This window comes from Mytilus galloprovincialis, chromosome 13 (assembly GCF_965363235.1).
Source record: "Mytilus galloprovincialis chromosome 13, xbMytGall1.hap1.1, whole genome shotgun sequence".
NCBI lineage: Eukaryota > Metazoa > Mollusca > Bivalvia > Mytilida > Mytilidae > Mytilus > Mytilus galloprovincialis.
In genome coordinates, this window is record NC_134850.1 from 68,847,693 (window position 1) to 68,919,781 (window position 72,089).

The window sequence follows — 72,089 nt, forward strand, 5'->3', positions numbered from 1 at the left end:
TTAGATGGATTTTCTAATACTTCAGGGACATCTCCCTGTTGGAGCTGAATCTCTTCGTGTTGTTCCTCATGACTGGGATCCATGTTGACTCAACGTTGTTAGGTTGCTGTCGAGTACACACAAGATCTGTAGTCCACTGTCAGTGTAAAGGTATGTACGTTGCTACGTTGTCGTTCCTTGTCTGGATATGTTAAGACAGGTTGTCGTCAATTTACTATGCTGAGCCTGACTCAGCTAGTATAACCATTGGACTGTATCGCAATCTCGGCAAATTATAAAGAATAACAACTTGTGTTTGAAGATTGTAGATTATAATTCCACCAGAAATGACACAGGAGTTTTTACAGAGCGTGTAATGTTTGGTAAACTGAAAGAAATAAAGATACAATAATTACAATATGTACGAAAGAAATATATGAATGTTCAATGCAATAATAATATCAAGTCAAAAACGAAAGTAGAATTCGCAGGTCAATTCATAGAAATAAACAATTACAGTTCGTATTTGTTGAATAAACGTGGAATTCAAGTTAACGGAATTAACATTATATATTTAACAGTTTATAATCGATTTGAAACGTACTTGACGGTGATTTGTCACAATATCCACAGGAGCAGATTTGTCGTGGCATCCATTTGCAATAGACAGGTGAGGAAGAGAAAGTAAACGGTAGTGAAAATACGGATAAGTCCAGATTATTTCCGGAAAATAAGAATGTCTGAAAATTCAATCCAATAGACTTTATAGTAAATTTACTTGCGTATGTGATCCAGAATAGTTATTTTAACACACTATTAAGTGGATGTTTAAAATATTTACAATGCGATAAAAATAAATGCAATATTTCGCTAGACAAACTTGCTTCATCAATCGTGCATATATCCAGGTGAAATCGGATGAAGATGATAAAAACTTTTGCAGCTCAATGTACATGTTGTACATAAATGCAGTTACGTTGTAAAGAATATAAAATTGGGATGTTCTTCAAGATTATTTACAAAATTGGTTATTGAAGTTTGCAACGTCCATTGGCAAATATTACCGGATAAAAAGACGAATCATTGTAATTTAAACCAGATTGTTTAACATTATGCCAAGCTCCAAATCGCACCGGGTCTAAGCTAGATGTGAATAAATTTAATGGGAAATTGAACATGCTGAAACAAAAATATTGTGTTCTTACACATAAATATTGGTCCCTTACTTAAAGTGGACAACATTTAATATAGCAACTTCATAAATAATTTAACACAGTGATGACTTCTGTGCCCATATTTTGACTATTTTATTTATGATGTCAGTTTTATCAGGCGTCGTTATAAATATATTGGAATTTGATGAGACTGTTGTAAAAGTCAGAGGTTTAACGCTATAAAACCAGGTTCAATTTACCATTTTCTACATTTGAAAATGCCTGTACCAAGTCAGAAATATGACAGTTGTCCATTCGTTTGATGTGTTTTATCATTTGATTTTGCCATGTGATTAGGGACTTTCCGATTGAATTTTCCAGTTCAGTATTTTTGTGAGTTTACTTTTTAGAATACGTGATCATGTGCAATGCTAGAAATTTAGTTTGTGCACATAATTCCAATAGTACATAATATAAAATAAAAGAACTTTTTCAGTCAAGTTTCGAACTATGAATAATTGAATCGATAATAATCCCCTAATTACAATTTTTTTTCTTAAATTAATCCAATTAAACTGAATGTGATTTAAGAAGCATTAAACGACTACATTTGAAAAAATAATAATAATACTTTATTCCAAAAGCAAGTACAGCTTATAGGATATACATTCATTTTTTGACAAATTAGTTATATATGCACCATATTAAATAAACAGATATATAATAATAAAATGTTAACTACATTGAGATACATTAAATTACTTAGATATAGGAAGATGTGGTGTGAGTGCCAATGAGACAATTCTCCATACAAATAACAATTTAAAAAGTAAACCATTATAGGTTAAAGTACGGCCTTCAACACGGAGCCTTGGCTCACACCGAACAACAAGCTATAAAGGGCCCCAAAATTACTAGTGTAAAACCATTCAAACGGGAAAACCAACGGTCTAATCTATATAAACAAAACGAGAAACGAGAAACACGTATATATTACATAAACAAACGACAACTACTGTACATCAGATTCCTGACTTAGGACAGGTGCAAACATTTGCAGCGGGATTAAACGTTTTAATGGATTCAAACCTTCTCCCTTTTTCTGAAACAATAGCATAACATCACAACAAAGAAAAACATACGATAAAATATCAATTGGCAGACTTAACTCAATCAAAAAACGTATGATTAAACAATGAACGAATAAATTTGATCTGCGATACTTGTATACAATACAATTTCAAGTTTTGATCATTTGTTTCTAACATACGTTTGCAAAGTTTCTGCGTGTGTAACATTTTTACATTGTTTTTCCGTTGTGTCGTTTGTTTTCTCCTATATTTGAGTGTGAATTCACATTACTATAAGACGTGTCACGGTACTTTTCTATCCCAAATTCATGTATGTTATATTTGTTATTCTCATCGGATTTTGTCTAATGCTTAGTCCATTGCTGTGTGTGTTACATTTTAATGTTGTGTCGTTGTTCTCCTCTTATATTTAATGCGTTTCCCTCAGTTTTAGTTTGTTTCCCCGATTTTTTTTGTCCATAGATTTACGAGGTTTGAACAGCGGTATACTACTGTTGCCTTTATTTATACTACTGTTGCCTTTATTTACATAAACTTTGAGCAACTATGCACTCGGTAAAATGTGTCTACAGTTTGTCGTTCATCGTTTGTTGGTACAAACGCTACATTTGTTTCTAAATTCAACAATTTTCTAAGTTTGTAAAACGTCTGTTTACCTGCAACATGTGCATGCATTATTGAAAGTTCAAACAGGAACAGTAAACACTGATTTAACTATGTATTTGTTTCTACTTTTGTAATCTGAAAGAAATGTACCCTATATAGAATATAACATGGCAAAATCCGTATCGCATGCCGTATCACCACGAGATACCAATATCAGTCCCGAGGGCTGATAATGGTCGAGTGATGATACAGCATGCGATACGGATTTTGCCATTTAATATTCTGTTTTTTCTTTATTTAAATAGAATCAGATTAATGGGATCCGGGAATTCTATTTTCGAATTTCGGGATGTCGGGATTTAAATTTCTTTAAATTCGGGACCTCGGGATTTCGTGCTTTTTAAGCCTAGGATTTAGTGATCACGATCCCTCCTAAACTAACGATACTGTCCTATTATTTCAACTTAAATGATATTCAATATATAATTACTAGATGGAACTCTTGTACACTTCAACAAGTGTCTTCCCTTCATCTAAACACACATTCTAGTACTAGAAAGGTACATGTATTGTCATGGAAAAGAAGAAATTATATAAACTCAATGGGTGGGATTCTTAACGCCTTTCGATACATTAAACAATTAATGATATAAGGGATGGTGCATAACACCCAAGTGACAAAATCTATGACGCATTAGAAATATCTTGTTATGGCATTCGGGATGTATATTGTTAAAGGATTGACATATTTACTATCAGGACAAAGACCAAGGTCTTATATGGTCATGGTGTAAAGAATGACTGATTCTGCACACATAAGAAGCATTAAGGTCCTTTTGGTAGTGATTAAAGTTTCGCAAAATAGATTCATTTACCTGCAAAACACGTGTGAACAGTCTACACTGCATCTCGTACACTGGCACATTTGGTCCAAGCGCGTGTGTGCATCCGATTATACCCAAAGTTGACTTCTCCAGTTTTGGTGGGAAAATGAACTTGTACAATGCATCTACATGGTTTTCTTTGACGTTAGTTGCAGATTTGTCCAAGAAAGGAAATTTAAATGCATATCCTGTTGCCAAGACAACAACATCGAGGTTTTCTTCCACTGTGTTATCGTCAAAAATGACCCCATTTTCAGTAAACGTTCTGACATCCGGTTTTACCTGTAATGTCCCCGATGCCAATCGTTTTGGTATTTCATCATTTATAATTGGAGTATGAGTAAAGACACCGTGCTTTGGTTGAAGACAATAATTTGTATGATCAAACCTCGCATTTGCTTTTTTCACTACCAAGTATTCAATTAGCTGTGGTAATATTTGTTTCAGTTTTATCATAATCCTTTTGAAAGATGTCATATCGATAGGCATACCATAGTCGGTTATCCTGGGAAATACCCAACTTCCACGACTGGTACTTATAAATACCTTCAAAACAAAAATTGTTTGGATTTCGAATGACTATAAATTTTCACTTCAATAAGCCAAAGCCAAGGAAATGCAATATATGATAGGCTCACGTATACTTTGATTTTATTTGTATTCAGTAATAAAAGTCTGATAAATATTGCTTAGAAACTGCTATGAATTGCCAATTAAAATCTATTAATAGATATAGTAATCATTTTATAATTTGTGGTAATTTGAATTACTTGCAACTGACATGAATATCAAATAATTTTTTTGGAATTTTGTATCCTCAATGCTCTTCAACTTTTTACTTGTTTGGCTTTATAAATGTTTTGATATGAGCGTCACTGAGGAGTCTTATGTAGACGAAACGCGCGTCTGAATTACTAAATTATAATCCTTGTACCTTTTATAACTGTTTGCCATCGTTGTAATTCACCTTAAATGATTGAAAATGAACAAAAATTCCATTCTCAATTTTATAAAGTACCTGTGAAGCAACTTCGCTAAGTTCTACAGCTATTTCCGATCCTGAATTTCCTATTCCAATGACAAGAACTCGTTTGCCTTCATATCCAGTTGGCATTCTGTAGTCATGGCTATGAACAACTTCTCCTTTGAAGTTTGGTAAACCTTGGAAATTTGGTACATACTTTTCACTGTTACGACCAGTGCAAACAAGAACAGCATCAAAGATGTTTTCCTTCACTTTACCAGTTTTCTTGTCTTTCAGTTTGATAACCCATCGACCAGTCAGTTTAAAATCGTCGTTTTTCATAACACTCAATAACTAAACAAAAATATTTAAAAGTTTTAAATATTTTTTTCTAGGAAATCTTAAGATTCTGCATAAAAAGTAAACAGAATAAATGGCTAGTAATTTTCTTGGATAAAATCGAGGAAACCAACGGGGTTCGAGTTAAAACCCTAAGGAGTAAGGAGAGAAACACAATGCTATTACCAAATAAAAATGAAAAATGGCAACCATGGAATACATTACCAGGAATATATCATCAATCAGTACATTTCTTATCCATATCATTTCAGTATATATTATTATATGCATGTTTTCAGCAATGTCGAGAGCAAGATGTTTTTAAAACCGGAAAATTTAATCATTTTTCTCTAGATAGATAAAAGTCTAAGGTACGAAGGAGGTAACTCCGAGGAAAATTTAACCGGAATGTACCTAATCACATGGCAAAATCAAATGACAAAACACGTCTAACGTATGGACAACAACTGTCATATTCTTGACTTGGTTTTGTACAGGCATTTTCAAATTTAAAAAATCATGGATTAAACCTGGTTTTATAGCGCTAAACCTCTTAGTTTTACAACGGTGTCATCAAATTCTGTTATAGTTACAACGATGTGTGAACAAAACAGACATACTAGCAGTCATCACTGTGTTACAACCATAAAACAAACAATTTTACAAAAAAACACACAGGCATCATTCAAATTAAAAACACATTCATTGCTTCGCGTGTCTGACGTTGGAAAATTTATACGTCACATAGGAAGAAATTTTGTTGTGCAATCTTTACACAAAACAATTCAAAACTTCACATGGTAAATGTTGGCATACAGGGTTAAAACACCAAAAGTATGTTAGAATTGATTTCAGAAATAGACCGAGATTTAAAAATTGTCCAGAAGTTCTGTAGATTTTCTCAGAATCCAAAAAATGGGTAATACCACTACTCGATTAAAACAATTTTGTCGTTTGTCGTTCAACGTATTGATTTTCGGGAGTGGGATGGGGCTCTGGCCCTGATTTTTGCCTTAAAACATTCTGGTCGTACCTGGATTGAAAACAATAATCCTCCCCACTTTTTGCTGCTATAATAGTTATCAAAGGTACCAGGATTATAATTTAGTACGCCAGACGCGCGTTTCGTCTACATAAGACTCACCAGTGACGCTCTTATCAAAATATTTATAAAGCCAAACATGTACAAAGTTGAAGAGCATTGAGGATCCAAAATTCCAAAAAGTTATGCCAAATACGGCTAAGGTAATCTATGCCTGGGATAAGAAAATCCTTAGTTTTTTGAAAAATTCAAAATTTTTTAAACAGGAAATTTATAAAAATGACCACATTATTGATATTCATGTCATCACCGAAGTGTTGACTACTGGGCTGGTGATACCCTCGGGGAAGTTTTAAGCAATAATCATACATAATTTTTAAGATACGGTGCGACATGTGAAAAAAAACCTCCCTGTATCACAATGCTAATGTTGTTTTATCACACACAAACAACCTGATTGTTCAAGTATGTCATTATAATCCTTGTAATCCCTTCATACAAACATAATTTTAGATTGGTGAATTTATTGTAAACTGTAACTGTTTAAATATTGAGTTCCAATGAGACAACTCTCCATCCAAGTCATAATTTATAAAAGAAAACAATTATAGGTCTGCGACACGGAGTCTTGGGTCACACCAAACACCAAGCTATAAAGGCCCCCCAAAAAATACCAATGTAAAACCATTGAAACGGGAAAACAACGGTTTAGTATATCTAAGAAACGAGAAACATTTATGAACCATATAAAAGTGAACCATTATAGATCAAAGTACATACATATCAAAGTAAATGCAAAACAAGGAAATAAAAGAAATTTTACAAAATATAACAATTTCTGCATGCTTGATGTTATTGATATTGTAACTCGACAAAAGTGAACGAACTTTTATCCAAAACACCAGTCTTTTTTTATATTGGATAAAAAATCACTAGGTCACTTTTGAATGATGTTACAAAACAAATACACCACGCCTTACTTATTCGAATTCGTCATTTTAATATGTTCACTCAAGAATTGAATGCTTCTTTTTGTAAAAGCGTTGACCGAAGTACATTTCTAAAAATGTGCGCACGGTCAACGCTTTTTCAATCCTATGAAGTTATAAAAAGAAGCATTCAATACTTCCTATAATTACATTTTTTGCTATGATCATGAAAACACGAATTTTATAATTTTTTTATTTAATTAAATTTTATTTAATTCACATGTGCACTTTATTGTGGGACCACGTGTTATCATGAATGATAAGTTTTATTGAGTAATGCAATTCCTAAAGGAATAACACGTGATGTGCAGTTAGCCAATCAAAATAAAGTATTATAATGAATCTAATGTAATTATTCGTAAATAGCGTGGTATATATAATACATGTACATGTATGTAAGTTATACTGTTAGGTCAAATATTCACCTTATTAGGGACCAAATTTCCACCGTAGTGACGCAACCCAACCCCTATGTCATACAAGAAGGTATTACATTTATAAAAATCCATTTAAAAGACATTTTTGTCATATTATTTAAGACCACCTGGCCCAAAGGGATAAAAAAGATAGACATTCTCATAAGTTTTTATCTGTTATCATTGTCCGTTTATAACTTATCATAAATTGTAAAACTTTTCTCGTCTCATCCTAATGGGCCAAATTAGTTTTACCAAACTTGGCATTAATAAATCATCATTGGAATATATCGATTGAAAAAATTTAAGGGGATCGCAGAACACTGCAATTGCTACTGTTAGTGCAAAAGTGTAATGTTGACTTTAAAAAAATGAGTATATTTATCAGTAAAATATAGAATTCACAAAAATAAATATGTAATAGATACAATACAATGGTAACAAAGAAACAGACCGGTAACAAGCGTTGCCGGATAGTTTTTCTGCACGAGTAGTCAGGTCAAGGTCCAAGGCGAAAGCCGAGGACCTTGATCTGACTACAATTGCAGAAAAATTATACGGCAACGCTTGTTACCGGCTTGTTTTTTTTTTTTGTTTTGTTTTGTATCTGACTTGTACGACGTTTCAAGAAAGTAGTTGGACATTTCCCAAGACTGAACAAACAATTAATATGACAAAACCAACTGTCTAATTAATTTCAAAACAATTTACAAACAAAACATATGACCGAATTGAACCAACCACAAACACTAGACTACAGGCTCCTGACTTGATTCGCCCAAGGGTGACTGGGGAATAGAAATGTGGTCACTTGGTCCTCTCCCGATCGGCAATAAAACGCTTACCGAAGTGGTGCGTTCGTTTGACTGTGCGGGATGTATCAGGTTCGCAGTCACGTCCGGTCAGAATGAGGACGTTAAACCCGATGCCTCGTGTAAAGAGAGTTTCATGCTCTTTGCATGTTAAAAACCCTTGCAACAACTCTATGAGGGGTCCGTAGATGGTCTGTTGCAATGCAAAAATTCTGTCCCTATCCAATGTTCCTTTATTTTCCAGTGGCAGCCCAAATTTCTCCGACCATTATACGAAATGGCCTCTATTATGACAAGACATACCTATTTTTTTTATTGTGAACTTGTTCTCGTCCTGAATATTCATGAAATATTTGCCACTGGAATTTTCAGTAGAGTAATATGAGGGACATTTTCAGTACTGAAAATTGACTGAAATTTTACAGTACTGAAAAATGACCAAATTTTTCGACTTAAAAAATTACTGAAATTTTCAGTACTGAAAACAGCTTTTCCTCAACATTACTGAAAACATACATGAATACCTGAGTAAGAAACGTACTGATTGATGACTTTTTTTTATACCAGTACTGTATTTGTAGTGGCATTTAAATTATAAACATGTAAACGCTATATAAATTACTAGCAGTGATAAACTAACCATCTATAATACTAAAATTACGAGGTCCAATTTGTCAGCCGTCATCACGTAAAAACGACGAATCAAAGAATTCAACTTTATATACAACTAATATAGTACAAAGGTGTAGATTAAAAATTACACCACTCCAGGTACTTTTGTTTTCCACGTAATTAATAATGCCAATAATTAGGAAGTTCCGGGTCGTCCGATACCGATACCAATAGTATAATCACCTGTTACCTATTACCTTATCTGTACGTTCCGCATCTGACAGGCGCACCACCAAACGGCGTATTCTGGATTAATATGCTATATACACGGGTCATAATCACAGGGTTGACACTACTAAATTGTCAAATTGTTACCTATTGTAGTATTTTAATCCGTAAGACTTTCTAAGATAACAATACGAATATCTGGACTAAAAATAAGTTTCAATTTGTTAGCGGGCATGACGTAAAACAGCGAATCAAAGAATTCAATTTTATTTATAACTAATATAGGACAATGCTGTTGATTAAAAAATACTCCATTCCAGGACCTTTTGTTTTCCAAATAATCAATATTACCAATAATTGATAAGTTCCAGTTCGACGGGTTCAAACAGAAAGATTTGAAAGCAGAGAGAATTGTGTATCTTATAATCGGCATGACCGGCTTTATCAGATGACAGTACTAATACTAAGATAAGGCTTGCGCATAATTATATACTTTAATTCAGTCATGGACCCTCGATATCACGGGTGTGTTCCAGTTATACTAAAAATTAAAAACAAATTTTCAGAGAACAATTGAAGGTCTTTCAACCAAAAACAATGTATTTTAATATGAAGTTTAAAATGTTATTCCATCGTCAAATGATAGCTTATTTTACACTGATTCCAAAAATATGTTGTTTCTTAACAATATTTTTAAGTAAGGGAGATAAGTTGTTACTTCCAGTTTGAAAATTTTTACTTCCGATAACATTTGAATATTTACTTGACACTAATTCCAAAAATATCTGGTTCTATAAACTTTTATATTAATAAAGTACAAAAAATAGCTACTTCCGGTTTACACAAGGTTACTTCCGGTTGTTTTTTCAAAGTTAAATGGTTTGATACCTATTGCTAAAAGTCTCATGGCTTTATCATGTATACATATGAAATAAAAGTAAAGGTCAAAATCTAGAACGTCAAACTCAGCTATATCCTGAGATCAATTTCAAGGTCATTAGCCAAGGACCTCAAACCAATAGACCATAGGTCTTAATTATATTTGGTTACCCTTATGAAATTTAAAATGTTGCTGCAGCATTGCCGCAGCGTTGCGGCTTTAAAGCTGCAACCTAATCAGGTTGCCAGAGGATTGTTGCCGGAGTAGTAACGGATGATGCTGCTAGCGGCATTGTTCTGGCATCATTGCGACACTAATTCCTTTCAAAATTAATGAGCACCACAATATAGCTAGAAAATTTGATGATGTCATTTCCTGCGTTTTTAGCTATTCCCTGTACTAGTGTGTTAGAAATCCACCATGTTGCTTGTGATTATAATTGTATTGAAGAATTTGGTGTTCTAGCTGTTTTTTTTGGAAGATTTGAAGACTTGAAAGTAAACTCATATCAAGTAATTGCATGTATAGAAAAGATCAATCTTGCATTGTGTATTTCAATAACATGGCCTCATTTGAGTTCACTATACATGCATGTATCGGTGAAGTTTGTGTTGTTGTTTTTTTTCTGCAGCAGTTTAATTGCATACTTGTAGTTTGGTAAATAACAAAATATTATTTGCTAAACTTAGGGCACATTAAAATTTCATTTTTTTTATGCAGATACATTTATTTCATGTGCCTGTGCATACAAATTTATAATGCATCAATGCATGTCATATATATGCATTGACAACTTGTTTTTGCCGGCACAATACATTTTATACAAAACACGGCCTATTCGAATGTTTTGTCTCTAAAATGATGCAAAAATAGCCGTATTAGCGCCGCAACAGCGCCACAATCACAATGCCAGAAAACTACTTTGCATACGAATTACGCTATAGCCGCATCAGTGCCGCAACATGATGCCAGAATATTGCCGCAACGGTGCCAGAATATAGCAGCAATTATGGTGCCAGAAAACTAATTTGCATACGAAATATGCTATCGCTGCATCGAAGCCGCAACAGTTTGCAGCAACAAAGCCGCAGCATAGCCATACTGCTGCCGCAACTGCCAGAGGGCTTATATTTCCATATTATCACCATACGCGTATTTTTGAATGTTTAAATACAAGAGAAGAGAACACTCCCTTTTGCGTTCAACATACCCTTGCAATCGAAATTTACGTGTTATGTAACATGTTGCAAATAACAATTAAGTACAAACAATTTGACGAAATCTTATACAGTTTTTGGATATAAGTAAAATTAAGCCAAAATCAAAATTAAGAATATGACCTTGATCTTTGACTTTGACCTAATTTTCATTTTTTGGGACCAAGTACCACAAATCCAGAGATCCTAGGTCTCTATAACTTATGGTTTACAAGATAGAAATGCATATCACTTAATATATCAAATGCATACGGGAAAATAACTCCCATATGGAGTGTTCATATCGCTTCAGTCAAAATAGGACAAATCATGTGAAAGATATAACGAGCAATTTTATAAATAAATTTGTCGTAATCTTTTACGGTCACGAAGAAGTAGTGGACACAAGGAAAACAGTGTTTGGGGAGATAACTCCTATAAATAAAAGTATTCAGTTACGCAGGGTAAATTTCAAAGGCGCATAAACTGTTTGATGTCATATACCGAGTATTTAAGCGACATATTGCGAAACAAATACTTATCGCGATCGTAAGAACAAAATTAGGCGGAAGAAAAAAAAATAATCCAAAGAAATACAATAGCTTTTTCCACAGAAAAGTGGAAATACCTAATTAAAGAATAAATAAAAACTCCAGTATATCGACGAGGCTGTAGAACGGCACTATACTGAGGCCCCTCATGGGGGGGGGGGGGGGGGTCCTAGTAATCACATAATCACCATTTTTTTGCCAATATAATCACATAATCATTAAATATTTGCTTATCTTTAGTAATCAAATAATCATAAACTAAAAATACAGTCCTAGGTAATCAAATAATCATGAAATGTTTGGCTTAATAATCAAATAATCATTAAAAAAACGGCCAAGTAATCACATAATCAAAAACCCCATGAGGGCCCTCTATACTATACCATATAACCAGTAACCAGTACCAATTTGATTGAAATAAAGACCGTATTTCCACACTTCGTACTTCTGTATCTACAACTAATTGGGTATCATTTGTTACAGGATATAGATAACGATTAAATGTATTCTATGAACTTCAAGATATAAGCCACGAATCGTGCTAATAAACATAGTACATAAAAAAATCACTAGAAACACTTTAGTGAAATCCAAATGTTCATCTTTTTAAAATGTATACGAGTCTTACCTCCGTTTCAAATTGTATGTATTTCCGAAGACTGAATTTTTCAGCATACAAATTTAAATACTTTTGTACATAAGTATTATGCAAAAACATTGGATATTCTGCAGGCATTGGGAAATCACTATAGCACATCATTTCTTTACTGATGTTAGTGATGGTTGACTTCATAACGCATGTCTGCCCTTCTGTGACCTTATCTGAATATCTCCATAGCCCACCTGTTATGGGTAAAAAAGGCAAGTTATTAGAATAAAATCAGTATAGTAATATGTAAACAAACGTTGTAGTCACACACATAATCTATACTATTAAACGAGAAGACCTCATTTTGGGTGTCGCTTCTCCTCCTTCCACAATAAATTAATCATCATGCCTCTGTGTCCTATAGGTAACATGTATAGTCGCATTTGTCATCCATTCTTATGATCATTCAGTTGGGGTTATTTTGGGATAAAAACGAAAAAGAATGCGTCCGGATATTTTCCCGTCATTGGACAAAACTTTAAGTCAGATTAGACTTCCGGTTTGTGTTTTTCTGTACTCTGAACATACAAAGACTATGAATAAAGTATATAAATTTGCTTTCTGCTGTCATTTTGAGTTCTAGCATGTATCATCCTTGCTTAACGTGTTTCAGTTTGGGTTAATTTGGGAGGAAAACGAAAATGAATAATATTTGCTATTTACTATCAATTAGTTTACAGTGGATCCAGAACTTTTCATAAGGGAGGGGGCACTGACTGACCTAAAAAGGGGGAGGGGGGCGTTCCTCTCATGCTTCAGTGACTCCCCATATATATAATCAACAATTTTTTTCAACGCCCCCCCCCACCCCCCCCCACCCCTGGGATCCGCCTATGGTTTACTATCAACGGCGGTCACTGCGGATAAATTTCTGTATAAATACATTTACTATGAATAACTGTATTTGTTATAATTTACTATAAATTCCAATGGTTATCTTGGGGGGGGGGCTCTTTACTATTCATGGCGTTCACTGATGTATATATATATATACAAGTACACACCCGTGATATCGCGGGTCCGTGACTGAATTAAAGTATATAACTATGCCTAAGCCTTATTTTAGTAATTGGTATTGTCATCTGATAAAGTCATGTCGATTATAAGATACACAGTTTTCTCTGCTTTCAAATCTTTCTGTTTGAACCCGTCGACCTGGAACTTATCAATTATTGGAAATATTAATTATTTGGAAAACAAAAGGTCCAGGCTATCCAGGAATGGGGTATTTTTTAATCAACAGCATTGTCCTATATTAGTTATCTTAGAAAGTCTTGCTGATTGCTGAATAAAGCTACAATAGGGAACAATTTGACAATGATTGAATTTAGTAGTGTCAGCCCTTTGATTATGACCCGTGTATATAGCAAAATCCTACATACACCGTTTGGTGGTGCGCCTGTCAAATGCGGAACGTACAGATAAGGTAATAGCTAACAGGTGAATATACTATTGGTATCGGTATCGGATTAGACCCGGAACTTGTTAATTATTGGCAATATTAATTATGTGGAAAACAAAAGGGTCTGGAGTGGTGTAATTTTTAATCTACACCATTGTCCTATATTAGTTATATATAGAGTTGGATTCTTTGATTTGTCGTTTTTACCCGATGACGGCTGACAAATTGGACCTAGTAATTTTAGTATTATAGATATGTAAGTACCTTTGACTTTTGATACCTCTCCTGAAATTCTCTGTATAGTAATTTAATTAAAGTATATATGCATGTTCATAGAGTACAGAAAAACAGAAGGTATAAAAATCGGTATTTGGAAAATAGGGGGAGGGCAAAAAAATGGGCCCAGTCCCTAAGTACCTTTGACTTTTGACACCTCTCCTGAAATTCTCTGTATAGTAATTAAAGTATATATGCATGTTCATAGAGTACAGAAAAACAGAAGGTATAAAAATCGGTATTTGGAAAATAGGGGAGGGCAAAAAAAAGTGCCCAGTCCCTAAGTACCTTTGACTTTTGATATCTCTCCTGAAATTCTCCAGTCCGTATAATTTTTTTTAAAGTTTACATACGCTCTATTTCCCCGCGATTTTGCGGGTGTGTTCTAGTTATGTATAAAAAAACACATTATAAAGCCTTCATTTAAAAGTTTGTTGTCTTTCATTATCTATACTATTAAACCAGACGACCTCATTTTGTGTGTCCCTTCTCTTCCTTCCACGATTAATTAATCACCATGCCTCTGTGTTCTATAGGTAACATGCATAGTCGCATTTGTCATCCATTCTTATGATTATATAGATTGAGTTATTTTTGGAGAAAAACGACATAAAAAGGTGTCATACCACCAATTAAAAGTCCCTATCTGTTCAACCAAATTTTACAGTTTTCACAGCTTTCTAAATATTTTACCTTAAGTTTAACTTCATAGAAACTAGGTATATCCTGAATTGTACAGGTGTCACCTTTCTACATGCCAATTTTCAACATGCATTCAAAATCATATAAGAAAGAAGAGAGCTCCCGAAAGGAGGTACCACCAAAAATAACCCCTGGTTTTCTGGAAATTTTAAATTAGTATACCATGGAGCGCATTAATCCTCAATTTTAAATGCAAACTCCTAGACAGGTAAAATTTGGCTTAAAATGGTCTTAATATATTTCTCTTTCAACAAAAGTTTCATTTCTGCAAATTTGTTGGTTAGTTTAAGTAAACAATGACATCAAATGCACTATTTTTTGTCCGAGTAGGCCTACTCTAAATTTGAGGGAGTAATTGGTGGAATGACACCTAAAAAGGAGTCCGGATAATGATTCCGTCATCAGACTGACTTTTAGTCATAGATAAGACTTCCGGTTTAAAATAACCAATCGTATGATAGATAACAAAAATCGAAAAATAAATAAGCCAATCAGAGCGTTCTCCATACCATGGTGTTTAGATCGCAAGAATCACAACTATTATACCTCCTTAGGACAATTATTTTACGCGTTTGATCTACATGTAAACAACGATTATGCTACTTTAATATATAGATCCTCTCTGTATTTTGTCTACTGTTTTCTTTGAAATGTTTACTATTTAAGGGGTTATACCAGTTGCATATATATTAAAATAGGCAAAACATGTGGAAACAAGAATGTGTTCATAGTACACAAATGCCACCTCGGCACTATACTACTAAGTTTCGAGTTGATTGGACTTCAACTTCATCAAAAACTACCTCGACCAAAAATTTTAACCTGAAGCGGGATAGGCGGACGGACGTCACGAACGAACGAACGAACGAACGGATGTACAGACTAGAAAACATAGTGCACATAAATGGGGCATACAAATGTATTGTTGAAAGTGAAAGTAGTGATTTGGCAAAAATGAAAGTAGGGTAGAGCTAGACGGAGGCAGGACCTTTTTCGGGACTTCGGGATCGGGTGTTTTTGAGCTCGGGATCTGGGGATTGGTCAATACGGGATCAGGGCATATTCGATTTCGGTATCTCGGGATATGAATTTCTTTAAATTCTGCATCTCGGGATTTCATGCTTTTTAAGACCGAGATTTCGAGATCAGGAACCCTCCGACCACCCCTTAAATAAGCCTTAGTAGGTCTTCTATACTATTAAACGAGAAGACCTCATTTTGTGTGTCGCTTCTCTTCTTTCCACAATAAATTAATCAACACGCCTCTGTGTCCTATAGGTACAGTGCATAGTCGCATTTGTCATCCATTCATATAATTATTCAGATTGAGTTATTTTGGGAGAAAAACGAGAAAAAAGGCATCCGGATATTGTCCCGTCATTGGACGAAATTTCAAGTCAAATTAGACTTCCGGTTACCGTTTTACACATCCACTACGAATAAAGTGTATTTTCAGAATTTTACCTGCTATCATTTTCAAGTTTACTATCCACGGCGGTCACATAGTTTATTAAATAGAGAGGGTCTGTATACTATATCAATGACCACCATTGATCGATTAGTAAACTTAGAATTGAAAGTACGAATAAGTCCTGCCTCCCTCTTATCTCTACCCTACTTTCATTTCGGCCAAATCACTACTTTCACTTTCAACAATAAATTTTTATTTCCCATTTATGGGAATTATGTTTTCTAGTCTGTTCGTCCGTTTGTTCGTTTGACTGTCCGTATTCCTGTCCGGCTTCAGGTTAAAGTTTTTTACTTACAACAATACATTTTTATGCCCCATTTATGGGAATTATGTTTTCTAGTCTGTTTATCCGTAAAGTTTTTGTCCAGGTAGTTTTTTTTTATGAATTTGAAGTCCAACCAACTCGAAACTTAGTAAATAAGTTGCCTATGATATGATCTTTCTAATTTTAATGCCAAATTGGAGATTTTACCCCATTTCACGGTCCACTAAACATAGAAAATGATAGTGCCGATGAGGCATCCGTATACTATGGACACATTCTTGTTTCCATATGTTTTACTTACTTCAAGATATATGCAAATGGTATGACAACTTAGACAGTAAATATTTCAGAAAAAAAGTAGACAGAATACAGAGAGTCTCTGTATATTATAGGAATATAATCGTAGTTTACATGTGAATAAACGCGAAAAATAATTGTCTCCAAGGAGGTATAATAGTTGTGGTTCTTGCGATCTAAAAACCATGATTTGGAGAACGCTACTGATTGGCTTATTTATTTTTCATTTTTGTAATCTATCATACGATTGGTTGTTCTTGTGCATGTTTAAAATCGGAAGTCTTATCTATGACTAAAAGTCAGTCTGATAACGGAAACAATATCCGGACACCTATTTTGTCGTTTTTCTCCCAAAATAACTCAATCTGAATAATCATAAGAATGGATGACAAATGCGACTATGCATGTTACCTAAAGAACACAAAGGCATGATGATTAATTTATTGTGGAAGGAAGAGAAGCGACACACAAAATGAGGTCTTCTCGTTTAATAGTATAGAAGATACCATAACACTTTACATTTGAAAAAAAAATCCGAAATTATCTAAAGTACAATTTAAATCCACATTCGAAGAAAACAATCAACCCCATGGCCTAAAGAAACCAGAGGCTCAAAAGAGACTATGTCGCTCACCTGTATCTTCACCGATGTCTTTTTAAAAATATATTAGGCTAAAACGCAAAAATTGGTAAAATTTGTCATCAAAGAGCAATACTTTAACTTCAATTTGGAGTCGTCTGATCATTTCAGCCATGTTAACTTGTTTGTAGATCTTGTCTTGCTGCTAATTTTTCTAATTAAAGTTCAAAACACAAAAACTCAACTTTAACCACTGAACCATGAAAATGAGGCCAAGGTCAGATCACACCTGTCAGTTGGACATGTACACTCTGGGAACAGTATGGTATCTAATATATATGTTCCTGTTACACCTCACAATCATTCCATACACCAAATATAGTAGACCTATTGCTTATAGAATCTTAGATATAGGCTTGACCACTAAAACTTGACCTTGTTCACTGATCCATGAAAGGAGATAAAGGTCAGATGAAAACTGTCTGACAAGGCACAAGGATCATGGAAGGTAAGCACATACTTAATATAGTTATCCTATTACTCATAATAAGAGAGAAGTTAACATTACAAACAAAACTTAACTTTTTTTCAGGTAGTCAATGAACCATGAAAATAAGGTCAAGGAGCCCGGTACAATGGACATATGACAGACAGGAACTTAATAGCATAAGGCATCTATATAAAAAGTATGAAGCATCCAGGTCTCACACCTTCTAAAATATAAAGTTTTTAAGTAGTTAGTTAATGCCGCCGTCGCCGGATCACTATCCGTATGTCGTGATTTTTGCGACAGAAGTCGCAGGCTAGACAAAAATGGTAAAATTTTACAATTAAGGACTCTAACTCATAGAAGATGTCGTTTGACAGTTTTGACGTAAGTGGACAGCAGGAATATCTTAACGATATGAACAGTTCTGCCTCTCTAAGATTCTCCCTATTCATAGCGGTTTTCAAAAACAATAGACAAAACTTGCATTTTACCCTGATGTTCTGTTTTTAGCCACGTCGGACATGTTGGTTGACAAGCAGGGTCCTCGGGACAGATATTAAAACTAGATAATCCAATACAAAATTTAATCAAGTTCGGTAACATTTGGATCAGTAGTTTTAGAGGAGAAGATTTTGTAAAATTTAACGACAACGACCGACGGACACCAAGTGATGATAAAAGCTACTTGCATTGGCCCTTTGTGACATGTAAACTAGAAAATCGAAAAAACTAGCATATAGTAAGTAATATATATAAGTTAAAAACTTAAGCTACAACAAAAACCTATAAAAACAAACAATAGCACGAAATTTCACTCAATGTTGTATGATTTCAAGTACATGTATGACTGGCTTATCAATTTTTATCTAGGTTGGGCATTACGCTTTTCGGCCTGTGCGTCTGTTCGTCCGTCCGCCTGTCCCGCTTCAGATTAAAGTTTTTGGTCAAGGTAGTTTTAAGTGAATTTGAAGTCCAATCAACTTGAAGCTTAGTACACATGTGTCCTATGATATGAATCTTCTGAATTTTATGTCAAATTACAGTTTTTACCCTAATTTCACAGTTCATTGAACATAGACAATGACAGTGCGAGTGTTAAGAAGTTATCAGAACAAATAACTTTATGTATGTATAATCATAATATTAATTACCTATATCATCTGTTCTTTCAAAGCATACAGAGTCTAGTCCCTCATCGATACAACACTTTATAGCAGCTAATCCACTGACTCCTGCTCCAATCACTGCAACTTTCATGACTATTTACTACAATGAAAACACCATTTGTCTACTAAAGCAGGCAATTAAAGTCGACAATAACCATAAATAGTTTGGCAATTATCATAATATTGGGTACAAACCTTTGTTTTTTACTACTTTTTGATAAATGAAATAGATTAGATGTCTTTAATAACCATACTTCCGGTAAAATCTAACATGGCGGACACTGTATTAAAATAAGCTTATTTCTAATGGAGGGTGATAAATGTTTAACGAATTGCTACTATCACTTCATTGTGCAGGAAAATTTCTTAGGTGTTTCTCACATTGATACAATGTACAAGACATATGTCTTTAAACCCTTACTTCCGCTAATATACAAAATGGCGAACATAGAATAATCAATTTCTTATTGTAATATTCCACTTTTTTTCAAAATGTAAAGAAAATGTTGTTTGTTCAATTTTTGGCTTTAAGTTATTCTCAAAACCACTAATTCTATTCTGTTGTAAATGTTTAAATATATATTTAGTTGACACTTCCGGTAAAAAAACCCCAATATTTCAAAGATGAGTCCTCAATCCATATCTTCGATGTAGAGTTTTGGATAGATTGATGAAAACAAAATAAACCCCTAAAACATCCGCTTTTGATGTTGTTGGGCATGCCTCTCTGCTTAAAAGTATATTTTAAAAGTGGAATTTCTGGACAAAGTTGGCAAATCTTAAATGACTGGTACACGAATATGAGCTCTGCAGTTTGATGGGAAGGCAAGTTATCTACTTCGTTAGGTGAACTCCAAGGCGTCCGTCAAGGCATCGTATGGTCTCCCTCTGTCTACAAACTCTTCGTTAATCCGCTTATAAAAAAGTTAGAAAGTGACAGTTTGGGTTTTAAGATCGGAAATGTGTTTGTGGGTACTCCAATGTGTGCAGATGATCTGCTACTTATCTCTTCAAAACCTGATGAACTCCAGACTATGATTAGCTATACTGCCCATTTTGCAGAGACAGAAGAATATAATATAAATAAGGAAAACACTAAAGTTATGATATGGAACTCATCTTTAAATTACAACCTTTGGAATCAAATGGAAAAGTTCCACATTGGCTCAGAAGTATTAGAAACTAGACAATTATAAACATATAGGAATTGATAGAGACTCTCGTGAAGTAGAGACAATAAGAACAATAATATTATTGGAAATCGTCTAAAAACTGCAAGACAAACATCGTACGCACTTATTGGCTCAGGACTGCATGGTTTAAATGGACTTAACCCAGAGGTGTCATGTAAACTGTGGTCAATGTATGTGGTTCCACGTTTGCTATTTGGACTTGAAATTGTAAATCTTAGTGCTAAAGATATTTCCCGCTTAGATATCTTTTGTAATAACTTTCTGAAACAAATTAAAAATTTACCCACTAGAGCCTCCAACGCTGGCGCTTATCTACTTTTAGGTCAATTACCTATAATTTCACTTCTACATAAAAAGATTCTGATAACGTTTGGTACCATAGCTAAAAGTGACTCTGTCGAAAATGATCTTGCTAAACGTCAACTGTCTACAAAAGGAAAAAACTCAAAAAACTGGTTTATTAGGGCTGACAAGATTTTGAAACAATATAACTTACCGTGTGCCTCAGAGGTTTTACTTAAACCAGAGACAAAATACAAGTGGAAAATGAAAGTAAAAAAGTGTAAAAAAAAAAAATTCCCATGGGAATATTCGAAGTTCCCATAGGAAAAGTAAATACTTTTTCCCATGGGAATTTGACTTTATAGTTCCCATGGGAACATTAGTAGATAGTTTCTTCCCATGGGAAGTTCTAAATTTCCAAAGGGAACAAATTTTTCTTCCCATGGGAACACCTTTTTCACTTGGGAACATTTATTCTTCCCATGGGAACTAAAATTATTCCCATGGGAACATGATTTTTCCCCATGATTTGTAAAAGAGCTATGAAATATCGCAATGGACTGACAGTTACTAGACAGTAACCATGACTGTTGATAAATAAAATGCAATTTCAAAAAAATTAAAAGTATTTCTGAAATACTTGTTCACTCAAAAGTCTTTTATTATCGTTGAATGATTGATGGAAATTCTACCGTCCAGTGGCTGTTTTTACAATTGAATCTCGCCTTTGCTTTTGGTCAATAGCATCGTGCATTTCATGTAATACTGTTCGCTTAGCTGTCAAGTATCAGGGCCACGCTTTTGTATTTCTGAATTTAATTTAAGAATGAAAATTATAAATCTGTTTAATCTATATACATGGGCAATCACGAATCGTGTTTAAGATTGTTTTCTAATTATAATCCTATTACTTCATGTGGTAGTGTGGATTTTTATCATATTAATCATGTTAATCATTTATATATTTTATTATGTTTTATAGGTTAGTCCGAGACACCATTAATTATATTCTTTCATTTGCAGAGTAGTTTACTTAGTTTACCTTTATTGCCTATAGATTGCCTGTTGATTATTCATTGATCATAACTGTTTACCTTGTAGCATTTACCTATTATTGATTTTACTTTCAGTTACCTGTTACCTGTTACCTTCTGTAAATCCCTCCTCTATCAGGAGAACATGGAGTTCATCCAGTAAAATTTTGTTATTAAGGTCTTTCCTTTTTCAAAAGGGAAAGACCTTACGGTATTTCTTCTGTTTATTATTATTATTATTATTATTATTATTATTATTATTATTATTATTATTATTATTATTATTATTATTATTATTATTCTTTTCCCGCCAAACTTTGACAAAATCCGCGTTAACCGTAAGACGTGTCGCTTTCATGTTCACACTTTGTATCGGTGTCATGAATACCTATCCGGAACTCACCCTGTGAGTCGAAATATTTTGTCGGTTCGGAGTAGTCCCTCCGAAACCCAAAAACCTTGTTATCGTTCCAACACCGTAACCGTAATAGGTAGAAATAAAACGAAGGGTGAAATTTGTTCAGGACCAGACCTTGGTATAGACAACTGTATAAAGCTTTGCGATAGGGATGTCTCTAATACTTGTTAAGGCAGAGCATACGACAAGAAAATGTTCTAAATTTTAAGCTCCTTCCTCACACAGCGGACAAATTGAAGTTTTTTTTACCATTCGAAAATTTTGAACGGTGGTACTGTAGAATATATGTATCCAAAAGCATTTTGATCTTATAACAGGCTTTACGTATACACATTTGTTCTGAACCGTTATAACAATTAAGATCAGTCAAACCTAAATTCAACAACAAGGAGTGTCATTCACCGGGTTTATTTTCTTTCAGCGGTTTTTATCTTTTTATTTTATTTAATGAATAATAGTAAAATTTACCGTCAATGTACGTGTTTGACTTCCTGAATAACACTTGGAAATAATTTTGAACAACGAATTTGTCACAATTTCCATTTTGACGTCTGCCAAACTTAATTTTGTTTTGCAATATGCATGAGATACTTGTCACAGAACGTTGAAAAAAACAGTAACTATCCACCAATCCATCTGCAACTGCGATACCTCTGTTTTGTCACATGCTTGGTACTATTCTTTGAACAAATTTCGTGCTGTACGCCGATTTTGTCCGACATCTTAATAGTTCTTGTCAAGTAAAACCATCCTTGAACAGATTTAAATGTTAAACTAAATCCTATACAATCAATTTGGTGTATTAGTTCTTTGAAACACAATTTTGTTTAATTGAGCGTTTACGTCTGGTAGTGATTTCGGTTTCAGCGGTTTTTATCTTTTTATTTTATTTAATGAATAATAGTAAAATTTACTGTCAATGTACATGTTTGACTTCCTGAATAACACTTGGAAATAATTTTGAACAACGAATTTGTCACAATTTCCATTTTGACGTCTGCCAAACTTAATTTTGTTTTGCAATATGCATGAGATACTTGTCACAGAACGTTGAAAAAAACAGTAACTATCCACCAATCCATCTGCAACTGCGATACCTCTGTTTTGTCACATGCTTGGTACTATTCTTTGAACAAATTTCGTGCTGTACGCCGATTTTGTCCTACATCTTAATAGTTCTTGTCAAGTAAAACCATCCTTGAACAGATTTAAATGTTAAACTAAATCCTATACAATCAATTTGGTGTATTAGTTCTTTGAAACACAATTTTGTTTATTTGAGCGTTTACGTCTGGTAGTGATTTCGGTTTGTATAAACATATAACAAACGTCTATAATAGTGTATTAAGTTATTGTTTCATTTTTCAGGTTTACTAGTGGTGACATCAAATAAAATGTTTTGCAGGTTGTACTTAGCCATAAGAAATTTAAATATTATATTAATACGTAAACTGAAGTATCTAGAATTTAAATGATTTATGTAAAAACTATAATGAATACGGAGCGGGGGTATTGCAAGAAGTCATCCAGACTAGCCGAATGATAAATCCTAGCTTCTGTACTTGATCCAAAATTAAGATTGTCAGATAGAAAAAAAACCAACACGTTTTGTTAAGGGCTGCAGTTGAAATAAAAGAAGCATTTGCTATCAATTCATGCAAATTAGTCAGATGTGTATCCCTGAGCGTATAATGCACAAAGAAAGGGTTGTTAAGTACCTTTTTTTTTTAACTTAGAAGGTAGCATGGTTACCATACGCCTTTCTGTTACAGATGCGATGACGCACTTCAGTATTGTTACGGTTTCGGTTGTTAGTTAGGTTAATTTGAAATCTCTAGCATAGTTTATTTCTTTGGCAATCATATCTGACAAAATTTGTAAATCTTGAATATTCTGTAATAACTTTATGAAGCTTGATCGAGACGTAGATTCATGCACTCAGATACCGATCATTGTTATCTTTTCCTCATTTACACAAATGAATGTCAGGGATTCAGAATATAGCAGTTATACATATATTCTCAGTTTATATTTAGTTTGAAGCATTATCGAACTAATGGACTTTCATCTTTAAAATTTACTTTGCATTACAGCTAATTTCCTACTGCATGTAGAGCAAGACTTTGTTTTGCTTGCTTGCTTGCTTGCTTTGTTTGTATATTGTACAATTATATTGGGATAACGTCCAATTCAATTTAAATATAATATATACAGGTTCAACTATGTCTATATATATTGTTTGAGCATGTTGAGGATGTCAAAAGCTTGAATTAACATTTTTACAAGCAAAACAAGCAGAGCATCTAAAGTTTTACTCTACGAGCATTAGGGAATTAGTTGTAAATATCTAAATGAGGCTACATAGGAATAACTTGTGTTGTATTCATGTATGTGTAATTAAAAAAAGAAACCAACAGCCATTTTTGACGAAGACGAAATTAATGATGGGATTTTAACGTCCAGTGACAAACATTATAATGCATGTCAAATTGTGAATTAGTATTTATTTTTTTTGGAATATCCATTATTATTGACAAGTAGTACAAACTTACATTTTTTTCAAAATTTTTCTGATGGAAAATATCTTTATAAATTGTTAATTCCTCAAATCTTTGGTTGGAATTATAATTTATTGCACTAGAAATGTATTTCATAAACAACTAGTGGTAAAATTGACTACACGTATGAGTAATAATCATATATAGTATATCAATGTACACATGATGTATATTACAACAAATATTTTTAAATATAGTTCCAAATTACCGTCCGCACGCACACTACTCAGCAGGCGGTGCGTAAACCTGAATTACGTGTAATTAATTTGAGTTTTTTTTTTAGCCCGACATGAAATCGCTTGAATACCTGCAGTATCACCTCACATGCAGTACCTCTGGCAATAATTTCTTTAGCCATGATGATGGTCAAGTTAAGAAATTAAATAAAAGGCGTTATATAAATAAAGATTTTATAAATGTATATACATGTAAGTCCAAGATAAAAAAAAAGTTATGAACAAATTAGAATATTGTAAATAATTTTACACAGAACATCGCTAGTTAATCATAGTTTCTAACTATATATGAGACAATCCATAAAATAAATTGCTCCGAATTAATTCCCCTTTATTTACCTGAAAACTTGAAATTAAATATGCATTATAAAGAAATAAACTTGATCGTATAACCTTGAGTTTACTACATGGAATTATGGAATATGCATGCGTATATGGCATTCGTTAGGCTACATATTTTGAAATAGGCCGGAAATTGCTAGTAGATAGAAGAAAGTCAAGAAAGCTCATTGTGGTATATTCTTTACATAAAGAGACTGCCCTTGATTATCTCTGCGTCTTAATGCTCCCAAATTATGATTTACAAATTAGTAAAAACTATGTAGTACCTGAGACTGTTATTGTAGTCTCAAGTAGTACCCCGTGACATGATAGACTAAATATAACCAAAACACCCTTTTTCCCGTCTACTTCTATTGAATGGGATTTTAAACCCCGACATATGGAAATATAAAAACAGTCAACCTTCTTTTTTAGTTGTGGTGTTAGAAAACTTAATATCATTCATGGTTCGGAACTATGTGAAGCTCTTTAAATGCAGATATGTGTTGATATTAAACTAAATCCCGCGTGCAGCTGTAGCCATGCTCTTGAGGATTGTCTAAATTGAGCCCGGACAGCTATCGACCCGTGTGTTTACTATCTAGTATATTAAAGCTTTTTGAAAAGATAGTACTTATCCGTCTACAAACATTTGTCGTATTACCAGAGACGTTTCCTAATCCTCTCCAACATGGATTTCAAAAAGGTCTTGGTTGTCTGACTGCGTCCTTTTGTCTCCTTGAAACAATTTACCATAACATAGAACAAAATAGCAAAGTTTTTGTAGCGTTTTTAGACAGTAGAAAGGCCTTTGATGCAGTATGGCAGTATGGCGCAAAGCACTTATGTTTAAATTATTCAATTTGGGTGTCAAAGGGAAAGCATGGTCCCTGATTAATGATATGTATAGTAAAACACAAAGTTCAGTTGTTGTAAATAAATGTAAATCAAATAGCTTTGTAGTCAAACAAGGAGGGGTATTGTCTGGTTTTTTATACTTAGTGTTTATTAATGAACTAATTAATGAATTAGAAAGATGTAATAGAGTCACTGGTGTTAATAGTATAAAATGTTGCGCACCATCATTTGCTGACGATATTACATGTATTCCTACAACACCACAGCGTTTACAACACATGCTGGATATATGTACAAACTATTCAAATAAATGGAGGTTTCAGTTCAACGGAAAGAAATCATGTGTTATTCAATTTTCAAAATCCTCTATAAAAACAGACTATGACTGGAAAATTACCAAAGAATCTGTACCTGCTGAAGACAGTCATATTCATCTAGGCATTGAACTAAACGGAAAATTAAACGCACTTGCACGAACGACAAAAGCTTGTAGGAAGGGTAGAAACACTTATTTTGCAATTGCCAACTTCAGAGGTGATAATACGAATCCTTTAGTTCTCGTCAAACTGTACAAGTCAGTAGTAATTCCTACTTTTTTTTATATGGCTGTGAAGTTTGGTGTGACCTGAAGAACCAAGATATCAAATTACTGAATAGACTTCAGCATTTTGTTGTAAAACACGTACAAAAGTTTAAGACGTCAACAAGATCAGATATGTGTGAAAGCATGGTTGGACTACGTAATATAACCTGTGACATTGAAAAACGTAAACTATATTTCTTTGGAAAACTTTGTAAAACGAAAAACTCTTGTCTTGCAAAACAAATCTTTCTACAAAGACTTTTTTCGTGCCTGTTAGATGGACGAAACCATATTGGATTTATTCCGGACATATTAAACATTCTATGTAAATACAATCTATATGAATTGCTTATAACCTATATTAGTGATGGCAACTTTCCTGATAAGCTGCAATGGAAACGTATTGTTGTAAATGCAGTTGAATCAAAACATGATAATGACTGGCTGATTCGCATTAATTCGGACAATGACTTTAATAGGTTCAAATATATTCATAAATCCGTATCTGCAGCTCATGTGTGGAAATTCCCCTCGAACAGCTCTGAAATTCGCACTGCATTGTTTATCGGAAAACTTATATCTACCGCTCCAAACCATGTTTTCAAATTTTGTGAAATTTGCGACCGTCCGTTCACTGACGTTTTCGTGCATGCATGCTTTGGCTGTACGTGTACATCAAATATACACAGCACTTGGATGGACTTAATCATAGAAAACTTTTGTCTCGACCTCTATGTTGAACTAAGTGAGTGTGATGATGAATCTTTATATACAATCTGTCTAGGAAAAAACCCTTCAACTATGCTCAGTGATTCCGACTTAGAGTCATTCAAGCGACTTTGCTACATCCATGTTACAAAATCTGCATCCGAATACAATCGTCAATTGAGCAATATAGTATAATGCTAGCCCATGTAATATCGGCAGCACGCGATATACATTCTTTTGCTTTTGAACTGATCATTTTCATTTATATGTAAATATTGCGTATTGCTCACAACTTTATTATTTATATGTTCTGTATTAATGTTTTAATGTATTGTTCATGATTATATAATTCATGTAATCTCTGTAAAGAGGAAATAAAGATATGAATGAATGAATGAATGAATACCAATTGAGCTTATATTGGCTGTTCACGATGACCTTTATAAAGTTTAGCAAAGTAAAGCAATTTTTGAATCTGTGCAATCTCATATCATAATTACACCTGTACAAATTCAGATCTTCGCATACAATTAAAATCCTGAATTCCTACTTTTCACGCCAGTTCATATTACAAAAATATCATACTGCATTTTCGTTTTTGTTTATAGTTTGTATTACATGTATTACTATTTTGTTAAGCATTATTATCTTAAGTATTTTGTGTTCAATCATATGCTACTTTTGAAAATAAAATGTGTTAAAAAAAACAAAACAAAAACGAAGATAAGTCTCAGAAAAAAAAACCTGAAAGTAACAAACTTGTACATTTGGTACATGCTCATGTACAAAATCTATATGTCACAGAAATCACTAATCGATGTCAATGATATGTTTTTACTTAAAACAATACACGTGTCACACTCTATTGATCGTCATCTGTGTGTAATCGATCGAAATTCATGTTCATTCAACAAGAACCCGTTAATTACACACGTGTATACAGATTGTAAATAAATATATTATCTCAGCAAAAAAATGCATGTTATCATGGTTAAAGTGTTTTTGTTTTATGAGTCTTGTATTTCGTAAAAAATAGATTTATGGTATTTCTAAGCACCGGAAAAAAATTGTTGAACATTTATTATCTAATTTCCAATAAGTTCAATATAGATAGAAAAAAAAAAAGGAATATTTTGTATTCACAACACACACGCACAATTTATTTAAAAACTTACTTGCCATTGCTTCATATTTAACTGGATAATCAGAGTTTTTATGGAAGTTGCATGTTGAGAGACTTTAGATATTAAGCCATATTGACATTTTATAGAAAATCTGAATACTGCAATACTTTCACATAAATCCTGCATTTTCAACATTTTTTTAAGAAATAAACAATCCATACTTAAAATATCTGTTTCAATGAGAAGAAAAATTGTTCCCATAAGTAGACAAATTTTACCATGGGAAGAAAAACTGTTCCCAAGGGAAGAAAACAATTTCCCATGGGAAGAACAAGTGTTCCCATGGGAAGATAAATTGCTCACATCGGAAAAGTTAAATTCCCATGGGAACTCTCAGTATTCTTCTTTTCCCATGGGAACTATGAAGTTCCGATGGGAAGTTTAAAATTCCCATGGGAAAAGTACTTTTTCCGATGGGAACTTTAGCTTTTCCCATGGGAACTTCGAATATTCCCATGGGAATTTTCATATTTCCCATTGGAAATGTACTTTTAATCAGCTGTGGTGACAACAGTGACAACGGTGACATGATGGGATATATGGTGAAATTCAGATTTGCCAATTCTGGAATGGCAAATTTGTCCCGCACAGTGTACCAATTAAGCATTTGCAGGTGCAATACTGATATCGGTAACAGGATAGACCAAATGGTAACAGGATAGATTTTTATATAGTGATATTATTAGTTACATAGTGTGCTAGTGACCTAATACGGTAGATATGGGGTCAGTAAATTCCATATGGGGTGAGAGCGAAGCCCCATATATACCGTATTAGGTCACTAGCACTCTATATAACGAACTTATCTTACCGACTATCTTAATGTGTGAAATTTAGACCTATCAAAATGTTAGCATTAAGAAACTACTTCCATTGATCCTACAAAAACAGATACCAACAATAACAACTTGTGAGGGTTAAATGTGTTATATGAATTTATTTCAATCTTAATCATCAATTTCTTCTTTTTTCTCAGTACCGTTTCATTTAGAAAGGGACGTAACACCACTACTAACCGTGTATGAAATAAGCCCCCGCCTCCCTACTACCTTATATGAAATATAAAGGGACGTAACTCCACTACTAACCGTGTATGAGATAAGCCCCGCCTCCCTACTAACCTAATAACAAATATACACGGTCTCCACGAGGGCGCTTTTAACCAATCACATTCCTAGAAATGTATAGGAGGTAAGATAAATCATAAACTTACGTTCCTGTTACCAATGAAATAAAGAGAAAAGTAAACTAACCTATGAGGAATTTACTTGATGTTGGGTTTATTTGAAAGGGTGAAAAAATGCCGAACAATATAAATTGCTATCTTAGACTTGCATTACTGGTGGTAATTTTTAACCTTTGAAAATTAATTTTTAGCGGCATTTTTCAGTACCGCCTGGAAAATTGGCAAATAATCTATTATTCTACAGAATGAATATATATATAGAAGACTATTCTCTTGAAAACCATCTAATTGGCTACGTAAAACAAGCTTAACATTTTATCTAAACCTTTTCTAAATAATAATTTTAGAACTTAAAAATGAAATTTATTTCTACGGGTTTTTTTTACAATATTTATAGTTTGAATGTTGAACAGGGGTCTAGGGATATGCCATTTTGGTTATTTTGAACCATTCAGGAATCAATATCTTATTAATCCCTCTAAAAATAGTATGTTTCTTTGCTTAAAAATGATAAATCTAATTCAATGTACTGACTGCACAAAAAATTACTTGTTAAGATCAAACACATTTTTTGATGGAAAGTGGCTGGGACAAGAATTCACGTTTTTATTGAAAAACGCTCAATGGGATATATAACTGTGTGATACTAATATACGCAGCTTTGTCCTTAGACGAACACGGGAAACAATATATATTTGACATTCATGCTTACAAACTAACAGTTCGAAAAAGACATGCTGGCTATCATTGACGCCGTATCCTTTCTCCGAGCCGCTGCACATGGCGGAGAAAAAGGTAGCGATACTTAAATCCTCCTAAAACGTTTGTATACCTATGCCTAACCGGCCTGTTGAACTGAGATACACCCACTCGATGTTAATTTTGTAAGACTGAAAATAATGTTTAAATCCTATTGAAACATTCTGCATAAGAAGGTTATGCATTTTTCGTCAAATAGAACAATCAGCGATGTGAAATTTTTTTAAACATTTTCTCCGGCGAAAATATCTAATATTTAAGTTAAAGGTCTTAAGTTAAAGATCCTACCTTGCTCTGGGTTTTCACTAAAATAACAATCTGATTAAAATATAGATCTCTGATTTCGTTATACCACGTTATACTACATATGAAATCCAACAACCACCCGTTTCAAGTTTGACTTGTGACGAATTTCAAACGTGACTTTTTAAACCAATCAGAATTCCCATTAAAAAATCACGGCATTGCATTTGATACATAAATTAAAATATGGCTCATTTGATATGTCCTGAGAATATCAAAAGATAAATAATCGCGGGTAAATCACAACAGTTTGCCACTTGCTCTAGAAACAAGGTCGATTGGTAAGCATTTTGTGAACATTGTCATCGAATTAACATTACAAAATAACATTCAATTGAGATATAAAAAAGAAGATGTGGTATGATTGACAACTATCCACAACAGACCAAAATGACACAAACATTAACAACTATAGGTCACCGCACGGCCTTCAACAAAGCCCATACCGCATAGTCAGCTATAAATAGCCCCGATAAGACAATGTAAAACAATTCAAACGAGAAAACTAACGGCCTTATTTATGCAAAAAAAAAAAAAAAAAAAAATGAACGAAAAACAAATATGTAACACATAAACAAACGACAACCACTGAATTACAGGCTCCTGACTTGGAACAGGCACATACATAAATAATGTGGCGGGGTTAAACATGGGATAAGTGGGTAGCTTAAACAGGAATGAATAATTTAAATTTGTTCCTTGTAATCACCAGTTTTGATATGTACGACCATGTACGTAAAATTTTTGATTTTTTTTCCAAAGTTAGTCTTGAAAATGGCACAGTCAACGCCTGTTAAACTAAAAGTATACAGTTTTGTGTATGTGAACTATGTGGCTTTTCTTTTGGTCAAACAATAGTTGAGCCTAATTGCTTTAAAATCGTAAACAAAAAGTATACTCAAAAACTGAAATTGACAGATAACAAACAGGCAATGTGGTAAAAGTGTTGCCAGACTTTATTCCGTCGTCCTCTTCATAAAATTGAATTTGCCTCAAATGTAAATCGAAAAGGGTATAAAACTTGAAGAAGAATTACTACAGAAGAAGAAGTTATTTTAAACTTCATATTTTTTTTAACTACATTTGACAACTTAGTATACTACATAGAAGACGTGATTTATCATTTAAACGTCAGAATGTCTTGAAAACATAAATTAATATACTATCACCACGGAGGACTACAGTTACGAAAAGAATGTTGCGTTCACCAGTTATTTCCGTTGAAAACAACAACAAATCCAACTTTCATCATTAAGAACCATACGGTTGATACAACTGAAAATTTGTAACGAATTAGAAAAGCAACCAATTCTAAAATTGTATCTCAAATAGCAGCCAGAAAAAACAAACCACCTGAAATTATGCCAAAACTCAAAACAAACGGAGGTACTTTCACAACAAGAAACCCAAGAGATTAGTGCAATTCACCAAAAGAAGGATTCAATTAAACAGATAAATATTTGACTGGAGAAATTGAGGTGCATTATTTCTTACATTGTTTGTTACAAACTTGAGACCTATTGGTGACCTTCTGCTGTTGTCTGTTCAATGTTCGGGCTGTTGTCTCTTTGACACATTCTCCATTTCCATTCTTAATTTTATTTAAGTTTACACATGCATGCATGGTTTTTCATAATCATAACGTATAAAAATAGAGTTGCAATCAATCCATTACTCCTGAGTAAAATTCCTCTCTTACTTAATTTCCTAAACATTGGTAAACAGAATGATTTACTGGTAATTAAAAAAATAATTTTGTGGGGTTTTATTTTTGTTGTTTTCCTCTCTAAATGTTTGTTAATTAACCTCTAGTTAGTTGAATTCAGTATTATAGCTTTCATATGTTCTGTCGCTGTCATGAAAAACTATGTAGATATATTGACAAAGTAAATATGTTACTTGATGGTGTGATTGAGATAGTGTCTGTTTGTCTCAAAAGTAAAACGGATTGCACCGAAATAAAGACACAGTATCAGAATAAAATATCATTAGGTTTGGGCTTCCTTAATTTAAGTAAATTGACAATGATGGTATATATTCAATAATCCAATGAAAGTTTCATTGTGTTAGTATTGAATTGTAAAAACATTATCAAATGGTAATGCTTTATGTAAATCATTTGTATTCTTAACCTTCTGATTTCACGAAAAAGGTACGAAAGATACCAGAGGGACTCATAAATCGAAAATAAACTAACAACGCCATGGCTAAAAACGAAAAAAAAAAAACAGACAAGCAATAGTACACATGACACAACATAGAAAACTAAAAATAAGTAACACTAACCCCGCCAAAATTTACGAAGGAGTGATTCCAACTTCACCATTTGAGATGGTAAGATAATAGCAAACAATGTCATAAATCTTTTGAAACTGTATTTGCAAGATGGAAAATCTACTTAGTAGGTAATGAAAAATTCTAAAATAAATTCCATTCTGTTACCATCTATTATACTAGAATTGCACAATGTTCTCTGCTGTTATCATTAGTAAAAAAAAACCTGTCTTTTTATTCAATATACTATTCATTATGTTGAGAGCTTTCATAAAAGTTATTTTTTATTGGAAGAAATATAAAAAAGAGTGTTTAAATGGTAAAAGTTGGTGCATTATATACTCTAGTTAATACTCAAACTTAAAATTTTCAAAAAAGATAGTTGAGTAAAAAAATAATGCTGGTGAAAGACGGAACATGGAAATTAGACTTTTTTCAGATATTGTGTCATATATGTTTATTTATTGAGAAACTACCCCTTTACATCGGGGGCAAACACCAACACTACAGGGTATTGGTGTTTGCGGCATACAAACTATAAATACAATAATGAGACAATATCTGAAAAAGTATAATTTTTATTTTCCATCTTTCACCAGCATTTTTTTTATTCAGGCATTTATTTGGAAAATTTTAAGTTTCGGTATTAACTAGAGTATATAATGTACCAACTGCAGGCAATTAAAACTCTTTCTACCATTTCTTCTACTTTCTTTCTACTATTTCTGTCTACTTGCCGACTTGTTTCTTTATTATCATGAGGCTGACTTCATGCAGGAACTTCTTAGGAAGAAAGATAAGAAGTTAGCAATATCCTTTAACTCTACTTTCCGCTATATAGATGATGTTCTTTCACTAAATAACTCAAAATTTAATAACTATGTGGAACGTATCTATCCCATCGAACTAGAGATAAAGGATACTACAGATACAGTTAAGTCGGCCTCATATCTTGACTTATATCTAGAAATTGACAATGAGGGTCGGTTGAAAACAAAACTTCACGACAAAGGAGATGATTTCAGCTTTCCAATTGTGAACTTTCCATTTCTAAGTAGCAACATTTCAGCAGCACATGCATACGGGGTATATATGTCCCAATTGATACGATATTCCCGTGCTTGCATTTCCTATTATGATTTTCTTGATAGAGGGTTGTTGCTCACAAGGAAGCTATTAAACCAAGAGTTCCAAATGGTGAAGTTGAAATCATCCCTTCGTAAATTTTACGGACGCCATCCCGAGTTGGTTGACCGTTATGGAATAAACGTTTCACAAATGATATCGGATATGTTCCTTACGTCGTAACTACAATACCCTTCCCTTTCATGAATGTGACCTACCGAATTAGACTAATTACCGGATTTGTTACTACATAAGCAACACGACGGGTACCATATGTGGAGCAGGATCTGCTTACCCTTCCGGAGCACATGGGATCACCCCTAGTTTTTGGTGGAGTTCGTGTTGTTTATTCTTTAGTTTTCTATGTTGTGTAATGTGTACTATTGTTTGTCTTTTTCATTTTTAGCCATGGCGTTGTCAGTTTGTTTTAAATTTATGAGTTTGACTGTTCCTTTGGTATCTTTCGTCCCTCTTTTCTTATAAAATATTATAATCTAAATGGTCATCCCCCAAAAAAAATCCAGTTGTCCGGTTTTTTGAAAACTGAATCATTCTAAGAATATCTAAATTAAATAAACAGGCTTCCGATTTTCACAAATATTATAGTTTTTCCACCAGGATGACTCCACATGTATAGGCCATTGGCAGCCAGTTTGAGAAATCTGAACTCCCCAAAGATCAGAATTTAGAGAAGAATAATTTTGTTGTTCTCTCCTGTTACAGCCCTTTTGTATAACCTTCTGAGAATGTTTTGTTGTCAGCACTGTAACAGTGTATGTGTTTTTATAGTATTTATTAAATTGACATGTAGATGGAAGTAAATTTCCACACAATCCGAATAAAAGGACAAAAAGTACTGCGTAATTCCTTTCTGTTACATTTTGTCATGTTACCTGATAAAAAGTAACAGCATAACCATACTCAGTAACAGGAAGAATGTTAAAGACAATTTTGCTGATGAATCAACAAGTTTATCTACTATATATATGCCAACAATTTCAAGTTATGATCATCTTATTAGATAAATCTCAACATAATATACAGTATACTGATTGAAAAGACATTTGTTTTTACTTCTGATGAAAGCAGCGAACATTGCGCAATTTTAGTATAGTAGATGGTAACAGCAAGGAATTTATTCAAGAATTATCATTAGACAGTTTTTCAACTTGCAAATACAGTTTCAAAAGATAAATGACATTGTTAGCTGTTATCTTCTAATTGTGACCTATTTGAGATGAGGTATATCATTTAAACTATAAAATAAAGCAATTGGTTTGAAAAAAATAATTCTTCCCTGTCACTAACTCTGTCCTGTTACTTAAGATTCTTTCCCGTTACCATTGATGTAATATTACATCTATGATGTTACCGACATACATGTATCGGACTACATTTTAGTATATTTCTTAACATTTTGTATTGCAAAGGCTAAAATAACTAATTGGCATTTGATAAAATAATTTAGGCTATACTAGCTAGCAAACCAGATATAGTATCTTTGAACCTATTCTTTTTTCCCATTAGAAAGTTTTTAAAATTGATTCATTTTCAAATTGGTAACAGGAAAGAAGTGGAATTTGTTTGTACCATTTTTAAAATTTCAATTATTACCATATTTTACAATGGTTTGAATTACAGACAACAGTTCCTAGATCCTCCATGAGTGTTCTTCGATTTGTGCTACAAAATACCGGGCCTATTTGTTATTTTTCCTATTGCCAAAAATTAGACATTTTCAGATATTGTCTCAAATATAGTGCACATAAATAAAAACATCACTATCATTAAAAATGCCATGATGTATTATTCGTAAAACTATTTCTTTTATAATTCAACATTTAATTTGGTAATAAAATAATATATAAAAGTGAATAAAAGAAATCGTAAAAGTATGTTGCGATATCCTGAACATTTTTAAAAAGATTACACATATATACATAGACTTTATCTAAAAATACATGCATATTCACATAAACTTGACACAATTGCAAACTGTCATACATTTAACTAATTTATACATTAACATGTGTGGCACCGTTAAAGTCCACAATTCCTCTAAAGTCCACAACACCGCTAAAGTCCACAACAATTTTCCGCTAAAGTCCACAACGCCGCTAAAGTCCACAAAATTTCCGCTAAAGTCCACAAAATGACCTCCGCTAAAGTCCACAAGAAAACACCGTTAAAGTCCACAACAACAAGTTCCGCTAAAGTCCACAAAAAATCATCGTTAAAGTCCAAACATTTTTTTTTCATTATCAAAAGACAATTTTCTGTTTTTTACACCCGATAATATAGATCTAATTAAAAGCACAGACTTTTGTTCTTAGAAAGTATTTCTTGTCAGCATAAATTCTATTTTGATGAATGAAAAAAATTATAGTATTTGCTTTATCGATTTTTATGCGATTTTCTATCAATCAAACAGACAACACTTCTGAAAAGTTATCTAACTATTATACTCTTTATATTCTTTAGTAAATATTTTTTCATCCACAAGAAACTCCAACATAGCGTTCTCTTTATGTATATGCTGGAGATATAATTTGGAGCCTATATTTGATATTTAAATTTCCTTTGCAATATCTATAAAACATAAGTAAGATTTCCATTCAGTGTCTGTTAGGTTCAACAGCAGCCAAAACGGTCCGTAAATCTCAAAAATAGACTTGAATCCATCATCTTCTTTTTTGAAATCAAAATAATGATAAAGAATACCACACATTCATGCATTTTGTGGTGCTCAGCAGATTTCCATCACTCTTTGGTTTGCATATAAAAAAGAAGATTTGGTATGATTGCCAATGAGACCACTGTCCACACGAGACCAAAATGACACAGACATTATAAACAACTGTTTGTTTTGTTTTCAAAAAGGAAAATGAATTTGTTTCAGAATGAAAGATGAATTGAAAATTATACGCGGATGTGGTTCTGTATTGTGTATTATCCATGATGAGTACAAGTATAAGTTTTTTTTTCAACAATGCTACATGTATATATATATATGTTCCAGACAATATGAGTATATCTGATTTGAACCCTTACGCGTACAATGTGGACCATATAAGTATACCTGAACGTATACTCGTATCGTATGAGTATACTCGTATGGTTTAGTATGAGGTCGACCATACATGTGAATTTTTCAAATTTATCAAGAGTCAGAAAATGAAATAAAAACTTTAACCAAATAAACTAGAGTCTCTAAAGAGCCTGTGTCGCTCACCTGTATTACTGATCCTTTGTAAATCATGTAAAATAAGGTTAAAATCATAATTTATAGTATAAGATTAGATTAGATACTATAATAATATCTAAGATAATAGCAAAGAACTCAGGGACAGCAACCCAACAACTGGTTGTCTGAAAATTTCAGGGCAGATATATCTAAATGTGATGAACATTTTTGCCACCGTCAGAGTTTCAGAGATATAAACCAAAAACTGATTTTACCCTATGTACTATTTTTAGCCATGTCTGCCATCTTCGTTCGCGGGCAGGGTCATCGGACACATTTTTAAACTATATACTCTTATGATGATTGTGGATAAGTTTAGTTACACTTTGTTTAAGTAATTTCAGAGGAGAAGATTTTTGTAAAAGTTAACGACGACGACGACGACGCCGGACGACGCCGAACGCAAAGTGATGAGAAAAGCTCACTTGGCCCTTCCAGCCAGGTGAGCTAAAAAGTGACGCTACATTTTTTAGTATGAAATTAAGTTCAAATGCTCAAATCGCAATTGAAGTTATGGAAGTACATACATGTATATTTTGGAAGATAAGTTTTTAAAACATTTAGGAACGTTGTACTTCAAAAACCGATAAGCCAGTAAAGTAAAATGGTCAGAAGTATGTGTCACCTATAATTAGTTGTTATATATACACATGGAAAAAAGTATTGCAACACCTTGATTTGTTAAAACTTGAAAAATCAGTCTCTTTTTTTGGATGAAATATCATAAAATATGTGTATAATATTATTGAAACATAGTTTATGATAACATTGGCATTGAAACGAACAAAAAATGTTTAAAAAAAAATGATTTATATAACCACAATTTTAATAACAAAATGAAGTGTTTTTTGTACAAAAAAATGCATTTTACAACTTTTACTGTAGTCCAACTTTACAATGTCAGACATTTTAAAATTAATCTTCAGATGACTGTTCACATCATGGTTGATCGTTATATGCCAAAGAATTAGTACTTTGTGCGCAGCCTCCATTCAAACGGATAACCACATCTTAACGTCTTCTGACTCCTGCCATAAATCGACTAATTTGTTGCTAAGGTAGCAGCAACCATTTCTGATGAAGGGCATTGTTTATTTCATGATGTGTTTGAACTGGGGTGTCCTTTCGCGCACTTTCCGCCCAATAGTGTCCCATATATGCTCGGTATGGTTCAAAGTCGGGCTACGATCGGGCCAAGGAAGATGTACCAAATTCCATTTGAACATTGGATCTTCCTCCACGATGCTAATTTTCAACTTTGGCGAGCTCTGCACTACATTAGATACGGAAAACTGTGTGTCTGTTCGTTAGCAAAGGTCTCCGAAATGGTCTTATCGCACGATAACCAGTAGCGATGAGTTGATCTCGAACAGTTCTTGTTAAAAGTCTCCTGTATTGCCACCACTCTCTTTTTAGGATTGTCTTGTATGCAATGGGTTTCCTTCTGACCAACCTTCATTATGCTTGATTTTCTCTAGCAAATGGTATAGGGGGTCTTCATTATCTCGAAAGGTCTTTAACAGCGTTTATTGCCTGATTTTTATTCTCAAAACGACTTATAGTGGAATGGTGATGACCAACAATACGTGCAGTTGTTACAGCGACATCCCTGCTTCTCTTATGCTGATAATCTGCCATTTTGCTGCAGTTAAGAGTTGTCAAGGACCCATTACAAGGTGTTAATCACATAACTTTAAAAACTTGGTTATTTAAAGTGTTGAAAACAATGAGGGTAAAAACATCTGTTTTGCTGTTTACGGGTACAGTAGCTGCATGTGCAGATAAAAACTTATCGAGTCGATATTTATTGGTTAAACTCATGTCATACTTAAATAATGTTTAACTAGTTCTATTTTACCAAATCATATCACAAAAAAATAAAGAGTGTATTTTTAATTTCAATTTCAATTTGGTGTTGCAATACTTTTTTCCATGTGTATATATCATGAAATCTACGGATATTTTTCATAACAAATATTTAGAAACTATTTCATGTAACTTTAAGATTTTAATCAAAATTAGTACCAATAGAAGCAGACCTCTCATAGGTTTGTTTGTTTATTTGGTAATTTATCTATTTTGAAGCGTTAATTCTCAATTTCTGATGATATAACACAAAGTTTATATCTTATCCAAAAATTTGATTTACACCAAAAATGAAAAACAAAACTAACCGAAGAAAAGTATGACCAAATAAAAAAACTTGCGACGTATTTGTGTGTTGAGAAATCCAGAACTAATAAAAATAAGTGTCTATGGGCATTGGAGGGTGTGGATATAGGATAAAGACAGGATGTGGATATAGAATAAAGGCGATAGGAACGTTCATCTTGCATTGAGCTAGAACACCAACAATTGTTGAACTATCCTATAGTCATATTGATTGATAAAATGTACGTCACATCAAAGTTCACGGTATCGCTTTCAGAGTTGATTTTGTTTCTTTATTCTCTTTTAAAGATACTTTTTTAGTATTTTGAAAAGGCTAAATGGAAGACTAGTATGAAGTTTTAAGCTGAAACGTTTACGAATTATATAATATCAAAGAATGTTTCTGTTCTTTTCAATACAATTTTATTGGTTTAATACTGTAGAACAGATTTAGTGTTTTGTGAGTTTATAGAAATTAATCTTGTGAGTAATTTTACATGTGATTAAAACACTTTACCAAGATAAACAACTAGTGTATGTATATTTTCTTAAGCCCCATTTATGGGCATTGGTTTTTCCTTTTGAATGGTTTTACACTTGTAATTGTTGGGGACTTTTATAGCTGGCTGTTCCGTGTGAGCCAAGGTTCCGTGTTGAAGGCCGTACCTTGACCTATAATGGTCTTTTATAAATTTTAACTTGGATAGAGAGTTGTCTTATTGGCACTGTGACTCATACCACATCTTCCTATATCGATCAAATCAGGTTTTGTTGTGACATTTTGGTAGAAACCCATTCAACGCATCGATATCTGATACTAATCGATAAAAATATAACTTAAAGCATAGAATATTTTCTTTTTTATTTGGAATTTATCATACTGGCTTCATTTTTCCGTTCTGAAAATCATAATAGAAATTAATAACGTTAAACGTTGGTTAAAAGTTTTGCGACAGGAGACCTTTGGGAATTCATAAACTTAGTATTTTTTTTGTTTAATGATATAATCAAGATTGTTGCATGCCGTTCAAATGTTATAGATTAGGAGGCACATTTGCTTTGTACATTAATTATGTCAAAAAGTGATTATATGCAAAGAATAAGAGAAAAAAATTACTTGTTGAATGCAGTAATAATAAATAACGAATTTACAAACTTTTTAGAAATGATGTCCAAATTGGCCATCAAGATCAAAATTGATAGAACAAAATCATATACCGATACTGTACTTTTTTCATGTATCAAACTGATAAAAAAAATACTACCGAGAAGAAAGGCCAATGCTTTGTATTGTACTAACGGGATAAAAATAACGAATAACAATAAAAAAAATTGATGTGGACTTTAACGGTGCTTTTTTGTGGACTTTAGATGAACTTGTTATTGTGGACTTTAACGGCGTTTTCTTGTGGACTTTAGCGGAGGTAATTTTGTGGACTTTAGCGGAAAGTTTGTGGACTTTAGCGGCGTTGTGGACTTAGCGGAAATTTGTTGTGGACTTTAGCGGTGTTGTGGACTTTAGAGGAATTGTGGACTTTAACGGTGCCACAAACATGCAACATTGAAGTTTATTATTTAAAGCGAGGCAACTCTGAGTAAAACACGCCGGTTCCTGCATTAAGTTGGAAATCGTGCAAATCAGAACGGAAACGTTCTCGAATATCAATATATGCTTGGCATTCTAACAGTACATGTAAAACGGATTCTTCAGTACAACGCGTTTCACATGCATTACTTTCTTTCAATTTCATGCGGAACAGAACAGCAATCAATGGAAGACAATTTGGTCTAGCCTTAAATTTAAGACGAGAGACCCACAAATCATATACATTTGATAAATACAATTGTCGTGCTTGTGTGACATAAAATGCACGGTAATCACATACATGTAGGCTTTGATTTTCTAGAATTTCGGACTTGAGCTAACAACAAGCATCAATACCAAAAACGTATTAAATGTTTTATATTAACGTTTCCATGTATATAATAGTCCAATACAGTCAGTGGACTGTAATATGCCATTTATGATTACAATATTCATTTTGTTTAATAACTTAAGATCGGTAAAATCATTTTACAATACCTTGTACCAGGTACAGTGTCTAATCTAGCAAAATATGTAATCCATTGTCGGTTAATATAATTTGTTAAAGATTACACAGAGCATTTTGGAAAGTTCATTTATTATAACTTTTGCTTTACTTCATCAATTAAAACATCCCCTAGAAACCAGTTTCATTTGCGTTAAGTCTTTTTCCTAACACTAGAACTTTTGATTTTTTCGCATTAAACTTTAGGTTCCATTTAGAAAAAAAATCAATGTCAATATTCAATAGAGTTTGTAATTCTTCTTCGGTTTTCCCTAGTAAAACAATATTTTATACGAAAAGTAGGCTACGTATAACTTCAGTCGCTGCATGGATACCGATATTCTTTTCTTTTATCATTGAGACAAGATCAGACATTAGGATAGAAAATAGTTTAGGAGATAATATACATCCTTGTTTTAGGCAAAATTCTTGACCTAAATAGTCTGATTCGTTATTTCCAAAAATGCCCTTGTTACTTACATTTTTATAAAGGGAACGTTAAGGTTATGCCCCTGTAATTTGCCAAATCATGAGGCGAACATCCTTTGTGAATTAATTTTACTATACCTTTATGCCATTCAACATGAAAGCATTCCACATCGGTTATCGTAGTGAAAAGTTCAACAAGGGAATCAAACAACTAATAATACACGCTACATCCGACTTATTGCTTAACAGATATACAAATCTGGTGAACAGTCTCAATGCATTGTATTGTACATAAGAATTATGAAGTATGTGCCATTTGTTTACCATTGGAATGCATCACATTCAATCATAAGATATGAGTGTTCTTATCGCTGGCCAGCGAGATGTTTACCCAATTTAAGTCCTTCGTTAAGAATGGTTGAAGAGTTGAGTGTCAGACGCACTGTAGTGTGGTTGACAAAAATACTTTGTAGTTGCAGTCAGTGTACCAATTAAGTCCTTTGGGCGCTTTATCTACACGTCTTTTCAAAGCATTTGGGTTCTCTGAGTTAAGCTCTTGTTACAGTCTCTCATACTGCCTATATAGTCGTCGCCGTATCCATCATCCATTGGCATGGCAAAACTACGGAAAAAAAATAAAGCACTGTAAGCGCTTTAGGCAGTAAACCAAAAATCAAACCAAACGTAACTATGAAACTGTGGCCGTCTTGCTGCATTTTTTTTCTTTTAAAGTTTTCAAAGAAGAAACGTTAAAAATTATTATATTGTACATGGTTTATATAATGAAATTATTACTTAAGCAGATTAATTATTATTTTGTGAAGGTTTTCAAAAGCAAGGCAAATAAATATATTAGTAGAAAAAGTGGACGTAGAATAATTTTGTGATAGTATGAATGAACTTGCTTTCCTGGAAGGAACACTGAGTTTGTGTTCTTCAGTACCATAATTATAAAGAAAACAAATCAAACAAATGTTTACTACTAGTACTAGAGGGATCAAAGGTGACTGACCTGCCCATATTAAAGGTAGATTACCCCCACTTTCACCCCAAGTTCATGATGTAACTCCATACCAAGTTTGGAATAAAATTACAGGTGATTATAGAACAGTTAGTCAAACATTCTTTGGCTTTACACTTCTTGAAAGATTCATAGGTTTTCTTTAGAATGAGCCATAAATGCAATAATTAAAAAAAAACATTTTAAGTAAAGTGATATGCATATGTAACGCCAAGGAGATTGACCCTGTTTGTCATTCAAATATTTTTGAAATGACAAACATGAATAGGATTTAGGAGTCAGTGGGTATCTCGACCGTCTACAAGTTCTCAAACATAAGGGTGTTGGATGACCTCAGGGACATCCCCAATATTTCATTTGACTTATTATATTGTCCCATACATAAATATATAAATTTAAAAACAAAATCACATAGGGTTTAACAGGGAACCCTATCCCTTCTTTATGCTCCTCAAATTACCCATGAATAGTCCCCAATGCACAAACGAAGTTGATGGCTCTGCTAGACATGTTAGTCTTACATTTTATGAAACCCTAAGTAAATCTGACAAGCGGTCCAATTGTCTTGTTAGATGGTTCGAGTATACTCGGTCCGACTTGTTTCTAGTACAAGTCGTTTCGCAATTCTTAAAACATCGACCTATAGGTGGATTTTCATGTTTTTCATTCATTTTAAATCACACAAAAAACTTGTTTATGTTTAAACCGGAAGTTTGAAAAGCACGTCTAAAATAAGAGAAAAAAAAATGGTGAGAGTCGAAATCCGTACATACTGGATAATAATATAATACGACTTTGAAAGTAAACTAGCTCCATCCCGGTGCAAAATAGTGTTGACAATAAGTAATTGTAACAGGATGCTGTTACGAAGTCTCCCAAACAAAGCTCCATAACTCGCCATTCATATGGTCCCATGTTCATTTGATTTGATTTTTTGTCCCATACAAGAATATATATGGTTTAGGGGTGGGGACGTTGATCGTTTACAAGTTTTCAAACAAGAGGGGGTGGGGTGACCCCCTCGGGACTTCCCTTCTATATCATTTCATTTGTTTTATTGTCCCCTACAAGAATATATATGGTTTAGGAGTGGGGATCTGGACCGTTTACAAGATAATAGCACATTCTCAAATTGAACAGGGTGGGGGCGACCCCCAGGAACTTTCCTTTAATTTCATTTGATTAGCTTTATTGTCCCATACAAGTATATATATGGTTTAGGGGTGGGGATGTTGACCCTTTACAAATTTTCAAACAAGAGGGGGTGGGGTAACCCCCTAGGGACTTCCCTTTTATTTCATTTTATTTGTTTTATTGTCCCTTACAAGAATATATATGGTTTAGTGGTGGGGATGTTGACCGTTTACAAGTTTACAAACAAGACGGGGTGGGGTGACCACCTCGGGACTTTTCTTTTATTTCATTTCATTTGTTTTATTGTCCCTTACAAGATTATATATGGTTTAGGGGTGGGGATCTTGACCGTTTACAAGTTTTCAAACAAGAGGGGGTGGGGTGAGCCCCTAGGGACATCACTTTTATTTCATTTCATTTGTGTTATTGTCCCCTACAAGAATATATATGGTTTAGGGTTGGGGATCTGGACTGTTTACAAGATAATAGCACATTCTCAAATTGAACGGGGTGGGGATGACCCCCGTGGACTTCCCTTTAATTTCATTTGATTTGTTTTATCGTCCCATTCAAGAATATATATGGTTTAGGGGTGGGGATCTGGACCGTTTACAAGATAAAAGCATATTCTCAAATTGAAGGGGGTGGGGATGACCTCCCAGGGACTCCCCCTATATTTCATGTGATTTGTTTTATTGTCCTATAATCATTTCTGAAGACTGCATGTATCTATCACTTACAGTTTTCAAGTTATATTCATTTGAAAATTTTAGAAAATAAAATCCCATAGGGTTCTATAGTAAACCCCTCCCTCCTTTCTACCCCCCAACATACCCCTTAATAGACCCAATGCACAAACGAAACATTGATGGCTCACCTAGACATGTTAGTCTAAGATATTGTAAAATCCTAAGTAAATCTGACAAGCCGTTTAGGAGAACCGCTGCGGACAAGTTCATTTTTAAAGTGGCGGAAGAAGAGGAAGAAGAGGAAGAAGAGGAAGAATAATAAAAATAATAAGAACTGACCAAAAACAATAAGTCTCCAAACTTTGTTTGGGAGACTTAAATATATCTATCACATTAATGTTTAAAGTGTTTTAAGCTAATAAATAACTTATTAGGCAGTATAAAACACGAAAACGAAACGTATGATAACCGATTAAGTTTTGTAATTTACACACTGTGATCAGCTTGTTTACGGTTGTCTTTTTTTACTTTTTTGTACAGTTTTATTTAAGCAGATACCAGTTAATTTTATGATCAATGCATTGAAAAGAATTCAGAAATTTGTTATAAAGCGTTTTACTTTAAAACTTATCAATATTAATTTGATATTTTACATTATTTACTTTGTATTGAATATATTTTGCTCGTTCGAATAATAAATTGCAAGATCTCCGAACAAAATGCCCAGTGAATTAGGCTCGGAATCAGACATAGAACCGGCTAATATTCAAAATTTTTAAGAACCGCCTGCAAACGAAAAGCAACTGATATTTTATTTAAACGACCTTCAAAAATAATTTCCAGAGCTCCGGAAGACTTCAACTCAGTAGGTAAAATTCCGGTCCCAAGCCCGGACGAAGGAGACAAGAGAAAAAAATCATTTACGAAGTAGTTGAAATATCAAAAATATATAAAAAATAAATACATTCAAAATATTGGCGAAATTAGATGATTTTTTTTAATTTGCGCAAATGTTACCTATATTTTTTCAATAGACTGGCGCAGAAGTAGCATTGGCACAAATAAGTTCATTTTTGGCGCAAAAAGATATCACCCGCTTTAATGTTTGACGTCATGTAAAAATATATCGGTTGACGTCATATCGCTCGTGATTCAAATATGGCCGACTCCAGTGATTCAGAGCAGTTTTCAGACGGGGAGAGTGATGGCGATTTTGAAGTTTTAAGCGGTAGCTCAGAATCTGAAGATGAGATGAATGATGTTCCAATGAATGCCAATCCTTGGTTTCGAGTTAGACCTCCGGAGATTGACTATTTACACGACCAAAGATTTGTAGAGAACAGTGGCCCTCAGAATGCCCCTGCTGCCGACGTTAAACCTATTGACTACTTCTTGCTGTTTCTGACACTTGATTTTCTACGACATATTATCAGAGAGACAAACAGGTAAAATTTACAATTAACTGTTGCATTATATGTTACATTTCACATATGAAAATAGTCATAAGTTTACTCAGTACGATATATTAATGCACACGTTGCGACTATGAAGACATTTGCCTTTGTTTTTTCTTACCTTTGACCGGTCGTTTCAACACATAATATTATATAAACTATAGATATAAAATTGGTATATGATTTTGCTGCTTCTATACACTAAGCAAAAGGAAATAAATTATAAGAACAAAGACTGGTCGGCTGGGAGTCAGAATAAAAGGTCAGAGTAAGGTGACATGTCTTCCTGCGCAAAGTAAACTTCTGAACTAGTACAAAGCAGAGGAAATTTTTTACGTTAGTATGAGTATGTTCTCGTCCTAAATATGTACACATTAATTTGACGCTGGAAGTTAAACAAAAAAGCACTAAAAATTACCTAATGGGCTACGCGCATTCGTGAATTAATAATTCATTAGGTCACGCGTTGAGAATATTAACATGTTTTAATTCTAAGATTATTTTTACTATTTGTATATTTCATATCAATTATACTGTCATTTTTTTTTACAGGTATGCACAAGACTTCATTACTAGTCGGCAGAGGATAAGAAGATTTTCGCGTCTTCATTCCTGGTTTAAAGTTGGTGCTGTAACTTTAGATGAGATGAAAGGATTTATATCAGTAATACTTAACATGGGCCTCATACGTAAACCATCCATTACAGAATATTGGAACACCAAATTTCAAAGCCAGGATACTGTTTGGTTTCGTAACATGTTTTCTAGAAATCGATTTCAGAGCATTTAAAAAATTATTCATATCGTAGATAATACTACAATACCGAATCGGAACGACGATAATTATTCACCCACATAAAAAATTCAGTGCTTCGTTGATCTTTTTAATCGACAGTTGAAACAACATTACATTCCAAAACAGAACCTAAGTATTGACGAAAGCTTAATCGCATCTAAAGGCCGGTAATCAATAATACAATATTCCTTCAAAAGCGGCGAAATTTGGAGTCAAACTTTGGGTATTAGCCGAGGCCGTCAGTGGCTATATTTGTCAAATCAATGTTTACAAAGGCAAACAATATGACCCAACACCACAAGGAATGTTACAGGGTGCTTACGTAGTCAACAAACTGTTAGATGCCGCAGGATTGTTTGACAAAGCTTATCATTTATTTACTAACAGTTTTTTCTCCTCAATTAATCTGGCTAAAGAGCTTTTAGCAAAAGGAACATTGTTTACTGGAACATTACGCGCTAATCGGCAAATGCCAAACACAATAAACAATCCTGTTTTGCAGGAAAAGGAAAGCATTTATATTAGACAATAAAGAATTCTGTTATTTGCATATAAAGAACGTAATGGTCAAAAATCAGTTAGAATCATATCCTCTTTTTCTAAAGCAGCACAAGAAAATGATAAACCGGCTGTGATTTGTTCGTATAATAAATGTATGGGGGGCGTAGATTTGGCTGACATGATGACAGAGAGTTACAATGATGGACGAAAAACGTTAAAGGTTTGGAAAAAGGTTGTTTTTAATCTTATGCACCGTATGGTAATCAATGCATACATTATTTATAAAGAAAACACTTCAGATAATCCGAAAGTGTCGAGATTATCCTTCACACAAAGGCTTATAGAGGATCTCGCTAAAGATCACATGGTGCTAAGAAACGAAAACCAAGACGACAATAGATAAAATAAGAACAAACACGGAATCAGAAAGTTGCCCGGTCATAGAGAAAAAGATTGCGATGTATGTTCAGACAGAAATGGTTACGGGGGTCGAAGGAGGAGTAGGACAGTGTGTAGAGTTTGCGGTAAAGGTGTTCACCGGGAGTGTAAAGACAATCATTTATGTGTTGAATCAGGATTAAAATATATTTTTTCTTTCTAATCAAATGTTTTTATTTTATAATAGGTGTTCAGACAACCTACTACAATTACATGAATTAGTCATTTATAATGCATCGAATCCTCATCCCTCACATAAAGATGGCTCTGTACCAGGAGCATGACAACCACTTTCGAAATTACCCTACTTGACTTATTTCTAGACGGTATTTTTTTTTTTTTTGTTAATTGATTTTAATCGGTCATTCTATTTGGATTGGAATTCGCTCACTGAATGTTTTATGCTTGTTATATTGTTTGATTTCGATTCAGCGTACTTTTGAAGAATAATTATTCCATAAAAGGTGCACATGCAGTGCATCAAAATTGGTTTCAGTAATTAAACTTTTCGACTGCTATCATTATTTAGTGAAACTGTAACATTTCTTTGATATGATTATTTTTATACAATACAAAAAAGAAAAATCAGCAGAAAATCCACACAAATTATAACAAATTAAAAATTGCATAAAAGTATGGCATACGCGGCTTAAATGAAAAATTGAAAGCACTTTGCATGCATAACGCAACGTGCTATAGCCCCTCCCACAGTACACAAAAGAAGCGACGTCACTGAAACCTATTGTTCGACGTCAAGAAAAAAAAACATCGGCCGAAAATCGGCCCTTGGCAGTCAACGTAGAATATATAAATCGGCCAAAAATCGGCCCATGGCACAGAAAACGTTAAATTCATAAAAGTTTGACCATTGTTACCACAAGTTGTCATGGTTGTGACGTGACGTACGTTGTTGATGAAATACAGTAGTTCCGGAAAGAAGGCGGGGCTTATAAGTTAGTTAAGGTCATTGACGTATAAAGCTAACGTTGATACAGTTGGAAAGAAAGTCCTTTGAAACGTCCGTTGTCGTCAAGCTTTATCAGCAACAATAGCAGGGGGAATTAATTAGGTGGCGCTAGTCGTCAAGCTTTATCAGCAACAATAGCAGGGGGAATTAATTAGGTGGCGCTACAGTCGTCCGTAACGTCAAAAAGTCCGCCAAATCAATCGGCTAAAAGATTGACGTTTAAAGTATTTTTTGCAACTTGTCATGCTTTTATTACAATTAAATTTTAAAATTTGTAGGTTTTGTGACCAATATAATTTCTTTACGACATACAAACATTACAAAAAATAGCGTGTTATTGCTATTCCTTTATCCTGTCCGTTCTAAAAAAAATAGCCATCTTTTTTGTTCGCCAAAAAAATCGATTTTTCCTAATTTGACGTTTGCGTATCCAAATACAGAAAAGAACGGTTATAATCTTAAATGAAACCGGGAAACCTATTTCAAATTTATACACTGTTTTGAAGCCATCATTTTTTACTTTTATACATCAATTTTAGTGACCACCAGCCATGTCAATTTTTATCTGGTTTTAGCTACGTTTCTACTTCAAAACAGTAAAGTTTAGCTTCTTTTCATTGTACCTGTTTCAAAGTGCTCTAAAATACTGATTTTATTAAAGACATGAATGAAATTTTGATTAAAAGTTGTGGATTTTCACAATTCCATACGATACTTGTATTTTAAAGTAACTAAAACCCCTTTTGATCCCCTACACAAATTGACGGTGACATTGTTTTCTTTTTTCAACATACGTCATGTAACGTTTATAACAAAATATGTGTCAGGGTCATGTGCATAGTAAAAATTTACACATTGGAAAAGTGAAACAACAAACAAAGATCTTCTTTATTGCGTTTAAAGCTAAACGTCTTGGAAAATTCTGACAGATCTGACAAATTATTGATAGCCTACTGTATGGATGGACAAAAGCACAAAAATAGCAATAGAAAATGCATTGCAAAGATAATTCTGTAAGAAAAAAACATATCATATGAAAAAAGAAAAGGAAGGTCAGTTAATAAAATCTTGCTTATATTATTATCTCTTTACTTAGTAAGCTATATTTCCATTCTCAATTTTATGGTAATAAGAGCAAAAACTAGCTTATCAAGCCAAGTCAGCCAAACAAGAAGTTTATTCATAGAGATGTGTTCTTACAAAATTGAATTTATTCAAATGGCAAATTCTTGTCAAATTTAAGCATCTTTGATCATTATTGCAGTAAAATGCACAAAATTTGTCCCACCAGTTTCATTTCATTTCCTATTACTAGTATTCAGGTAAAGTATATACACAATACTTTGTTTATAAATATGTAATTATTTAAAGATAGCAACCTGATCAAGAGAAGAAGCCCCATTTTTTCCAAAAAGTTTACTTTCATAATCTATAAAATACCCTGAGAAATAAGACAAAGGGCTACTGTGCAAGCTAATCTAATAGTTTAATTTTACAATAATAATGATTCTGAAATTCAAAATTGTGTCACTTTCACTTATAATTTAAAGCATATTATTTTACAGAATTTCTGTCAATATTTTTGGTATAAAACTTATAAATCCCTTTTTTGTATTTTACTGTTCAACTAAGAAACATAGGCTTGAGTTTGAAGGCTCTCTTAATTTGAAGAAATTTGTTGTGACTCTTGGTCACACTTTATAAAATATAAAATATATATGATCAGTACTATTTATTTAATAATTAATTATATCAATTTTCAGAAAGATTATTGAAATTGTATAAACTATGTTTTATTGCATTAAATATAATCAGAAGTGTTTAAAAAAATTCTGCTAGGAATGATCCCACATATAAAAATTACATGTAGTATATTTCATCCGCCAGATCTAATTTCTTTCAATATAGCTAGGTTTTTAATTTATAGGTGTCATTATCCACATTTCTGAATTGTTTTTTTTTTTACTGCAGTAATATTTTGTCTTTTAATATTTACTTTTAGTCCTTCTCTGAAAAATAGGGGGAAGTATCTCTTCTTTATATTATCATAACATAGTTATAAATCGAGTTTCGTTTATTTTCTTTCTAATTTTTGTAAAGTAAACTCCTTTTTTAATTTTTATGCATTTTGCTGGGTTTTTATTTTTGACTGGTGATATTAAGGGGAGATAACCACTTGCACAAATCGGCATAAAAACCACCGCTTCGGTTTGAAATCAATTTGACGTTTGCGTATCCAACATTCTATTGCCGAGATATTCATATCGAGTGTTTGTCTTAATGAGATGCTTTATTAAATTTAAATTCAGCCCATCATTTTTAGTTTCCTCGTAAATATTTAGATTTTTAGTTCAGGAGACTTGACATTTTTCACCCAAACTCCAAGTTTGCGGATAAAATAAAGAATAAAGGACTTTGATTTGATGTGTGAGCTTTGACGAGAATAAACTCAAGATTAGTTAGGTCACTAAGTTTTTATTACGACAATAGTATTCAGTGAGTTAAAATGAGGTTTGTCTCATCCGTTTTTTTACTGAATTTTCACGGTCACGTGACTCTATTGTTGCTGATAAACTTGGGGTCAAACCGTGACCTGCTTTCCAACTGGATACGTACCAGTGGCGTAGCCAGGGTTGAAATGATGTGGATGCCAATTTTTTTTTTTGAGTATTTAATGCAGACATTGTTCCTGTAAGCACATGTATTCCCCTAGAATCCGACACTGGTTAGATTTTTGTTTAATTTCAGAATACCCACCAATTATGTACTCCCCTAGAATCCGACACTTGTTAGATTTTTGTTTAATTTCAAAATACCCACCAATTATGTACTCCCCTAGAATCCGGAGTACATGGGACCGTTTATGAGATGTCAAATATAAGATTGGTGGGAAATTTTTACATCGTATAAATAAATTATGAATTACATTCAATTTCGAGAATTCAATTCATATAATTATATTTCAAACAAAATTTCGAGGAAACATTAAAATTTTGTTTGAAATATAATTTATTTATATGAATTGAAACATTAAAATTTTGTTTGAAAAATTGAATTCAATTCATATAATTATATTTCAAACAAAATTTTAATGTTTCCTCGAAATTCTCGAAATTGAATGTAATTCATAATTTATTTATTTGGTGTAAAAGTTTCCCACCAATCTTATATTTGACATCTCATAAACGGTCCCATCACTGCGGCACTTCTATATAAAGGAACTGAAGTGATCCCCTTTCCTAGCATTTCTCAAAAAACGGCCTTTTTCGGTCACAGGGGGACTTCGGAATATATGAACTGAAAGTAATCGAATTAACGCGTCGCAGGGGACTTCATCGAAATTCCTGGTGTTCGTCCATCCGGTCTTGTTTGCACTCTCATGTGTACAATTCTTGTCAGATTTTTATATCCTTAGCAATGACAATTTCGAAAATAAGTCCTAAGCTTTGACCTTTTGCAATATAAATTATAACGGAAATCCCATTGCATTTTCTCTGAAGCTTTTATTTCTCCATTAAGAATAAAAGGAAAAGGAAAAGGAAAAACATTATTTTTTATTAGTTATTGCCCTTGTTCCTTGGTTACATAAAATATGTGCAATGCAGGGGACATATGAACTTTGCTCTTGTATTGAAAATAAAATTAATATGTGGACCAAGATAGAAACTGGAATTTACCGATAAGCCTAGGAAGGATCACACTCTATTATAGATTAGTTTTTTTCACGTCGTCTTTCATGTCATCGGAAATGATATCAGGATATGGTGGTTTAGTTGTTAGTTATGTTGTTAGTGAGTTGTAGAAGCCATCGCTCCGCTAGGCTCAATTTCAGATGAAAGATGTCCAAGGATCTGTACATCGTCCTCTGCACTTGCCGTAGCGACGACGTGATCTTTTTACGAAAAAAAAAAATCGAGAACACTTTTCTGCGATTTATCCATCTTGTTTTATTACATGAACTAAATTATCCTTAATAAAAGACCACGCATACTTTATCGTAAATAATTGGATGTTATACTCATATCCTAACCCTTGTTACATACGGATACCTCCGAGTTTAACTGCTGCGAACATATCTTTATTTATATTTTTTTCCCTGTCAAAATGATGTGGATGCTTGAGCATCTGAGCATACATGCACGCTACGCCACTGCACTGCGTACAGCTTTATCTGTATAGTAAAATAGCTGATTGCAGTATAAACGCCTTTTAACGGGTAACACGAATAATGTTTCTATCATCAGAATCCTCATATTTTATCGTGTGTTTTTCTATGTTGTGGTGTTATGCTATTGTTTCAGAAAAAGGGAGGTTTGGTACCACGTTTAATATTTGCACCTGTCCTTAGTCAGGAATCTGATGTACAGTAGTTGTCGTTTGTTTATGTAATTTATACGTGTTTCTCGTTTCTCGTTTTTTTTATAAAAATTAGACCGTTGGTTTTCTCGTTTGAATGGTTTTACACTAGTAATTTTGGGGACCTTTATAGCTTGTTGTTCGGTGTGAGCCAAGGCTCCGTGTTGAAGGCCGTACATTGACCTATAAAGGTTTACTTTTATAAATTGTTATTTGGATAGAGAGTTGTTTCATTGGCACTCACGCCACATCTTCCGATATCTATCTAACTTGAAATTGCCGCCAACAGTTGAACTTATGAATAGATTACTGACGTATCTAATACGTATAGACGACAAACAATATTCCTACAACTTTCACCGTTTAGGAAATGTAAACAACTTGTCTTTAGAGTTTTTCGGCGATTAAATATTTCATACAATTAATAATTGTTCTTTGACATCTTAGCCAAAGACACAGGAGAAAATAAACTACATGGGGGTTTCTATTGAACACTACTTCCTATGTGCAACTTTAAAACTTTTTGGTAATTCGACGATCATTTAACGTTTTTCTGGTCATATTTCGTGTTTTCCAGAATTAATAGTATAAAAAAAAGTGCCCAATTAGTTATAAATAACATAATAGCCAGCTAGATAATAATAATGGCACTTATTGCAACATTTATTGGGTAGAACACAAATCTAGGGTGCTCGCATAAGGCAGCTTAACTGCCTAAAAATGAAGAATGTGTCCATGGGACACAGATCTATGATGCCCCGCCCTTCATATAACGCTACAAAGGTCAAACACTCAAGAACGGTAATACGCAGTTTGTATATGAGTTTCATAACATTGGTTGAGGCAAATCAAAGTTAGAGAACGGACATTAATTTTTGGGACGGATATACGTACGGATAGACAAAAAGCTAGGTAACAATAAATGCCACCTCTACGGAGCATAAAATAATCAGACGTTTATATAATGAAAATGTAAATACCCTCCCAATTCCCGGCTATTCTTAAGATCAGGTTGAAATAGTCTGGTCAAGATCGGACTGAGATCGAGCATTGATTATTTTGTCTATGTAGTCGACTGAGGGTCTTTTAGAGATCGTGAATTGATCGGAATAGCTGAATATGGACAACTAGTGGTCTGGTTGGAGTCGAGTTTAAGACGTGTACAGTCGAATAGTTGTTAAGTAGATCAATGATTTTTTACGCTTAGTCTTGGAAATTTATGCAAATGGTATAATCGAGTTGATCTGATAATCATAAAACAACGATTGCGAGTGTTGAATGTTGAAAACGAATGTTGAATATTGCAAACAAATGTTGAAAGTTGAAAATTGAATGTTGAAAACAAATGTTGAATGTTGAGAATTGAATGTTGAATCTTGGAAAACGAATGTTGAAAGTTGAAAATTGAATGTTGAAAACCAATGTTGAATGTTGAAAACCAATGTTGAATGTTGAAAACGAATGATGAATGTTGAATGTTGAAAACGAATTTTGAATGTTGAATGTTAAAAACGAATTTTGAATGTTGAAAACGAATGTTGAACATTGACAACAGATATTGAATGTTGAAAACGAATGTTAAATGTGGAATACGAAAGTTGAATGTTGAAAACGAAATGTTGAAAGACAAACTTGGAAAAAAAATTAAAAAAAAATATTTGAATGTTGAATTTCGAAAACTAATGTTAAATGTTGAAAAAGAATGTTGAAAGTTGAAATCCGAATTTTAAAAACGAATGTTGACAACGAATGTTGAAAACGAATGTTGAATGTGGAATACGAAAGTTGAATGTTGAAAACGAAATGTTGAAAGACAAAGTGGGAAACTGTTATCACCGAAATATGTCTCGCCTTTTTGTAATTTGGATTATGCAAATGTTGAAATCAAAATAGCAATACTTTAACATCTTACACAAGTCATGCAAATATTCGAAGTCAATGAACGGTTCAACCATGAATAAATGAGTTACATGGCTAAACAATCTCAATGTAAATGAGATGTGCCAACGCTAATACAACTGCATAACAAATACCATTGACTTATTATAAGTCGTTCCCAAACCTACTTATATAAATGGGTCATTATCAAATAAACATGCAAAACTATGTTATTGGGTCTTTTTAAGTCACAGACATGAAAATATATCAAAATAACACTTGCATATGTTAGATATAAATGTTTTGTGATACACAATATACAGTTTACAGTATGACATGTTATAAAAACATCCTTAATGTTTTCTTAAACCCTTGGAGATAGCCAGAATTAACTGTTATTTTTTACAATAAATCCTTTCAGACTTGAAATAGGACTATCATTCATATCATTTGTTATTATGATTTATCACTTTTTATGGCATTTTGATACATACAAACATTTTTTAATGATTAAGGAGGTGTATGTTGGTTTTTTAATAAAAATTTTCACCAAAAGGAAATGTTACATTTTTTTAAGTCAATGGTGTAAGCAAAGGACAAATTAGTAGGATAAGAGTTATCTTTCGCAAGATTTGGGCATTTACAAACAGTTTCTCCCTTAGCAATGTTACCTGTAAGCATGTTCTGAAAAAGAAAACAAACAATTTTGTTGAAAATTTAGTGAAAAAATCTTAAAAGTAAGTAAAAGCTATATTATAAATGAAAATAGTTGTCCCTGGTGTACCCTTGTAAAAATATTTTTTGAAAACATTTCCTTAACTTTGAATTATGAAATATGTTGATTATAGAAACATGCACCAGTAACAACATATAGAATATAAGTCCAGTCAATCTAGCATAAATTTGACCCTAACCCGAAAGTAATTGCATCAGAAGATTTTTAAGTTTTAATCTTTAGCATTATACCTCAAATATACACAGAAAAAATTCCCTTAAAATCAAACTTAAGGAAGACTAAAATAAATCATTGAAAAGAGAGATAACTTTTGCAAAAAAGGTAGAAATATCAATAAAAATTGATGCAAAATTATAACTTTACCGCTTTTATTCATCAGAATGTATTGATTCTTGATTTTTTAACGGTCTTTAGAGTATATGCTTGTACAACTTTATATGTGATACTAAACACCTTATCTTGTCAGCAAGCTTTAGGTCTATAATTTTCGAAGTTATACGCTCGTGCAACTGTGTATACGTTACACTAATCACCTTCTCTTGTTTACAAAAATCGAAGTCATACGCTCGTACAACTGTATACGTGACACTAAACACCTTATCTTGTTTACAATAATCGAAATCATACGCTCGTACAACTGTATACGTGACACTAAGAACCTTATCTTGTCAACAAGCTTTAGTTCTACAACTTTCGAAGTCATACGCTAGTACAATTGTATACGTGATACTAAATACTTTCTTTTGTTTACAATAATCGAAGTCATACGCTCGTACAACTGTATACGTGATACTAAACATCTTATCTTGTCAACAAGCTTTAGGTCTACAATTATCGAAGTCATACGCTCGTAAACTGTATACGTGATACTAAACACTATCTATTGTTTACAATTATAGAAGTCATACGCTCGTATATCTGTATACGTGATACTAAACATCTTATCTTTTCAACAAGCTTTAGGTCTACAATTATCGAAGTCACACGCTCGTGCAACTGTGTATACGTGACACTAATCACCTTCTCTTGTTTACAGTAATCGAAATCATACGCTCGTACAACTGTATACGTGACACTAACCACCTTCTCTTGTTTACAACTATCGAAGTCATACGCTCGTATAACTGTATACGTGATATTAAACACCTTATCTTGTCAACAAGCTTTAGGTCGACAATTATCGAAGTCATACGCTAGTATAACTGTATACGTGACATTAAAACCTTTTCATGTTTACAGTTATCCCAGTCATACCCTCGTTCAAATGTATACGTGATACTAAACGCATTATCTTGTTTGCATTTATCGAAGTCATACGCTCGTTTTACTGTATACGAGATAGAATGAAATTCAAAACAGTGTGGCTGTGGCCATTGATTGACACATTAAATTCATCCATTGACTGGGACAATTTACGTGAACGTTTGTCTGTAACGACCACTGTTCACGACGTACCTATGATAGACATTTAAACTGTGGGGTCACCAAAGGTTTCTTAACGCCTTTAATTATAAAATAATTCGAAAAATTAATCAGGAATAACCTTTATGTTATGATTTATATAATTGATATAAATCAAAACATCGTGTTATTTCTGATTAATTTTTCGAATTACTTTATTTAGGTGTTGAGAACCTTTGGTGACCCCATAGTTTAAGTGTCTTTAAAAAGTACATAGTGAGCAGTGGTCGTTACATACAAACGTTCACCTAAATTGTCCCAGTCAATGGATGAATTTAATGTGTCAATCAATGGCCACAGCCACACTGTTTTGAATTTCATTCTACTAAACACCTTATCTTGTCAACAAACTTTAGTTCTACAATTATCGAGGTCATACGCTCGTATAACTGTATACGTGATAATAAACACCTTATCTTGTCAGCAAGCTTTAGGTCTATAATTATCGAAGTCATACGCTCGTGCAATTGTGTATACGTGACACTAATCACCTTCTCTTGTTTACAAAAATCGAAGTCATACGCTCGTACAACTGTATACTTGATACTAAACACCTTACATTGTCAACAAGCTTTAGTTCTACAATTATCAAAGTCATACGTTCGTACAACTGTATACGTATTACTAAACACTTTATCTTGTCAGTAAGCTTTAGTTCTACTATTATCGAGGTCATACGCTCGTATAACTGTATACGTGATTCTAAACACCTTTTCTTGTCAAGAAGCTTTAGTTCTACAATTATTGAGGTCATACGCTCGTATAACTGTATACGTGATTCTAAACAACTTATCTTGTCAAGAAGCTTTAGTTCTACAATTATAGAAGTCATACTCTCGTATAACTATATACGTGACGCTTAACACCTTAGAATGAAATTCAAAACAGTGTGGCTGTGGCCATTGATTGACACATTAAATTCATCCATTGACTGGGACAATTTAGGTGAACGTTTGTATGTAACGACCACTGCTCACTATGTACTTTTTAAAGACACTTAAACTATGGGGTCACCAAAGGTTCTCAACACCTTAATAAAGTAATTCGAAAAATTAATCAGAAATAACACGATGTTTTGATTTATATCAATTATATAAATCAAAACATAAAGGTTATTCCTGATTAATTTTTCGAATTATTTTATAATTAAAGGCGTTAAGAAACCTTTGTTGACCCCACAGTTTAAATATCTATCGTAGGTACGTCGTGAACAGTGGTCGTTACAGACAAACGTTCACGTAAATTGTCCCAGTCAATGGATGAATTTAATGTGTCAATCAATGGCCACAGCCACACTGTTTTGAATTTCATTCTATCTTGTCAACAAGCTTGAGTTCTTAAGTTATCGAAGTCATACGCTCGTGCAACTGTATACGTGATACTAAACACCTTATCTTGTCAACAAGCTTTAGTTCTTAAGTTATCGAAGTCATACGCTCGTATAACTGTATACGTGATACTAAACACCTTATCTTGTCAACAAGCTTTAGTTCTACAGTTATCGAAGTCATACGCTCGTACAACTGTATACGTGATTCTAAACACCTTATCTTGTCAACAAGCTTTAGTTCTACAATTATCGAGGTCATACGCTCGTATAACTGTATACGTGATACTAAACACCTTATCTTGTCAACAAGCTATAGTTCTACAGTTATCGAAGTCATACGCTAGTACAACTGTATACTTGATACTAAATACCTTATCCTGTCAACAAGTTTTAGTTCTACAATTATCGAAGTCATACGCTCGTATAACTGTATACGTGATACTTAACACCTTATCTTGTCAACAAGCTTTAGTTCTACAGTTATCGAAGTCATACGCTCGTACAACTGTATACGTGATACTAAACACTTTCATTTGTCAAAAAGATTTTGTTCTACAATTATCGAAGTCATACGCTAATACAACTGTATAATGATACTAAACACCTTATCTTGTCAACAAGCTTTAGTTCTACAATTATCGAAGCCATACGCTAAAACCCAACTTGTCTACTTAATAAACAATAAGAGTCACAGGCACCTTCTAATACTTCAATATAGGTTGGAAGAAGTCTTGAGGAATTAATAGTTGTTAATATATTCAATATCTCCGAGAGTACGTATACAATTGATATTAGTAGGATTAGCATAGCTGTTCTTTGCGCTCTCGTGTTCGCAGTTGTATTTCTAATTCTGTGACTGTATTTTGTATTTTTAAGAAGTTTAAAACTCAGATAAACAGTGCATAATAATATGATGAGCACGGAAGCTAGCAGGAAAATGTTCAATCCAGTATTGAATAGATCGATATCATCTGTTTCATATATATCATTGAAGCAGCAAATATTATTTATCCCATTATAGAACATCTTATTGTCTATAACTATTTTCCATGCGAACACACTGGTAAACAGGACGGAAATTAGACACATCAAAAACATATTTGACTTGTTTTGTTTCCGCTGCAAGCTCCATAATGGAAACTGTAAAGCAATTACCTTTTAAATGCACAATGTTACCGTTATACTTATAGATATGCAGTGAAATGCAGATGAAATATTTATCACATACATCCAAGCGTTACAATCTGGAAAATGTTCAAACCAAATCCATCCGCCAAAATAGTCTCTACTTTCCTCGAGATCATCAGTGTAAAACACAAACCCAGCAAGTTTTGGTATTGACGCTAGGATCGCTGCTATGCTGTCTGATGCAGCTAAAAATGAAAGTAAAATAGTTGATGGTGTCCGGTTTTTGGGACGAATAAATACAATTATCACAACTAGATTGACTACAACAGTTTCTGTAGCCAAACACATTAAGGTGACGGTGACCCATGTTGCTGGAAAATATAGTTCACTTTGTTCACATGTGTCTTCATCTTCATAACTTCCATTGTCATTGGAATCATAATGTCCGTTAGATGACATTCTCAAGTGTGTCTGTTTGGGTCGATCGTATTCTTTGTTACCTGATGAAAATTAAAATCAAAAGAAAAATATTTAAATTTTAGTTAAGTTTTGAAATAATTTAATAAATAACTCAATATTATATAGTGGTTAAAAACTACAAGCCAACTCTTTATTTTGTCAACAAATCAAGATATGATTGATTGTTGGTTGCTTTACGCCGCATGAGCACAAAAAGGCTATATCGCGGCGACAAGATATGAAGAAAACGATTAAAAGAACACGTGTGTCAAAAAGTTTGGAAATCGGGAGATAGGACATTCGGTATCGTAATACCTTAAATGAGCCCCATTGCTTCATATTTTTTTCAGATGAGTGAGCCTCCTCATGGGGCTTTTGATTACTTTTTTTGCCGTTTCTTAGTGATCATTTAATTACCGGACCAACTATTTCATTATTATCTTTCTAAAACTTCATTTGTTTTTTATAATTTTATTATAAGATTAAAACACATTCAAAACCTAACTTGATACTTACATAAACAAGCAATGCATTAATAATTAGTCACTCCACAAAAATGCTGGGAGCAAAGAAAGTGCTCACGAATTGCAAAACGACGATATAAAAACAACAAAACAACAGATAATCAAGTTCAAATGAAAGATGCAGAGAGAAAGTATAAAAAGCAGATGGATTGTTCTATACAAGAGTATAGAAAGACTTTTGGAAAAAAGATGCAAAATTTAAAAAACAGTAACTCTAAGGAATTCTGGAAAATTTTAAATGAAAAAAGAGAAAAACGTAGTCAAAAAATTTCCATCGATGTTCTCTTTGATTTCTTTAAAGACTTGAATTCGTCGGATTCAGTCGACGATATCCCTGTTTCGCAAGTACCAAACCAGTTCAATGAAACTCTTAATAGTATCATAACAGAAAAAGAAATATTTAACTGTATTAAAGATTTAAAAAATGGAAAGGCATGTGGAGATGACAAAATTATTAACGAATATATTAAAAGCACATGCCATATTTTTATGCCTATTTATGTTCAATTTTTTAATATTGTTTTCGATTCCGGTAACATTATTCCTTTTTATAAAAATAAAGGTGATACAAAAAACCCAGAAAATTATAGACCTATCACAATTCTTAGCTGCATGGGAAAGCTATTTACTTCAGTTCTGAATTCAAGACTATCCACTTTTTTTGGAAAATTACTTATTGTTAAATGAAAATCAATCAGGATTTAGAAAAAGCTATTCAACCATAGATAGTATTTTTGTCCTACATATTCTTTTTGAACTATTGAAGATGCGAAAGAAAAAAAACTTTTTGTGCTTTTATAGACTTTGCAAAAGCCTTTGACACAGTTTGGCGATCTGGTTTATGGCAAAAACTTCTGGATAATTTTATCAGTGGAAAAATGTATGATACCATTGTAAATATGTATAGTAATATTAAATCTAGAATTTTTGATGGTAGTGTATTTTCAGAGTATTTTCCTTGTAATGTCGGTGTACGTCAAGGTGAAAGCCTCTCACCTTTATTATTTTCTCTGTATATTAATTTTTTTTTGTAATTATTTTATTTTTGATGATGAAACATGTGAAATTACATACTACAGTATTCGATACACATTTTAAAAATAAAGTAAAACTTGATTAATCAATTAAGTCATATGGATATAATAAGATATATATATAAATATTACAAAAAGATTTTGTTAATTAATCAAATAAATTAAGTAAAAGCTGCTTCTAACATATGCCATTTCTGATCCATTTTTACCTTTTGTACAGGGGTTAAGAAACATACAGAGTATTTTTCTATATTAATCCAATATTTTAAATATTCTACCCCACCATATTTTGTGGGGGATATGTTCTTACATCTACATTTGTATAAATAATATTTGAATAACAACAAAATATTGTTAACTGTTTTACTGTTAACAAAATCCCCAGACACACCTAACATGACTTCTTTTGCACTGAAAGGCAGGAGAATGCCATAATTTTTAATCCAATCTATAACGGATAGCCAGAAGTTTTGTGATACATTACATTCCCAAAAATTATGAAAAATATTTTCTTTAAATTCTGAACAAACAGTACAAAGTTCAGTTTCTTTTAATTTACATTTCAATAAAAATGAATTACATGGTAGAATCCTATGAACAATCTTAAATTGAAAGTTTTGCAAAAAAGAGTTTCTGGTTATAATGAAGGGCATGGAATAAATAGCATTCCAATCCACAATCTGCATATTTAAATCTCTTTCCCATTTTTCACGGGAAGATAAAAATAATACGTTATTATCCTCCAAAAATAATGTATAGAAAAAATTACAAGATTTTGGTTCCTTTTTAACTTTATCTATTAATTTATTTTCAATAATTTCCAGTTTTGAACTACCTTCTATTATACTTTTCCATCTCTTTGGAATCGCACTTAAAATACTATAAAATTCTACAAAATTAGTATTGATATCATACTTTTTTTTTAAATTCATCATATGAGAATAATGTATTATTATCTGACATCAGATCATTAATGAAGAATATACTATTTTCAACATATTTGAACCTCAAAATCATCTTGCCATCCATTTTGATGTTCGGATTTAGCCATATGGACTGGGTCAAAATTTCAGTATTGTTTCCAGCTTGAAGCTTATTTTTTAACTTGGAAAAATTTACCAGGATATCATGCCAAAATGGATTAACTTTTTCTGCTAAATAAAGTAAACCTTCTTGACTTAAGTGTAAAATCTTGTCCCCCCAAATTTTTGTATATAACTAAGTAGCAAGACTTTCCAAGGAGAGTAATTTTGGGGATCTAATAATTTATACAGCCAAGACATTTTTACACTATAGCAAAAATAATAAATATTAGGCATCTTAACACCACCATCACAGTGTTCGGACATTATCACTGCCCTTTTCACTTTATCAGGTTTTCCTTTCCATAAGAAGTTAAAAAATATATTCTGAATCTCCTTCAAAACCCCTTATGGGGGGTTAGGAAGGACAGTCAGAACTTGAACCAAAATGGGAAGTGCTAAAGTCTTAATAACTACAACCCTCCCAATATATGTTAGTTCTCTATAAGCCCAAGTATTGAGTAATGACTTGATACTGTCTATCTTGGCTGTAAAATTACATAGAGTTTTATACATTTTAGCAAGCTCAAACCATATACCTAGTAGTTTAAACCTCCCAGAATGGTTCCATACAAGATTTTTTTCTGGCAAAAGTTTTTCCATACTACCCTTTTTGACCCAATCCACACGGTTTCGGTTTTGTCAACATTACACCTAAGTCCAGCACATTCTGAAAATTTATCAAACAAGTATAAACACTGATTTAGGGATTTTTGGTCACCATCCAGGACTACGGAAGAATCATCAGCGTATTGACTCAACGGAAATTCAGAGTCATTAATTGTTACACCCGCAACATCAGGGTCATTTTTAATAGCTGCACTTAGTAATTCTAGCACTAAAATAAATAGGTAAGGAGACAGAGGATCCCCTTGACGGACCCCCCTTTTTAATGAAAAACATTCTGAAATATAACCATTATTTAACACTGCACTAGAAGCATCACAGTAGCAAGCCTTAATCCAATTTATAAATGTATGGTCAAAGCCATAAAACTGCAAAGCCTCATATATAAAGGACCATTCGACTGTGTCGAAAGCTTTTTCAAAATCAACTAAAAGTAAAAGTCCAGGAATGTCGTCTTCTTCCATCTTTTCCATCAAATCATAAATAAATCTAGTGAATTCGCCAATATACCTACCTTTAAGAAAACCTTTTTGTGTTTGACTAATTATGTTTACCAAGACCTTTTTAAATCTATTTGCTAGACCGGCTGTAGCTATCTTATAGTCTACACACAGCAGTGTGATAGGTCGCCAGTTCTTAAGATAAAACTTTGACTTACCCTCCTTTGATATACAGGTAATGAGTCCCTGTCTTTGAGTGATAGAGAACTGTCCATACTCTAAAGCCTCATTTAAACATATTACTAGTGGTAATTTAATATCATTCCAAAATTTTTTATAAAACTCAACAGTGAATCCATCTATACCAGGTGATTTAGAGTTCTTCATATGTTTAAGAGAAGACAGACATTCCAGTACTGATAAAGGTCCTTCACATGATTCCACCTCTTCCTCAATAGGTTTTGTAATAAAAGGATTGTCATGCTGAAGAAATGTGCTCCTGTGAGTCTCAAGTAACAATGGGTTAGAACTAGTATACAATTTTTTATAAAATTGTTTTTGTTCATTTCTAATAATACATGGATCCATTATCTCAGATTCGTCCTCCAGAATAAGTTTGGGAATAATTTTTTCTGTATAATGTTTTTTTTTTTCCAAATTACAAAAATAGTTACTTCCCTTTTCCCCCTCTACTTGCCATATTGCCTTTGCTCTTGTAATTATTCCTTGAACATTTTTTCCTTGATTACTTTTAATTCTAGTTCCAACCCTTCCCTTTCTTGGTGTACTGATGGCAAGTTATTCTCTACGAGTTTTTTTTTTTTTATCTAATAATGATATCTTGTATAATAATTCTTTTTCTTTATTATTTTGTTTCCTTTTTCCGGAAAGACGAAAGTGAGATTGTAGATCCACGAACTTTCATCTTAATCATATCCCATAAAAGCTGATAGCTTATATTAAACTGTTTATCCTCTGTCTCAATATCAATAGATGGATCAGACTCATATTCTTCAATGACAGTTTTGATATCCCCTTTAACTTTTTCAATAAACTCAGTTTCCTTCAAAAGACTGTTATTAAATTTCCATATACCCTTCCCTCTAATCTGGCTTGAAAATTTTAAATTAATAAGTACTGTATATTAATGATTTTGAACATTTTTTAAAAGAACAAGATGTAGAAGGGTTAAAAACAGTATCCGATGATATAGAAATTGAGCTAGACTACTATTTAAAATTGTTTCTGATTCTGTATGCAGATGACACAACTCTTTTGGCAGAGTCAAAAAATGACTTACAAAAGCAGCTTGACTCTTTGTATAACTATTGTGAACTTTGGAAATTGAAGGTTAATGTAAATAAAACCAACATTGTAGTTTTTTCAAAAGGTAGACCATTATCAAATTTAGAATTTAAATATAATAATACTGTTTTAGAAATTGTAAATGAGTTTACGTACCTTGGTGTTATTTTTTCTAGAACAGGAAGTTTTTCTAAGGCAAAAAAGGCACAAACAAAAAAAGCCACACACGCTATGTACGATGTTATCCGGAAAGGTCGAAAACATAATTTATCTATAGAATGCCAACTCGATCTTTTCGATAAAATTGTCAAGCCTATTTTATTGTATGGAAGTGAAGTTTGGGGAGTCGGCAATAATTCTGTTATTGAAAGGGTCCACCTTAAATTCTGTAAAATTTTGTTAAATGCAAAGAAGTCAACGCCAGATTTCATGAGTTATGGAGAACTTGGAAGATATCCTTTGGAAATTGATATCAAATTGGGGATTTTAAATTACTGGTCGAAACTTATGTGTGGAAAGCAAGAAAAACTTCCTGTTATTTTGTATAAATACGCTTATAAAAAGTATGGGATGAACATTCCATGGCTTAATAATATAAAATCTATTCTAGATAGTTGTGGACTGTCATTTGTTTGAAATGCACAGTACTTTGTTAGTAATACATGGTTATATCATAAGGTTAAAGTTAGTGTTGTAGACTAATTCAAACAAAATTGGCACTTTATCATATTAGAATCGCCAAAAGCTATTAATTATCGTCTATTCAAAGATAATGCTGAAAGAGAAAACTATTTTAAGATCCTAGATGATAAAAATATTATTACTTTTTGTAGATTCAGGATACTCAGTCATAAACTTCTTATTGAAACTGGAAGGTGGGAAAATATACCTAGAGAAAATCGAAATTGTAAACTATGTAATTCAGGAGATATTGGGGATGAATTCCACTATATTTTTAAATGTTTGAAATTTAATCATGATAGAGAAAAATTTTTGAAACCATATTATCTAAATAGACCAAACATATTGAAATTTCATGATTTGATGAATACTAGAAACATCAGTATGTTGAATCATTTGTGCAAATTTATCAGACTGATTAATAAACAGCTGGACTCTTAGGGGAAACATTGTTTAATAACTTTTTTATATAATATTGTATACATGCATAACGTGTTTTTTTTTATATTACATGTAGCTGGAAATATTTTTCCAGTTGTAGATCATACATTTGTATTAATTCTGACTATATGTTATATTAATGTTTATAATATCTCTGTACCATGGATTTTGGTTTATGAGAATAAAGATATATACATGGAAACGTAGTTTAAGATCATTAGAAACACCTGGTTGTCCGACACTCACTTCTAATAATTAAGACGATTTCCAATAGCTACTAAACCGGGGGCACCAAACTATAAAAGTCTGCTTTAACCAGAATTGTAGCCTTTATAAGGGGTGACTGTGACCTGGGTCGCCTACCCCTAAATTCGCTTCTAAAATTAAAGGTAACCGCAGGGCCTTTAAACTCCAAGTTTCATATTTCTGGTCCGTGTTGAAAATAAATGAAAATGACTTTGAAAAAGCAAGATTTATAACCTAAAAGTTTAGTAACGTCTATCAAAATGTTTGAAATAATTATGAAGTCGGCAGGAAATGAGCTTGTTCAGATAATTTACAGTCAGCTTACATTGCCTCCTGTATAAACGTCTCCTCACAGTGCTTTCTTAAAATTATTTGAAATCAATGTGATTGTTTTCATGATGAACACTGAGCGAATAATGACAAAATAAATGTAATTTTATCCACTAAACTAAGTAAAATATAATTATAACTTGTCGTTGAACTCAAAATGATGGTCGATGAAAAATCTGCTGATTCATATCGTATCATTCTTATTTCTGACTATCACTATGCTGATGCTTTGTGAAAAATATTTAAATAAAGAAATTTGACTTACCGGTATGCTACCATTATATTTGCCATTGTTAGTGTCATGTCCAAAGCAGTATATTAATGAAATGCATGCAATAATTTCCTTTTCAATACTTTGTGCAAGAGAACGCCATGTTTACTGCACTGTGACAAAATTTCAAATGACGTAATGCAGCCTGTGATGTCAAATGTGATTCGCCGTGATTCGACGCGAAAAAGAAGTTCGTTTGTTATTTTCTCTATTATTGTAGTGATTTTTGTTTTTTTTTTAAATTGCCGATAAACAGAATAAAAGACTTTTTGTTTTTGATACTGACTTTATACAGAAAATATCAGGCTCGCCCTTCGGGCTCACCTGATATTTTACTGTGATAAAGTCAGTATCAAAAACAAAAAGTCCTTTATTCTATGTATATAAGTAGGCAATGACTGTTGTTAGATTTAATGGATGCTTTGTGTGCTTCTTTGTAAAATATTAGTTTGTTTTTCTTCTAATTGATATTGTGACACAGTGATGACTGCTGTACCCCATATTTTGACAATTTACCTATTATGTATTTTTTGTTCACGCATCGTCTGTTGTAAATATAATAGAATTTGACGCGACTGTCATACAAGTGAGAGGTTTGGCGTTATAAAATCAGATCCAATCCATCATTTTCTACATTTGAATATGCCTGTACCAAGTCATGAACATGAGAGTTGGTGTCCATTCGTTTAATATGTTAATCATTTTTGTGATTTTTATTGTTATTTTTTATAGCTTGCAGTTTGATGTGAGCCAAGACTACATGTTAAAGACCGTACTTTGACCGTACTTTAACCTTTATTGATTTACTTTTACAAATTGGAACTTGGATAGAGAATTGTCTCATTGGCATTCATAAGATATCTTTTTAAATCCAAGTGAATTTGAGGTTGCTTATTGTGAAAGTTTCATGTTATTACTCCATGTCATTTTTTGAAAATGTAAATGTATAGAGTGTTTTGACGGGGAAAATAGTCTTTGACTGTGCTGTGTCATGACTTTCTATGTCATTTATGTCGGCTTACTTTGACTGTATATGTAAACACATGATAATCAATTTACTGATGTTCCTCAGCAAAAACAATTAGATTTTACTTTCAATATAATCTATGGCGACATGGTCAATTTCTTGTTTAAATATCCCGAGATAAATTAGTTCAAAATGATTTTCCCATACATTAATTAATTTAGGCAAGTATTAATCATCAACATGTTAAGATTGGTTCTGAGAATATAATTGATTACACAATATTTTCAACGGCTATTGTTTACTATTTATCAACAAGTTGAATATTGTAAACACTAATGATATGGTTGTTGATCTTACAATTAATGGTTAATGACAGCTTAAAGTTTGATCCACAGGACCATAACAGTAAAATCATAGGACAACACTAAACAAGTCAATGAATATTAACTGCCGAACAAAATTTTCCTTGTAGTATTTGTTCAAGGCACCGGAAATGAAATAACAGAATATTTCTTCCACTTCAAAAAATGTCTCGTCCTTTTTCTAAAAAAAAGCATTGGAAGGTACCAGGACATTGTTGATAAGATTCACTATTCAGTATCAACGTAACAAATAATAAACGATGGTCTATCAGTATATATTCTAAGTACTGACGTTCTTTATCATAACAGTAATGAGTTTAATTGATCTTTTATTTGTCTTTTTGAATATTGAATGGATAACAACTGTTCATATACATTTCATTAAATTTTATTGAAAAATATAACTCGGAATTATATTACAGGAGAAAGAGGAACAAACTTTACATATGAGTTGACATAGTGCCATTGGAAATCGAATTTATAGTTGGTGCCAATTTTTTACTTTTCGTCCGTCGTTGACACACAAAGACCCCTGCAAAAGTTGTTATAATTGTGTTCCTTAAATTTTCACTCATAATCAGATACACTACCAAGTTTAACGAAAACCCAACTTGTCTACTTAATAAACAATACGAGTCACAGGCCCCCTCTAATAGTGCATTATAGGTTGGAAGCAGTCTTGAGGAATTAATAGTTGTTAAGATATTCAATATCTCTGAGAGTACGAATAAAATTGATATTAGTAGGATTAGCATAGCGGATCTTTGCGCTCTCGCGTTAGCAGTTGTATTTCTAATTCTGTGACTATATTTTGTATTTTTAAGAAGTTTAAAACTCAGATAAACAGTGCATAATACTATGACTATCACGGAAGCTAGCAGGAAAATATTCAATCCAGTATTGAATAGATCGATATCATCTGCTTCATATATATCATTGAAGCAGCAAACATTATTTCTTCCATTATAGAACATTTTATTGTCTATAACTATTTTCCATGAGAACGCGCCGGTAAAAAGGACGGAAATTAGACACATCAAAAACATATTTGACTTGTTTTGTTTCCGCTGCAAGCTCCATAACGGAAATCGTAAAGCAATTACCTTTTGAATGCACAATGTAACCGTTATACTTATAGATATACAGTGAAATACAGATGAAATATTTATCACATACATCCAAGCGTTACAATCTGGAAAATGTTCAAACCAAATCCATCCGCCAAAATATTCTCTACTTTCCTCGAGATCATCAGTGTAAAACACAAACCCAGCAAGTTTTGGTATTGACGCTAGGATCGCTGCTATGCTGTCTGATGCAGCTAGAAATGAAAGTAAAACAGTTGATGGTGTCCGGTTTTTGGGACGAAAAAATACAATTATCACAAAAAGATTGACTACAACAGTTTCTCCAGCCAAACAAATCAAGCTGACGGTGACCCATGTTGCTGGAATATATATTTCACTTTGTTCACATGTGTCCTCATCTTCTGAACTTCCATTGTCATAAGAATCATTGTGTCCGTTAGATTCCATTCTCAGGTTTGTGCGTTGGGTTCGATCGTATTACATGTATTTATTACCTGATGGAATATAAAATCAAAACGACAAATTATTCAAGTTTTAATGAAATAAACAAATAACTCAATATTATACGGTGGTCAAAAACTACAAGCCAACTCATTATATGGGGCTTTTGATTAATTTGCCATTTCTTAGTGATCATTTGATTACCGGACCAACTATTTCATTATTATTTTTCTTAAACGTATTTTGTTTATATAATTTTATTATAAGATTAAAACACATTTAAAACCTAACTTTATACTTACACATACAAGCATTAATAATTAGTCACTCCATAAGAAAACGTAGTTAGATCATTAGAAACACCTGGTTGTCCTACACACACTTCTCATAATTAAGACGATTTCCAATAGCTACTAACCTTTCGCGGCAATGGATTTATATCATATTATTCAAATATCTCATTAAATACCTAATAAATATTTAAAGTAAAATTATCAATATATTTGTATATATCTTCATTCTGTCAAACCTTTGCAATTGCAATGGTATACCGATACTACATGACATCAACAAATACAGACATAAATTCACAGATCAAAATATGTACACTATTAACAATTATATACCAAAATAGTTCTAAAATCGAAGAGTATACTAAAATTCCAATATTTTAATGTTTTTGAACATGCTTACAAGTTTGAAAACAATGTTTGTTGAAACTGATCTTGAAGTGATTATATAATCGTATTTTTTTTTAACCAAATGTAACTAATAGTATTATACATGTTTGAGACAACCACACAAAAAATAATCCCGTTTCATAAAAAACCCTAACATTTCACATGATTTAACCAAATAAAATTTAAATCATTTTTATTTGTAAACTTATACTTCAGTTTACAAATGGTAGCTGCTTATTACGTCGATTAACCACATAATTTCATCAAAAGTAATAATTATATAGACTGAATTGATGGGATATCGCCCAAGCTCACCATATATAAGTGGAATTTATATAGCAATCCCGCCCTTTATTTTAGCACAGTATCGTCTGCATAGAGAGTTGCAATATGTTTAACATAAATATCTATTTTTCTTCTAGTACACATTAATAGTGTTCTCACCAACTAAGTTTCGTTGAAGCTGGATTTTTTTTTTATAAAAATGTAAGAAAAGTGAGAACATAGAAATATCCACTTCTAAATCCAAATTGATTTTCATCGGAAATAATTTTATAATCGTTAACATAAAATCGAAGTGAAAAATTTCCAAGCACAATATTTCATTAAATCAAATTTATGTCCGTTATTATGTCTTATAAAATGGCTTCATCATCCAAAATTCTGGTATAATCCCAATTATGTTTGACTTGAATAGATTAGACGCGTTGGGCTTCCTGTTTGAATGATTTTATACTGTTTCATTTTGGGGGCCTCTTGTATGTTTTTTCATTTATTTGTATTGTAGTCCTGTTATGTAATGTTGTCATTTTAATGTTATATTTAACATTGCCATAAAAAGGGAGATTTGGCTAGCCACAAAACCAAGTTCAAGCAACCAATTTTTCTTGAAATGTCCGGTACCAAGTCGGGAAAATGGCCATTGTTATAATATAACAGTTCGCTTCTGTGTGTGTTACATTTTAGTGGTTATGTTGTGTCGTTGTTTTCCTTTCATAATTGATGTGTTTCCCTCAGTTTCAGTTTGTAAACCTGACTTGTTTTTTTTTGCAATCGATTTATGAATTTCGAACAGAGGTATACTACTATTGCCTTTAATTATAGCTTTTTGTTCGGTGGGTGCCAAGACTCCTTGTTGAAGACCCATTGGCGGATCCGGGGAGTCCCGGGGGTTGGAACCCTGTTTTGTTCTGGCCGATCTATGCATATAGTTTGTCCTTGGTTGGGACCCTCCCCTTTTTAAGA

The 72,089-nt window shown here is 32.9% G+C and overlaps 1 protein-coding gene across 1 annotated transcript; it reads right to left on the reverse strand.

The window, feature by feature from the left end:
* Positions 1 to 2,938: 2,938 nt before the first annotated feature.
* On the reverse strand, positions 2,939 to 28,945 carry LOC143056185 (dimethylaniline monooxygenase [N-oxide-forming] 2-like). The gene is made up of 6 exons (XM_076229266.1): positions 28,822 to 28,945; positions 19,027 to 19,134; positions 12,372 to 12,586; positions 4,733 to 5,032; positions 3,706 to 4,260; positions 2,939 to 2,965 (listed from the first exon to the last, which is right to left on the reverse strand). Exons 1-6 carry the CDS (start codon positions 28,943 to 28,945, stop codon positions 2,939 to 2,941), a joined length of 1,329 nt encoding a protein of 442 aa, XP_076085381.1.
* Between the last annotated feature and the right edge of the window lie 43,144 nt (positions 28,946 to 72,089).

Coding starts and splice junctions, on each gene's coding strand:
- LOC143056185 (XM_076229266.1), bottom strand. CDS start 28,945: ATGTCACCGTTGTCACTGTTGTCACCACAGCTGATTAAAAGTACATTT. Junction 12,587..19,026: donor TGAAAGAACAGATGATATAG/GTAATTAATATT, acceptor TACCCATAACAG/GTGGGCTATGGAGATATTCA. Junction 5,033..12,371: donor ACATACAATTTGAAACGGAG/GTAAGACTCGTA, acceptor ATTTTTGTTTAG/TTATTGAGTGTTATGAAAAA.